This window comes from Lissotriton vulgaris, chromosome 4_1 (genome assembly GCF_964263255.1).
Source record: "Lissotriton vulgaris chromosome 4_1, aLisVul1.2, whole genome shotgun sequence".
Taxonomy (NCBI): domain Eukaryota; kingdom Metazoa; phylum Chordata; class Amphibia; order Caudata; family Salamandridae; genus Lissotriton; species Lissotriton vulgaris.
In genome coordinates, this window is record NC_141691.1 from 454742694 (window position 1) to 454814782 (window position 72089).

The following is a 72089-nucleotide window of genomic DNA, read 5'->3' on the forward strand; positions in this document are numbered from 1 at the left end:
CTGCGGTCACCCGTCCCATCCCGAACCAAGGTGCAACAAGAAATCCAAAGAACGGGGGGAGCACAGCCCCTAAGGATATTAAGCCCCCCCAAGCCTAAATTGCCTACTCCAGTGAATATTGAAACAATGTTTTTTTGGTTGAACAAATACCCGGACAGGGCAGCTGCTAGGATGTTGTTTGAGGGTTTTTCCAAGGGATTTCGTATCCCAGCGTCTCATGTTCCCCCTATTAGTCAATATAGGAATCAAGCAGGACCCGTCCCTCAGTTGTGGCCACAAAGGTGGAAAAAGAGCGGGCCTTAGGCTGAGTAGCAGGCCCGTTCCCGGCTCCTCCATGGGTGAACTTTGTGTGCTCTCCTCTGGGAGTAGTGCCCAAGAAGGAGCCGGGACAATTCCGGATGATTCACAACCTATCCGCACCAAAGGGTGCATCGGTAAATGATGCCATCGACCCGGCAGTGTGCTCAGTGACGTACTCGTCCTTTGATGCCGCGGTTCAGAAAGTGAGGGAGCTAGGCCGGGGGGTGTTGCTAGCGAAAACAGATATTGAGTCAGCATTCCGCCTGCTGCCTGTGCATCCCGAAGATTACCATTTGCTAGGCTTTCAGGTTCAACAGCAATTTTATTACGATAAATGTATGCCTATGAGTTGTGCAGTTTCCTGCAAGTACTTTGAGACCTTTAGCTCCATGCTGCAATGGGTGTTTTCGGAAAAGTCAGGATGTACAGATGTGGTGCATTACTTAGACGATTTCATGGTGATGGGCCCGCGTCCTCAGATGCCTGCGCTTTGTCCCTGAGTCAGCTGGTGGCCATGTTGAAGGAATTTGGGATGCCGCTGGCACCGAGCAAGACGGTCGGCCCGGACACGTGCAGGTCCTTCCTGGGCATTGAAATTGACACGGTAGCGGGGGAATGTAGTTTGCCGATGGATATCAGTTACAAGTTCTTGTGGGTCAGCTAAATTCTGCTTTACGCATCATTCCCATGGGACGCCCTTTCTCGAGGTCTATAGCCAGAGCGATGGTGGGTCTCACCCAGAAGCATCATCGGGTGCGATTAACAGCTAGGGTTAAGGATGACCTCAAGGTATGGTGAGACTTCCTGACAGATTTCAATGGGCGGGTAGTGTGGCCCGCGCCGCCGGTGTCCAGTGTTAAGCTAGGCCTATACACCGACTCAGCCGGGAGTGTTGGATTTGGGGCGATCTTGGGACCTTCCTGGTGCGGGGCGGTCTGGCCAGCGGAGTAGCACTTAGCAGGACTGACGAAGAATTTAGCTTTCCTAGAGCTTTTTCCAATTTGGGTGGCAGTTACGGTCTGGGCAGATTGCTTCAGGGACCGGGCAGTGACCTTTTGGTCGGATAACATGGCGGTGGTTCAGGTTATTAACCGACAAGGGGCGACTTGCCCGCATGTGCTTAGGTTGCTGAAGCTGTTGGTGTTGGCATGCTTGAAATTGAATTTGACTTTTAAGGCTGCGCATATACCTGGTGTTGATAACCATGCTGCTGACGCTTTGTCTCGTTCCAAGTTGCAGGACTTCCGGAGGTTCCACCCGCAGGCGGAAGAGCGCATGACGACGTTCCTTACGTCACTGTGGAAAATTGGAGCCCCGCTTTAGCGGGGCTGGTAGGTGCCGCTCTGAGTGATCGCACCAAACGTGCCTATCAGTCGCAGTTTAATGTTTACAAATCATTTGTGGAGCAGTTAGGTGGGGCGAGAGTCTTTTCAACTGAAACGATGTACGCCTTTTTACAGGTTCTGCGGGATCAGGGCAAAACAGTGTCCTATACTAGGGCTTCCCTGGCTGCGATAGGCTTCTTTGCTAAACAGGCAGGGGAGCGGGACCCTGGGGCTTCATTCTTAATCAGGAAGGCCTTAGCGGGATGGGCCCGATTAGACGGGACACGGCGGGACTGTCGTAGGCCTTTGGACCTCCCGACCTTGATTGATATTTTGGGGGTACTGCCTGTTATTTGCCAGTCACCATTCGAGGGAATCATGCTGGGGGCGGCCTTCTGCCTGGCCTTCTATGGGGCCTTCTGCCTGGGGGAGATTGTGGGGGCCTCCAGAGTAGACCACGGGAGTGCCTGCAGCTCAAGGATATCTCCATTTCCCCGGGGGGCCTGGTATTGCGGTCGAGACGGTCCAAAACAGACCAATCAGGAAAGGGGGGCTACATCCAGTTGCGGCCTGCCCCAGGCATAGCTGCCTGCCCCGTATCCCGGATGCAGGCGTACCTGGCCCGACGCCCAGCAGGGAGGGGTCGGCTCTTTTCGTCCACGAAAATGGGGATTGCCTGTCTCAATACCAGTTTAAGGCAGTCTTTGGGTTGGCTCTGGGGAACCTGGGACTGGGAGCAGCGGGCTATTCTTCTCATTCCTTTAGGATTGGCGCCGCGACTTTAGCGGCAGGGGCGGGTCTGCCCCCCAACATGGTGAAAGGTGTAGGTCGCTGGACCTCTGATTGCTACAAACGATATGTAAGGCCTGAATTATTGTAATGCATATGTGTGCAGGGTCTAACGGTTCCATCTCTCTCCTTTCTGATTAGTATGCCCGCTTCCGTGGTATGGGTACTCGGGCACTCTTTCATGCGTCGCGCGGCGGTGCGCTTGCAGCGAAGAGAGGTGGTGAAACCGGCCGCATTGGGCGAGACCGAATTCGTATGGCATGGCGTTGGAGGGATGCGGATCCGACACTTGAGGCGGATCGTCGAGGAGCTCAGGGCACGAGAACACAAATCGCCGGATTGGATTATTTTGCATTTGGGAGGCAACGACATGGTCAACAGGGGGCGCTTGGCTGTCAAGGAAGCCCTACTAGCAAAGTTTGCCTGGCTGGGGCATGTGTTCCCATCAACGAAAATAGTCTGGTCTGGCATGATATCACGCAGGGCATGGGGCCCAGGAGTGTGTCCTAGATCTTTGAACGTCTCGTTGAGGCGATTGAACGGCGAACTAGCAAGGTTGTGCTCAGTGAAGGGCCGCTTGCACTACCTCCAGCACCGGATGATTTCCGGAGAAGCAATGTACCACCAGGATGGGGTGCATTTGTTGGACTATGGAACTGATACGTTTATCCAAGAACTTTGGTCATTTATTCTGAACGCAGGTAGGGAGGGTGTCAGACCTGTGGGCCTTGGCCACCCTTGTGGCGGAGAAGAGACCTGCGATCAGTAAATAGTGGCTAAACAAGATGGATGGGAGCCCGCTTGCCGGGCTCCATAGGCCAGCTCTGAGGGGGGATATGGCAAGCTCTCCACTGGGAGGAAGTGACCACCGGCTGGGGAGGCTAGGGCGACAGATTTTGAGCCTCCCGGGCGACCCTGGGCAGCCTGGTGGTCGAGAGGTGGGCCCCGGTAATGGCGGACAAGGATAGAAGGGCGGGACCCACCACTCTAAGGGGCAGGTGCACGGCACTTGGCGTAGGATACCCAGTTGCGAGATGCGAACCAGATGGTGTTCCTCCCTTAGGGTTGGGAAGGTGATGGAGCTGATATGCTCATAAATGTAGTTATGTTATAACTTGTGATTTTAGATATGCATGTTATTGCTTGTCATGTTTATACAATCTGTGAATAAACATGGCTTTTTTAACCCCACCTGAATCTCTGGTGATTTCAAATGTGGGGATCTTGCATCTAGGGTAGTTGGGCGGTGCGGGCATATCTGGAGGGTACGGGTCCTAAGGCTTTTCCAGCTTTACAAAAGTTTACAAACCTGTGATTTCATCAAATCGCGACATAATGGCATAACAAGGAGAAAAATAATTCTGCCTATATATGCATATGGAAGTGTGTGCCTAGTATAAAATATCCATTTTAAGCAATAGGCATGTGAATGCTTTAGGACATTCACAGATTTTATGGATCCTACTGATTTATCTTGGGAATCCCTTAATATTCAAAAAATGTATCCAAAAAATGAGAGTGACCTTCTGAGAGCTGTTCTCCAACATTTCTCCACTTTCCTTTCTGTGTCACTTCCAATGAGTTCTGAGTGTATGCATCGATATAGTACTGTTGAAATAAGAGTGCACAAAGAATCTGGCTCTGTCCCTTCACCTCACAGCACAAGCGCACTATCTACAGCATCCCCTTAAGGTTCATCACTCAGTCCAACCCCCTTCAACATCTACATGATGCCGCTAGCAGAAATAGTTATAACCCGCGACATCAACATCACTTTCTACTCCGACAACACCCAGCTCTTCCCCTCTCTCTCAGAGGTTCTCCAAGAATACAAAGATCAATTTCCACAACTGCTTGAAGAAAGGCTCAGCCTAGATGAAGGACAGCTGCCTGATGCTCAACATGGACAAAACCAAAAGACTACATCCACATCCTCGGCATCATCCTAAACAGCAAACTCTCCATGAAATGACAGGTCAATGCCATCTCCTCAGCCTGCTTTAACACTCTCCACATGCTCTGCATCAGTACCAGGAAAACGGTGATGCAGACCCTCAGCACCAGCAGCCTAGACTAAGGCAACACACGCTATGCAGGTACCTCCAGCAAACTCATGAGAAAACTCCAGATGATCCAGAACGCAGACATCAGACTGATTCTCAACCTGCCACTAAGGACCCACATCACCGTCATTTCTTACCTGGGGGCATACCTTGTGGGCCATTGTACTCTGCCCTCCCTGACCCCCATAGCCGCTGCCTACTTGTCTCCCTCCCGCCGCCACAGCTTCGATCCCCAGCAGCCGCTGTGTGGAGGGGGACCTGGAAACTACAATCCCCAGACTCCTCCGTGGCGGAAGCCACCGCCACCCGCATTTCTTGCACCAGGAGCCGCATAAGAAGCAGTACAGCCCCGGTGGAGCGGGCGACATTTCTTTCCTGGAGCATACCTTGTGGGCCATTGTACTCTGCCCTCCCTGACCACCATAGCCGCTGCCTGCTTGTCTCCATCCCACCGCAGCAGCTTCAATCCCCAACGGCTGCTGTGTGGAGGGGGACCTGGAATCTACAATCCCCAGACTCCGATGCCGCGGAAGCCGCCGCCACCTGCATTTCTCGCGCCAGGAGGCGCATAAGAAGCAGTACAGCCCCGGTGGAGCGAGAGACATTTCTTACCTGGGGCATACCTTGTGGGCCATTGTACTCTGCCCTCCCTGACCGCCATAGCCGCTGCCTGCTTGTCTCCATCCCACCGCCGCAGCTTCAATCCCCAGAGGCCGCTGTGTGGAGGGGGACCTGGAAACTACATTCCCCAGAGTCCTCCGTGGCGGAAGCCGCCACCACCCGCATTTCTCGCACCAGGAGGCGCATAGGAAGAAGTACAGCTCCCGCGTTGCGGGATCGCGCGTGGGTCGCGTCGGGTTAAGCCTGGGACAAGGGCGGGACCGTCTGTGGCCGTCCGGGGCAGGACGAGGCTGGGCTGGGCCAGAGATCTTGGTCGTTGCAGTTGAGGACACCTAACACTTACGAAGTGAGACTTATGAACCCTTGGTCGTGTATCCTTATTTGCACTGTAATGAAATAGGAACCTGGGTGGAAGCAAATTTTATTATCTATCTTAACTTGTGATTCATGATAACTTTAGTACTATAGCACTTTATATATATAAATACCGGGATTTGCTGCTCGTTTTAATGATGTCTAAACAGAAAGTTTTGAAAACTCCGCTAGTGTTAGCCAGTGCTACACTGGACAATTATTTAGTAAAAGTGGTTAATAAAATTAATAATGAAATTGATGAGGTCGCATGGCGATTATCATTAGGCCTGGGCAGTCTCCCTATAGAACCCTCTACACCCTCTACTTCTCTGGCTGCATTAGCCTTGGATGATATTAGCGAACCTAGCAACTCTGGTGTAATAACAATTGAAGCGCCAGTTCAATTAGCGACAAAGCCGGTTGTACAGGACGTAATCCCTAACACTCCGGAACAGTGCTCCCCGGCTCTTAGAGCACTAAGGGCTTGCAGGAAGGTACAAACTAAACGTGGGGGAAACCGTAATAAAAAGAGTAGAAAAAAAAGGAGTGGAAACACCACCAATAAGCACTGTAGGTGGCGAGGAGTTAATGGATAATAATGGCACAGTTAACATGAATACTGAGCAATTTGATCTTTTAGTCAGTATCATAGGTGCCAAGATAGAAAAGACCATTAAACCCTTAACGGTTAAATTGGATTTGATCTCTGCAGACGTTTTAAGATTAGGAGACCTCTTAGTTGCCCACATTGATAAAGCTGGAAGATCTAGGGCGGATGAGGAGGGCATCAGGGCTAGTAAAGATGTACCAAAGCCAGCTAATTCGGCAGATGCTGGGGGGATAAGCGTAATAGAAGCAGCTGCGCTCGACCCCCAGCCGATAGTATATCAGAAAAACAGATAACAGTACCAGAGAGCAAGTTGGGGTTGATAGAAGTTAAGAAAAGCCACATTATTAATCTTCCCCCCGATTGTGCACCTTATGTGGTCGTCTTAACTAATGTTCCACCCTTTGAAAAATATACGACCCGGAACCAGCAGGAATCACACGACTCCCTTAAAAATAAAACTGTGTCCTGGCTTCATAAGCAATGTGGTTTCTAACCTTCTATTCTGATCAAATATTAACCGCCAGAAGGGTAAATTGGAATGGTAACTCCAGAAAGAACTGTAGGGGCGATTGTGTTATTGTCAATTTTAAACATCCTCAAAACGTTGCAACTGTTCTGTTAAGAGCTGCCTCTTTATCTTATGACGAGAACAGTGTATGTGTATGCCCACTTGGTTTCTTCTACAGTCATCTTGTTAAAGTGCCCCTTGATTATAATAGAAGTAGACCTTTTACACCCATTCATTGTCCATTATTTGAGGTACCAACGCAAAACCGCTATCAAGCCCTAAGCTCCTTAGATGCTAATGATTGACATACCCAGGCATGTCGGTCTCTCCTATGCGTGACTCCAAATAGCCAGGCAATCGAAATAAGTGAGAAGTTTATAGACTCTGAGCCAACACTGATGATCGATTTGAGCTCGATCAATGGCAGTGGAGATACAATGAATGGTAAGCCTAACGCGGGAAATGGCCTAAATGAAATGAACATATCAAATAGTATTAGAACAAGGGGTATTAATGGCACAACTATCGTTACCTGAAACATTGCAGGATTGAAACATAAGGGCAAGGTTCTGGGCTGGACGAACCTTATTAATGCTTATGATATTCTCTGTTTCCAGGAAACGTGGTGTAAGGAACACGTCAACTATGAGGGGTTTGTTTCATATAATTTATTGGCACAGGGCTCTACATCAGGCAGAGCTAAAGGTGGCCTTTTGACTTTAGTTTCTATTAATCGGCCAATTGTAGTAAAAAGGTACCTGACTGTGGGAGCACATGTGCAGATTCTTTGGCTATATGAGAATCAAGGTCGTAACATATTACTTGTAACTTATTATAACAATGTCTTTGATAACACTAGGACGTGAGTTGTAAATAACTTGTCTATTGTCATGGATAATTTAAATGCAGAAATGAATGTATCTTTTGATTTTATTTGGATGGGTGATTTTAATATCCCGATATGTGAAATGTCTACTCAAAAAGTCTGTGGGGTTAAAAATAATGCTGGCTCGGACGTCCTGCATTTTCGACACAATAGTTATGGAGAAATATTAAATATATTCATGTGTAGCCATGATTTGGAAATTTTGGATCTCTCCAAAGATGATAATGGTCAGATCATCCCTACCTTTAAGAACCGGCATACCAGTTCAGTTATTTATCATGTAATTGTCTCCTCTAACATTACCCCCTATTGTGCTGCCCCAAGGGTTGCAGTCACCTCTTTGAGTGATCAATATTGTATTATTCTAGAAACTACCCTTTGGGGCGGCAGACCTGTTGGATCGGGGGTTACAGTTACCAATGTGAAACAACATAGACCAAATGGTGTAAGACTAAGATGGAAAGGGGAGAAATCTAATGAACTACTAGGCTCTATTGTCAAAGAGTGTTTGATAGATATTACCCTTATCCTTGACAACAGCATTAATTTTGCACGGGTTTTATCTGTTTTTAATGGCATTAATAAATGTATTGACGCCAGTTCACCGGACCTGACAGAGTACAGCGTAGAAATAGACCAGGCTGGTTTGATCACACATGTACTACATTATTAACAGAGTTAAAATATGCACTCGCAAAAAACCCTAGGGACACCAACTTAATTATTAAACTAAGATTAGAGTATAAGCACGCTTTGAAACAGAGGAAGGGTGAGCTACAGCAGCAGGCTTGGGACTTTCTTAACCAAGCCGCTGAGTTATCAACAGTACATTATTTTGGACCACAGTAAACTCCCCCTTCCTCAGGGAGGAAAATACGCCGGAGCTAACCTCTAATGTCTCTAGCGATGGATGGGTTTCACATTTTTCTAAAATTTTTAACTCTGATATTTGTAGAGATACCAACCCTGGAAAGTGGGTTGTTTTACCGTTGGATACCACCGTCAATGAGGTTGAGTTGGGCATACGTGCTAGTAAGGGAGGGAAAGCCCAAGGACCTGATGGGGTCCCTATTGATGTTTATAAAGCAGCCCCAGAGATATGGAGCCCTCTCCTGGCTATTGTATTTCATGCTGCAGTATGTACCGAGGCCCCCAAAACTTGGGGGGAATCTATCATAATCCCGATACATAAGAAGGGCAATAGGTGTCAGGAGTGCCACTGCAAGAGTCCAGATGATTCCGTCTCGAAGATGACCAATCCCAATACCTCCAAGAACCAACCAGTGTAGCAAGGAATTAGACACTTGACACAACCAGTTAGCCCCTAAAGGGAAAGGGAAGAGGGGACGGAAAGGGGAGGTGGATGGGGATGGGAAAGTGAGAGAGAGAAACACAACACAGGATCTCTTCTTGAGATATCTGTTCGTCTCTCCTGAAGTGTACCGGGCTTCTCGGAACAGTTTAGTAAACACTGATACTGTTGAATGAATGATACACAGAAAAGTGACAGTTATCATTAACTATACTCTTACCCTCTGAGAGTATATCCTCTAAACTTCAGGACATACATACCAATAGAGAGGTAAGCCCAATCCTAACTTCGTGGTGCAAGTTCTAGATCATTTCTTATAATTGCATTTGCTATATCACCTTGAACAAATGAGATATTCAGTGAATGATTCGCTTTTTCAGTTTTGACCTTTAACTCCCAACTTGTCCCCAACTGGTTAGTTTGCACACAATCAAACCTTCAGCATGCAATAACTCAGTCTTACCTTGCACAAATATGTAGAAGTTGGTAACTGGTTCTGTAGACTAGAAACAAGAGAGAACAGAACACAGAACCCCCAAATAACCACAAGTATACAATGAGTTGTGAGAATTTACAGATTGACTGTTCAATTGGAAATGCAGTTAGATTCACTGCTATTCACTCAAGTACCATTGAACACTCCAACATTACTAGGCATCAACACTAAATAGTTTTGTTTTTTAAATACACAAGAAAACAATTGCACAATTGTGTTTTGACCAAGTTAGTTTAAGTCTTTACATTAGTTCGCTCTTGGTTTTATCAAGGTTTGTTTCTTACCCCGATGTTCCCAGTGCAACAGCGCTTAAATAGTCTTACTTGTTTGTTGCTAGTAGGAACCTTAAAAGCGGGGGACCAAGGAAGTTCAGGACCAACCGGTCCGGCGGAAACGGAAGTCTGTCGAGTCGTCGAGTCCGGAGACCGGAACTGGAAAAGGAGCCGGGGAGCCAAGGAAAGAACGACTCCGATGGAAGGTCGCTGGAGGTTGCTGGATCCGAAGAAGGGAATCGGGTAAGTGGGGCAGGCTTGCTCAATCTCAGAAGAGCAGTGTGAGAGGCGAAGCCGGCGGGCGGGGCTGGAAGCGAAGCGTTCAGTCTTCAGCCGGCAAGACTTTTATAGTCTTTTGTGCACATGTAGAACAATGACAGTTCAGCGCACCTGTCCAACGTGCTCTCACGGATTTGCATAACGGAGCGGCATAACGGAACAACAGTACCCTTGATTCAACAAGCATTGTCCCAACCAATTGCACGAAATAACCAACAAGCATTTCCTAAACCAATAATCTTTAATGTGTATAGAAAATGGACATTATACCACTCATTAATCTAGGAGATTCAGGCAATGATTAAGTTTTCATGACAGTTCCCCCCCCCCCCAAAGGCCTTCTCAGAGGTCGTGGTTTGTCTGGATTCATTGTGTGAAACGAACGAATCAAACGAGGAGCATGGACACTGGTTTCTGGTTCCCAAGACCTTTCCGAGCTATCATACCCCTTCCAGTCAATCAAGTAATACAAACGTCCCCTGATTCTTTTAGAATCCAGGATTTTTTTGACTTCGTATTCCACATGATCACCTACAATGATTGGAGGAGGTGGTGCATCAGGACGAGTGCCCGGGTGTACAGGTTTGAGTAAGGATACATGAAATACTGGATGTATTTTGTACTCTTGAGGTAGACTCAATTTCACAGATACTGGGTTTATCATTTTTTCAATGGAAAACGGGCCTATGAAGCGAGGCTTTAATTTTCTAGGTCCCTCTAATTGTATATTCTTTGTTGACAACCATACCTGATCCCCAGGTTTATAATCTGGTGCTGGTTTCCTATGTTGATCCGCGTACCATTTCATTCTGGCTTTCTGTGTTGTTAGTGTCTGTTTGACATGTTCTTGGAATTTCCGTAAACTAGCTAATCTTTCAGATACAGCTGGCATATCCGATCTGTTTTCTGGGAAAATGACTGGTAGCGTTCTGGGATGTAAACCAGTGAGGAAATAAAACGGGGAGCAACCTAGAGCTGAGTGTACTGTGTTGTTATATGTAAATTCTGCCAATGGCAAGGCTTCTGTCCATTCTGTAGATAGTGTAGTGGTTAGACAGGGCAAACTTTGTTCCAGATATTGGTTAACTTTTTCAGTCTGACCGTCAGTCTGGGGGTGAAAGGCCGATGAAAGTGCCAAATCTATACCCAACTGACCACTCAACTGTTTCCAAAATTTCGATAGAAATTGTGGACCCCTGTCAGATATGATCTTTTGCGGTAAACCATGTAAATTAACTATGTTTGTCAGAAACACCTTACTGAATTCAACTGCTGAAGGGAGTTTTGGTAAAGGAATGAAGTGTCCCATTTTTGACAATAAATCTACCACTACTAGAATTGTGGTCATGCCTGATGATTTGGGTAGATCAGTAATGAAATCTAAGCTAATAGTGTGCCAGGGTGTCGGAGGAATTTCTAGAGGTTGCAGTAAACCCTTAGGTAAGGAATGTGAACTCTTTTGTCGAGCACATACCGGACAAGCTAAGATGTATTGTTGGATGTCTGCTTTCATATTTTTCCACCAAAAATGTCTTTCACACAATTCAACTGTTTTGTTAATACCTGGATGGGCTGTGATCGCTGAGTCATGACTCCATTTAATTACTTGTTCTCTCAAACCTTTTGTAGGAATAAACAGTCTGTCCTTTAGAAAAAATAGCCCTTCTGAGACTGTTGTTTGTTTTTGTTCCAGCCACTTCTTTTGATCTAATTCCCTTATCTGTTCCTTGAGTTCGGATAAAAAGTCACCCTGAGAAATTTCTGCGCAGATTTTTTCTTCAGGAATGATACTCAGTTCCTCCTTATCCAATTCCTTGTGTTGTCACAGACTAGGCGTGAAAGAGTATCTGATAGTAACTGTTTAGCTCCTGGTCGATAGGTGATTAAGAAATCAAATTCACTAAAGAATTGTAACCATCTCATCTGTCGAGGTGTGAAGGCTTTCACTGTGGAGTAAAACTGTAAATTTTTGTGATCTGAGAAGACTGTTATTGTATGTTTAGCTCCCAAGAGGTGATGCCTCCATTCATGGAAGACTGCCTTGATAGCCAGAAGCTCTCGTTCTGCAATCGTGTAATTCTGTTCGGCTGGTAATAACTTCCTGGAGTAAAAGGCTATTGGGTGGAAGTTACCGGAGTTTACATCTTTTTGCAGAAGAACCCCCCCCAATTGCAGTTTGTGAGGCATCAGATTCTACAAAAAAACGGTCTATCAGGGTCTGCGTGCTTAAAAATTGGAGCAGAGATGAAAGCCTTTTTCAGAAGGTCAAAGGCATCTTCTGCTTCAGAATTCCACTGAAATCTCTTCCCTTTCTGTAACAGACTGGTGATTGGAACAACTATTTCTGAGAATCTAGAGATAAATCTCCTATAAAAGTTGGCAAACCCTAGGATTCTTTGTACTTCTTTTATAGAGGTGGGAGTTGGCCAGTCCAAAATTGCCTTTACCTTTTTAGGATCCATAACGATTCCTTCGGAGGACAACCAGTAACCTAAGAATTCAACTTTGGGTGTGTTAAACACACACTTCTCCAATTCGGCAAATAATGAGTGATCTCGTAGTTTTTGGAGAACTGACCTAACATGCAACACATGATCCTCAGGTGTTTTTGAAAAGATTAGAATGTCATCAATATATACAATGACGCAAATATCCAACAGATCATGCAAAACTTCGTTAATGAAATATTGGAATGCTGCTGGGGCGTTGCAAAGGCCAAAAGGCATCACTGTATATTCAAATAGACCAAATTTTGTGCGGAAGGCGGTCTTCTATTCGTCACCTTCCTTTACACGTATCAGGTGGTATGCCCCGCGGAGATCTAGTTTGGTGTAGATGGTTGATCCCTTAACTTGGTTCAAGAGTACAGGTATTAGGGGCAATGGGTATCTATTCTTTATTGTGGCCTTATTTACAGCACGATAGTCGATGCAGGCCCTCAAGTCTCCTGTCTTTTTTGCTACAAAAAACAACGGGGAAGAGACTGGCGAGGTGGAATGGCGAATAAAACCGAACTCCAAAAGTTCGTCTAGGTATGTTCGGAGGTATTGATTTTCTAGCTCGGTTAAAGCATAAATGCGACTGCAGGGTAGAACTGCTCCTGGAATTAAATCAATCCTTCAATCATAAACCCTGTGAGGGGGTAACGTGGTAGCTTTTACAGGGTCGAAAACATCTGAAAAATCCTGAAATTCAGATGGTAAGGCTATCGGGACTGATTGAGAGACTGCACAATGGAGAGGTTGTTTAGGATCTCTATGTTCCTGGTAGCAATGTGTTTTACAGAACGGTGAATCTAAAGTCACAGTGCGTTTCTTCCAGTCGATCTTTGGGTTGTGAAGTTCTAACCAAGGAATACCCAGTATGACCCCAAAGGCTGGCGTGTCGATAAGGTCAAACACGGTTAGTTCGGTATGACCATTTTCAGATAGAAGAAGTAAAGGCTGGGTATGGAATCTTATGAGACCAGAAGAAAGTGCTGATCCATCAACCGCCCGTACTGGTTCTGGTTCCTTCTTAGGGACTTTAGTAAGGTTTAATTTTCTAGCGAATTCTAAATCAAAAAAATTCCTAGTAGCTCCAGAGTCAATAAGTACTGGAATGCTATGCTTCTGTTGATTGGTCAGAATTAAGACTACCCTAATGGTTAAGTGTCGTGGTATGTGATTAATAACATTGGTTAAGTACTGCAAGATCTTGCCATTTATTTCTCCCGAGGGAACGATCTCTCCTTCCCTCGAGAAACCTAGTTTTCCAACTCCAGTGGTGTATCTTGAATAGTGGCCATAACTTTCTTTTTAGCTGGTCTGGAAGGACACTCTTTGGCGAAATGACCCGCCTTACCACAATATAGACACAGATTAGCTTTTCTCCTTCTATCCTTTTCTTCCTGAGATAAGGGTCCCTTGATGCCTCCAATCTGCATTGGTTCTACCTGAGCATTCTTGTCTTCAGTGTTTTTCTTTTCTACCTTGAAGTGTAGGGCCCCGAAATCTGTCTTAGGTCTTTCTGACCTCCTTTCACCTAACCTATGGTCTAACTTGACCACAAGGTCTTGAAATTCTGTAAAGTCATCTGGTAGATTCACTATATGTGCTAGGGAGTCTTTTAACTCATCTCTAAGTCCTCGATAGAATAAAGATATTCTTTTATCTTCAGGCCATTGTGTCTCGGCTAACAAGCGATTAAAGGTAGTTACTTAAGAGATTAGATCTCGGGAGCCTTGACGCAAATTTAACAACTCATTGTCAGAAGCATGTAAGAAAACATGTTTAGCAAATAGACTAGACATTGCATTCTTAAAGTGAGTCAAATTATGTAGCAAAGGGTCATTTTTGTCTACCAAGGGCATGGCCCAGTTAGCCGCCACACCTCCTAAATAAGAGATGATGAAGGCTACCTTAGTAGTGTCAGAAGTGAAAATCTGGGGTTTACACAAGAAATGCAACTGGCATTGACTCATAAAAGATTTGTAGTGTGAACTATCCCCAGTAAAACGTTCTGGATTAGCTAAGGGGACTGGTTGGGGGGATACAACAGTAATCTGGGCTGGCTGACCTTGACCTAAACTTGAAGTTTGAGTAGCATCCATGTTGAGCGACTCCATGGGATTAGTCAACTACAAGTGGAAACTTGGACGGTTGTTTTGGCTTCGCTTTCTGTCAGGAGCGCCACTGCAAGAGTCCAGATGTTTCCGTCTCGAAGATGACCAATCCCAATACCTCCAAGAACCAACCAGTGTAGCAAGGAATTAGACACTTGACACAACCAGTTGGCCCCTAAAGGGAAAGGGAAGAGGGGACGGAAAGGGGAGGTGGATGGGGATGGGAAAGTGAGAGAGAGAAACACAACACAGGATCTCTTCTTGAGATATCTGTTCGTCTCTCCTGAAGTGTACCGGGCTTCTCGGAACAGTTTAGTAAACACTGATACTGTTGAATGAATGATACACAGAAAAGTGACAGTTATCATTAACTATACTCTTACCCTCTGAGAAAATATCCTCTACACTTCAGGACATACATACCAATAGAGAGGTAAGCCCAATCCTAACTTCGTGGTGCAAGTTCTAGATCATTTCTTATAATTGCATTTGCTATATCACCTTGAACAAATGAGATATTCAGTAAATGATTCGCTTTTTCAGTTTTGACCTTTAACTCCCAACTTGTCCCCAACTGGTTAGTTTGCACACAATCAAACCTTCAGCATGCAATAACTCAGTCTTACCTTGCACAAATATGTAGAAGTTGGTAACTGGTTCTGTAGACTAGAAACAAGAGAGAACAGAACACATAACCCCCAAATAACCACAAGTATACAATGAGTTGTGAGAATTTACAGATTGACTGGTCAATTGGAAATGCAGTTAGATTCACTGCTATTCACTCAAGTACCATTGAACACTCCAACATTACTAGGCGTCAACACTAAATAGTTTTGTTTTTTAAATACACAAGAAAACAATTGCACGATTGTGTTTTGACCAAGTTAGTTTAAGTCTTTACATTAGTTCGCTCTTGGTTTTATCAAGGTTTGTTTCTTACCCCGATGTTCCCAGTGCAACAGCGCTTAAATAGTCTTACTTGTTTGTTGCTAGTAGGAACCTTAAAAGCGGGGGAGCAAGGAAGTTCAGGACCAACCGGTCCGGCGGAAACGGAAGTCTGCCGAGTCGTGGAGTCCGGAGACCGGAACTGGAAAAGGAGCCGGGGAGCCAAGGAAAGAACGACTCCGATGGAAGGTCGCTGGAGGTTGCTGGATCCGAAGAAGGGAATCGGGTAAGTGGCGCAGGCTTGCTCAATCTCAGAAGAGCAGTGTGAGAGGCGAAGCCGGCGGGCGGGGCTGGAAGCGAAGGCTGAGCTCTCGAAGTGACGCTTTGTCTGCCCAAGAAGCGAAGCGTTCAGTCTTCAGCCGGCAAGACTTTTATAGTCTTTTGTGCACGTGTAGAACAATGACAGTTCAGCGCACCTGTCCAACGTGCTCTCACGGATTTGCATAACGGAGCGGCATAACGGAACAAGAGTACCCTTGGTTCAACAAGCATTGTCCCAACCAATTGCACGAAATAACCAACAAGCATTTCCTAAACCAATAATCTTTAATGTGTATAGAAAATGGACATTATACCACTCATTAATCTAGGAGATTCAGGCAATGATTAAGTTTTCATGACAATAGGTGAGATGTAAAAAATTATCGTCCAATCTCCCTTCCAGACTCCTCAGTTAAGATCATGAGTAGAGTTATGCTGGCTAGTCTAGAAGAGTGGGTTGAGCAAGAGGGCATCTTGGCCGACAGCCAGTTCAGATTTAGGAAGGGTCGGGCACGCTTGACCAGTGCATAAATTTAGACTTACTGATTGGGAAGTACACCCAAGCTAAACATGGTTCATTATATCTCTTCTTCGGAGATCTAAGCAGTGCCTTTGATTTGGCTGACCATTCCATAGTATGGCCAACCTTGCTACAGCTTGGTGCGCCGGAGGGTATAATGTTTTTCCTTGCCAGGCTGTACGAAAAGTTACAAACATGCATGCGCTACGGCACTAAAGGTGAATGTACCCCAAAATTCAGTGTCAAAAGAGGGATCAGACAGGGCTGTGTTCTGGCCCCACTACTTTTTATCTTATTCATTAATGAAATTGATGTGATTTGAAAAAATGTAAATGCGGATGCTCCCCAGATCAATGGTGTTACTGTGCCGGTGTTATTATATGCGGATGACGCCGTGCTGCTCTCAAGAACTCCCCTTGGATTACAGCGTTTGATTAACAGTTTCTCCATTTTTATAAAGGACAGAAAACTGTTCATCAACAAGGGAAAAACACACACTATGACTTTTGGGGTAAAAAGCAAATCCTCTAACGTCTTTTTTATTGATAGTGAAAAGGTGCAACATGTAGATAAATTCTGTTATCGTGGTATAACCTTCTCAAAAGATAGAAAGTGGAATAATGAATTTAATAACATCCGTAATAAAATGGCCAAAAACTCTCATGGGGTTTTTAGATTTGCGGCAAAAGTTGGGGATAGACGTACCAGGGATATGATTCAGATCTATCAAGCTAAATGTGTTTCAACTGCTCTGTATGGGGCGAGTGTATGGGGACACAGTTGTGATTATAGCCTGCAGACGGAGGAAAATAATTTTCTGAAAAAACTTTTGTGCTTACCTCCCACTGCTCCTACTGAGCTGATCCATCGGGAACTGGATATTAATTTCCTAATCGATCTGTTATACCTAAGGCCTCCTATGATCTGGCGTTCCATCTGGCTACAGGATGAAACGTTTTTTAATAGATCTATAATAGAGGATTGTCTTCTATTGGACAACCACTCAAAAATTCCCTGGTTAAAATATGTTGCTGATTCCTTTTCTGAAATTTTTAATTTAAACATGTTGGTCGACCCTAGTGCTGCATCTCTGATATCTAAAGCAGAGCTGAAAACTAAATTTTTGGCCTTCAGAGTGAGGAAGCGGGCATTAGTTAATGGATCTATGTCCACTATCATGTTTTATAATAGATTTACTATTACTGAAGGTTTTCCTTTTTATTTAGTTATGGTGACTAGGCCATCCCATAAGTTTGTGCTAACCAGATTGAGGTTTGGAGTTGCACATCATTTAGTGGCTCTCCCGAACCTTAAGAAATATCCGATAGGACCTTGCTTGTGTGATGGCGTTTTAAAACAGAGCACTTTGCACTTTTTATTATTATGTAAATTGTACAAGAACTTATTGCTTATTTGAAACCTATGTTTGTTAAATATAGCATACATACCGTTAATCAGGCATTGAGATTAATATTAAATCTGAAATCTGTAGATATTTGTTTTTATAATGCTACGTTTTTAAATCAATCAATTAATGCCCGGAAAAGTATGTTTTTTTAAGAATTATGTCTGTATTTTCGTACTTCTTTTTTTCGAATTCTGTAATATTTGTTATCCAATGTGTTATCTTGTGCTTTTATGGTCATTTTATATGTGCCGAATAAAGCTTCATGAATTGAGTTGAATTAAAAATTGACCCACATCACCCTACACCTGAGAGACCTCCACTGGCTCCCCATCCAGAAAAGATGCCAATTCAAGCTTCTATTCCATGACTACAATGCCCTTTACAACCAACGACCTGCATACTTGAACCCCTTCCTGAACTTCCACCAACCACCCAGAAACCAGCACTCTGCACAAGGACCACAAATTCGCTCCTGCCTCACCGGAGTACACTACTTCTCCCACCTCGCTGCCAAGTCCTGAAACACCATCCCCCCACCTCCAAACATCACCCTGGCTGACGGATTTTAGAAAGGGACTCAAGACTTGTCTCTTTTACAGATCCCACAGCACAGCTCCTGAATCACCATGAGGGTAATAATCTGTGCTATACAAGAATTGCATGATTGACTGTATCCATAAAAATCTAAGCGCACCAGCTCCTGATAAAACAGAGGCTCTTGAATAGTAGTGGATCGAAATGTGTCACGTTGCACAGTGTAAATTGCGATAGGTAAAATTCAGTGTTGTTTTATTTTCTGTATTTTTACTGATCTTATATTTATTCATTTATGTATTGACTGATAGTTTTGAAAATTAACATTTCTATTGCATAGGGTTCAGTTGTGGAATGGGCCTTGGGCTGACAACAAAAAATTACCTATGGTTCTGATGAGTGAAAGAATAAACATAGGTCACCTCACGGAGGTGCCAAGCCGCCAAGAAAGTGATGAATCTACACCCACCTATCAATGTTCGATTTACATGGGAGTTGATTTTTCACTTTCACAAATGCACTAAGATTTGCAGAAGTAACCCTGTAAAGCAGCAACAGTAACAGGTTTCCAGGCACAATCCTAGAACATCTTTGCACGTTTTTGTTTTTGCCAGTGTGAAGCCCATTCTGTCTGCCTGATGATGCTCTAGCTAAAATGACATTACTTTTGCGTAATACCAATTTTTTTAATTACTTTTCACTCTCAGCAAACCTTGTCCCTAGCAACTCAAATGTATTTAAAGTGTTTCATTCCCATTTTAACAGTGTACATGGGTTTGATATTTAATTTGCCAGGAATGCATCTCCAACAATATATTGCTCTGGAACTCCCAGTCCCCACCCCACCACTGCTGCAAGATTTACTCTTGTGCAGTATTTCGCCAATGTGGGGGAAAAATTACGAATGTGAAAAAGGACTAATGAGTGCAAAATGACATTGGTAAATATCTTGCACTTTAGTTATTTGGGTCTGTATGTCAGACTTGCAAATGGAGATGGCTCAGTGAATGTCATGGATATAAATCAAAACTCAGTCTCGACCCAAACTTTATAGCAGTAGAACTGCACAACTCTACAGTCTGGTAAAACCTAGGGGCATATTGATGAAAAAGTGACATGGCTTAACAAGCCACCTTGCTGCACTGCGTAACTGGGAAAGGGCAGGAATGTGCCATATTTAGGGCAACATGGAGCATTCCTGTCCTTTTTTTGTGCTGGCGCACAATAGGCTGCTTATCGCCAATGCAGACACCCTTGTAATATGGTGAAATGTTGCCTGCATTGCATGCAGAATTGTTTTTTGTGAAGAAGGGGAACCTTCCTGCACAAAAACAATCCTGAGAAGCTTTTTCCTCTTCTATGTGTGCATGCAGAATTTAGTGCACATAGAAAGAGGAAAAAATTAGGAGAAACAACATTTGGGATGCATCAAAATCCATGGATGTTGTGTGGGAACACCCTTGGAACACTTATGAAAACGCCTGCCTGGTGCAGTGCAGAGTAATGTAATGCAGCGATTTGAGCTGTGTTGCATTACTTGAGATTTATGAAGCAATGCCGGGCCATGCAAAGTAGAATAGGCCGTTGCACAAGCTCTCGGTGCTCTGACGCCTCAGAAGAAATAAAACTAGTTGTATTTTCACTTTTTTGCCTCAGTGAGTAGTCTGAAACTGAGGGCCCAATTTATGAGGAATTTGCTTATTGCAGTGACGCAAAACGTCTAACTGCACTACCCTACGCCAATGTCAAAGTGCAGCAATGCACCATATTTATGACATTTGGTGCATTTATGTTCTTTCCCCCTGTGCTGGTGCACAATTTGCTGCCTAGTGTCAACTTAGGCACCCTTTCACCAGGGTGCCTCCATAGCAGGCAGGATTGTTGTTGTGCAGGAAGGTCCACATTCCTGCAGAAGAACAATCCAGAGAGGCCTTTTCCTCTGTCCATGTGTCATGCATTTGGTAAGAGGAAAAATGAGGAGAAAAAAATTATTTCTCCTCGCTACATCTGCTCTGGTTTTGGTGCTTCCCCAGATTTACGTGAATAAGCAAATCTAGGGCAGCCTCAAAATGCATGGGTGTTGCAGAGAAACCCACTGCAATGCCCATGGAATGTCTCCTTGACACAGAATGAGGCAAGGCAGTGACTTTCAATGCTCTGTCGTACTCTATATCTATTAGGCCATGGAAAGCAAAGCAGAGTGCCTACACCACCCCTCAGAGATATGATTAAGATGCTTGTGTCGCCAGAGTGTCAAAAAAGTGATGCTCCAGCACCACAAGAATCACATAAATAAGCTTGGGGTACCAATCTCAGGAGGCAGAGTTTTATGAATTATATACATTTCAGCAGCGTTATGCAAGGACTCTGAAAAAGCTGAATCTGTCTACTAATGCGCCTGACTAAATTAAACAGCGCTTTTTTTTGCTAGATGTCAGTGGAACATGATCTTTTGTGCAAATGTACTAGCCTTCAACAGATATAGTCTAATTAATGTGTTCTTCTAGATTTGAATATGACTTAAGCTTTCTAAAGAAATACGATTATATTGGTTTTGAAAGTAATGAGAACATTTTAAACTGGTTCTGCAAATGAAATGTGTTAAGTAACTTAGAAATGTAGTTAGTTCTGATTCACAATCATGACTTCTGCGTGTGGTTATGTATCACCTTGGGCATGCCATGGTATATACATTTTCGTTAATCTTATTTTTCTCTTACTGAAAGCAAAGCATACCATGTAACAAATGCAGTAGTTTTGATAGTCATTGAAAACATCGAAATTCGAGAAGAGTGTAGAATATTGACACATTTTTAAGCCGGTGTGGCTCCCCCGAAAAAGTTATTGGAAGAGTTCATTCTTATATGTGTTAAAAACAGCATCGGTCTAAAAAAAAATTCTTTCATTTTTGAAGTCTCATTTGAAGAAACTCATTAAAATGTAAATGAGGTCAGTCTGATTGACTTCTTCATGCGCTTTTGTATAATCTTTTGAGAAGCCAAACATACTTCACATATGCACATATTAATGCATTTCATATTTGAATCCAGGGCTTTTAAAATTCCGATTTTTTAAGCAATTTGAAAGACTCATGGCAATCATATTGTAAATGTCAGAACGAATTTCTATTATTTCCTTTATTTACAATCACACTTTTTTGTGATCAATAATATTGCTGAGGTTGTAATATATTTTTTTCCTACGCCCCTTTTATCTCAATTCATGTGTAATTCATACCATCTACATAAAAATATGAGACAAATAAAAAGATAACATATTCAGTAACCCTAATGCAGACAACAAAACGTCCAACTGTGTCCATTTTAGGGACTAAATATCTATTCCAAATTTTAAACTAAAAAAAATATCTTTTCTTCATCAGCTAACTGTCACTCTGGCCACACATACAGCGGTCATTATGTGGTAATTTTTTAAAATGTGCAATTTAGGGTGCCCCAAAAATATTAATGTGAATTAGTGACTTTAATATTGCATATGATCGTAAACAATGGAACAATGATGTTGCACTTAAGATGATGTGATTCTTTTATTTGAAAGAAACATTTATTAAGCATGTAGCTACACGGGGGCATCCCAGCGCCGATGGCCTTTAAATCGAGAATAAAGCTGCCCAACTAAGTGAAGAGCCATATTTTTAGCTATTTCCATTCCCTGCTAATGCATTGTGAACAATACACATGGCCTTAAAATTAGCTCTCTCCTGGATGGGGAACCAGTGAAGATACTTCAAGGCAGGTTTTGCAGGTTGACGGCTTTGGGTTCCAGAAAGTATCCTCGCTGCACTTTTTTGCTTCGATTGCAGTTTAGAGATTGACTCTCGAGGGGCTCCTAGGTAAAGAGCATTCCCATATTCCAGCTGGGAGAGAATAAGTGCCAGGACCATAAGCTTTCTTGCCTGAAAAGGGAGAAAAGGGAGTACTATGCGGAGCATCCTCAGGATGCCGTAACAGGAATCTGCGCTTGGACCTTAAAGCTGAGATCTTGATCAAGTCAGATATCCAGACTCTTAATCGGTGTTTTGGGGGCAGGGATGGGCCCCAGACAGGCTGGCTACATTATGTCTGCTTTAAAGAGGGAAGGATTCCCTAGGAGCATCATGTCAGTCTCATCTCCATTCAGTTTTAAATAAGACTGGTTCATCCACTTGGCTACCTCTTCTAAGCAGGGACGCAGGCTGAGAGGAGAATTTTCAAAGTGGTTTAAAGCTATGACAAGTTGAGTGTCGTCAGTGTAGGTCACTATATGAACCCTGAAGCGGAGCACAATCTCTGCTAACGGGCTTATATAAGCATTAAGGGCCAGATGTAGGTAATTTGATATTTCTGATTCTTAAATACCGACTCATACCGAATCGGTATTTCAGAATCGGAAATTGTTATGTAGGTAAAAAATCGGTAAATACCGAATCGGAAATGTGAAACTGACAAACATGTGAGCCTGTGAATCAATCAGAAACACCAACCACACCCAAAAACAAAGGTACAGTGGAATCAACCAATCAGAATCAAGCACCCCTCCCCAGTACCTGCGAGTGGCCACACCCACGCAGGTGCAGAAACTGAACAGTCAGGAGAGCAGGAGGACAGACAGAGGAGCAGGCTTCCCTGAGCTTACCTGAACAGCACAATGGAGACCCAGGATGACAGAGAGATTCTGCAGAGCCCAGGAGGACACTGAAATTCAGCCCTGCAGAACTGCAGGTGCTGGTTGAAGAGGTGGTGAAACACTACTGCAAAATCTTTGGCAAACAGTCTCTGCATGTTGCAGAGTCTGTCAAGCGCACTACCTGGATTGATATCGAAGCCAAGGTAAATGCCATCGGGGTCACCCACCGGGAAATTGACGATTTAAAAAAAAGGTGGTATGACCTTTGTATTATCACCAAAAAGAAACTAGCTACCCACAGAAAAGAAGCTGCAGCAACAGGGGGAGGCAGAAACCGAGCACCATGACTCACTGACATTGAGGAGCTTGTGGAATCCACCCTAGAGCCGGTAAGCATCCATGGCATTGGGGACGCTGACAGCTCTGACAGAGCTGCAAAGAAACAAGGTAAGAATCATGGACATTATTATTAACTCATTTCCCTGTTCCCCTTCCCCACTCTGTGTGCCTACATCACACTCCAGAACAGGTTTTACTAATGCCCAGCAATGCTTCATGGGAGACGTAGTCATAGGTAGATAAAGCAATGCAGTCAGCATACCATACAGCAAGGGATGTAACACACTACTAGCAGGAGCAAATGAGGAGCAGGCAAATGTGTGATAGTAGTGTGATTGAATCAAGCACACAGGTGAACTACTCCACTGACACAATGTCTATGTCTGTCCACAGGAGAGTCATCGCGCAGCACAGCAATGGATAGGGAGAAGAGGATAGTAGAAGCTGGTCCCAGCACAGTTCAACGAGGGAAGAACACATAGCAGGCAGCCAAGACACCTGAGCAAACAACCACACCACCGCCTCAGTCTCCTCTTTTGTTTGGGACTCAGGAGTCAGTAGCAGCAGCACAGTCCCCCACACCAACAACACCGTCACCTGTGCAGGAAAGGGCAAGGCGGCTTGATGTGCCCCCTCCCCGCATTTTAGAAACATCTGAGGAGGAAGAGGAGGAGGGTGACATGGCAAGGAATCCACCATAGTCAGCCAACGCTGAGCAGCAGCCCACTCCAAGAGCTGTGCGGGCCAGTGTCCGAGGCCGAAGGGCATGGGAGAGAGCTGAAGGTCAGTACGTTCAGGGGGTCTTCTGCGGTCTGGAGACCACCCTGGTCAAGGTCCAGGGCCTGCAGGAAAAGGCAATGATGGGTGTTCAGAGGCAGGTGCGCACCATTAACAACAAGCTGGATAACATTGACAAGGGCATAGAGAACATTTCGGACAGCATGCAGTCGCTGGAAAATGGCATGACAGACATGACCCAGTGCATGACTGTCCTGTGCGAAAAATTGGACAGGGACCACATGCAGAGGCGCAAGGCTCGTGTAGGTTTGCGCCAGCAGACCAAAGCATTAAACTGCTTTGCAACTGCAACCTCCATGCTGTGCAGACTTTCAGTAGCGATGCAGGATGCAATTGTGCACTGCTGCACTGATTTATCTATAGGGATGGGCAGAGTGACCTCTGCCATGGAGCTGATGCTTACGCAACAGACAGCCACTAGAGGCGACACATGTGTGGTTGAAAGTGAAGAATCCACCAGCAGGAGTGGCGCAAGCATCCCTGTTCCGGAAGTACGCAGGAGCGGCAGGCGTCAATCCACAGAGCCAGGCAACACCGAAAGCCGTGAAACACAGCCAAGTCAGTCCCACCCTGTAATCCATGGACGGAAACATTAACTATGCCTTCAACCCAAAGGACAGGTCACAGTGGGGTTAACTGTGACCACCCAGTCATGGACAGTGATGTTTTGTGTTACCGTTGTGTGGTATTATTGGAATGGCGTAGTAAAAATTAAACTACTTACATCATAATCTTAGCCTGTCTGTGTCTCATTACTCACTCAGAAATATTGCTGTGTGATCTCTGCCCGTCTTAGTCTCCCATCTGTAGCTGGTGCTGCTACTGTAGCATAGGGCTCTGCCTGTTCTGTGTCATCATCAATGTCCTCATGATGTGTGATTTCCACCTCTGTGCATTCCTTGGTGGCAAGATTGTGTAAATGGCACAGGACGCAATGATTTTGCAGCACAGGATTGGAGTGTACTGGCGTGCCCCTCCACTCTTGTGGAGGCAGCAAAACCTGCTCTTGAGGAGTCAAAATGTGCGCTCCACAACGTTGTGTGTAGATCTGTGAGCCACATTGTAACGCCTTTCATTCCTGGTGGATGGGTTGAGGTATAGGGTGAGCACAAAGGACCGGAGGGCATATGCACTATTGCCTAGGGGGGAGAAAGATTGACATTAGTTGCATTATCATGATACATTCATCTACTATGACTGTCAGGGTGTGTCAATGTAATTTACCTAGCAGGTATCCGTTCCCAAAATCTCCGGCAACTAGGCGTGTGTATATCCCACTATTCTGGAATATGTACAAATCATGGGTACTCCCAGGGAATTTTGGCACAATGTCTGTGATTATTTTGCCAGCGTTGCATATGACCTGCACATTGATGGAGTGCGTCGACTTCCGGTTCCTGTATATGTGTTCTGTGGCTGCAGGTGGGCAGAGTGGTATGTGGGTGCCATCTATGCAGCCTATCAAGTGAGGGAACTGTGCCAGTTGATACAAAACAGTGTTCGTCTTTGCAAGTTCCGCAGGTGTGCCAAGGAATTAAATGTAATGCTCCATTCTCTGCATCATGGCGTCAAGGAACCTCCTGAAAAAACGGGACAGGCAGCTCTGGGACACACCACCTACTGCAGCTATCACACTTTGGTAACTCCCAGAGGCAGCAGGTGTAGGCTGCCCAGCACCTGCACATGGGGTGGGATGGCGTGCGCCCTTGGTGTTCGGTGCTCCAGGAGTGGGTGTAGGTCCCTGATCAGGTTGAGGATGGTTTGGGTATGTAGCCTATACCTTTGGAGTATTTCTGTGCTCTGTCAGTTGGAAAAGTGTTATCCTCTGCCTGTACACTTGCTCCTCCCTTAGCCATTCCCTCTCTCCTGCTGCCTATAGTCTTTGCCGCCTTGCAATGACGTAGAAAGCTGCCATTCTGGTTACACTGTTGCATTTTGGGCCTCATTTTATAGCCTGCACCTGGTTACCACCTGCATTCAATCCATGGTAAATACCGTCTCCTAAATACCGAATTTCCTTAAATTCGGTATTTTTCGGGCTTCCTACATCTCCATGCCCATTATTTTACCATTTCTTATTTACTGATTCGGTAAGTAAGAATTCGGTAAATGTGAATTCAGAATATTCCGCATCGGTAAAATACTGACTCATATTTTCCGATTCAGAATAATACCGACTCACATTTTCCGATTCGGAAAAAATTACACTCCTACATCTCATTTCCTGGATACCGGTCGGTAACTGCCAACATTACCGAATTTCGTCCGTTACCGACCGGCATTTGCCGACCTACATCTGGCCCTAAATACATTTAGACTCAGGAATGACCCTGAGGGACTCCATAGTGGAGGGGCATACGTTTTGATGTGGCATCATCCATAAAAACCTGGAAGAATCTGTCTCCCAGAAATTATTGCAGCCATGCTATCCCTTCTCCAGTCACCACATAACCTCTGAGTCTATGGATCAAAATGTGGTGATTGACTGTATCAAAGGCTGTGCTGAGATCCAAGAGGATAACAGCAGTAGAGACTCCAGCGTCAAGAATCTTCTTTGATTCTTCAGCAACTGCTAGAAGAGCAGTTTCTGTTCCTTGAGGCGAATGAAAGCCAGTTTGTGAAAGGTGAAAAAGACGAAGGGATTCCAGAAAAATGTAGAGCACTGTATTGATGTGTTTTTCCACTAATTTGCTGATCACTGGGAGAAGTGAGATGGGGCTATAATTTCCCAGGAGATCGGGGTCAAGACTAGGGGGCATATTATCAAGGGGGTTTATCTCCGCTTTTTTGGCTTTAAAAGCCAAGAAAGCGGAGATAAAATTATCTCCCTATTACCAAGCTGTCGCTAACACCAGTTAGTGACAGCTAATAGGAGATAGAGACCATCTTGGGCCCCGCTTTGCATGTCAGTGATATTTATCACTAATGACATGCAAAGTGGGCGTGCCAAGATGTTAGCGACTGGAAACAGTCCCTAACATCGCTATCTCCTATTACCAACTTTTGGAGATATTCGCGCTAAGCGCGAATATCTCCAAAAGCTAACACCTACCCTGAGCAGTTCTTAGCCATGTTATCCAATGGGAGGTGGATAACATGGCTAAGAGCATTTGCTCGATAATGCATGAATATCGCTGACTTTTCAGCGATATTCATGCATTGCGGCCGTTTTTTATCGCATTTGCGATAAACCTTGCTAATAGCAAGGTTTATCTGCGATAAAAATCGCCGATGTGCGGCGATAATTTTTGTCTCTAAACAAGTTAGAGACAAAAATTATCGCTAGTTGTTGGTAATATGCCCCTAGGTTTTTTTAGAAGTACCTTTATCATCGCTCTTTTCCACGGAAGTGGAACCACTCCAGTGGAGATGGAGGTATTGATCAGCCCCAAAATAATAGGGGAGACCGCTCCAAATGTTTGCTTCAGGATATTAAGTGGTGCTGGATCTCTAGGCGACCACCTTTTCAGGAGTGCCGAGACAGTTTGGAGTGACTCAGAGTCTATCAAGGGGAATGCCGCCAAGGAGTGTTCCCTGCTGTGGGGACTAATATCCTCTGTGTAGAGACTGTTGGGGAAATCTGCAGGAGGAAATAAAGAGTAGCTAGTTTGAATTTTATCATGAAAATAATCTGAAATATTATAACTGCGTTGACCAGTATCATCTGTGTCTGGTGCTAAGGGGGCTATAAAAACTTTCAAGGGGAAGTTGGCTGCCAAGGAAATTTGTTCCTCATAGTAGGAAGCCTGGGCCAATTTAATTTCTACTTTATACTTTTTAATGGCCTCCCTGTATTCTAGTTTCTTAGTTGAGGAGAAGTCCTTTCTCCAAACTCTTCCAAGTTTCTTGCAAGTTTGTTTTGGCTATCGGTGCTTGGGGGAGTTCCATGATAATCTATTAGATCCCACTTTTGTCTGGATCATTTTCTTTGGTAGAACCCAATCTAGGGAACTCTCTATCCAGTTGTTGAAATTTTCGTTAGCGATCATTGGGTCAGGATAATTAAAAGTGTGATTAACAATGCAGTATAGTTATGCTGACATTTTGTGTGAGAACCTGTTCTTTTAAAATGGATGCTGTTTCTGGTGTTCTGTTCATCCTGCCCCTGCTCCTTACCCTTCCCAATTAAGGATTCTCTTCCCGCAGTTTATACGGAGTGCTATGAGACAAAAGAGCATGTGTATTAGAAAGCATGTAATGTGAATGTAAGTTTCTATTGTGTAAATGATATATCATTTTAAAAAAGATTTCTCCTAAAAGTTCTGATGCAGGCATGCACAACAGCATAATTATATGATGGAGAAATGTTTCATATTATGTTGTATATCTCTGGACTGTAGTTGCTGCCTAAGGAAACAGAAGATTTCTCTTACCTTGAGAAATAGGTTAGTGATGATTTAATTAATACAAAGTTGCTTGTAAATATCCAAAATGCCACCTAACCATGATCATTTGGTGGTGAAATTTCAGTTTGGCTAGTTGTAATGCGCAGATTGTGTATAAAAAACTTGGTTTTAAAGGTTCAGGGGAGATTTCTTATTTTTATCCCGAGACTCTTTCGGATAATTTTGAGACTTTCTTTTCCTTGCTTACATGCTATGAATTCTTGATTCTTGATGTGGCATAAAATTTGACGTAACTGGTTGAATATGATCTTTTTGTAACTATTAAGTTCAATTAGAATTAAGTAGTTGAAGCTGATTTATACATGATATAACCCAGGGTCAATATGCTCAACGTCAGCTAACTGTGTTTTGGTTTTAATTTTTCAGGATTTTAGATAAAGTCCTATAGGAGGATCAGGTATTTACAAATGTACTGTGATTCTAATCAGTCAAAAATTATTTATGTTTTTAACAGTTCTTAACATATTTAAAAAAATAATAATTTCTATTTTGATGTTTTTGTAATCATGGATCTTTAAGTATCTTGTATACATAGAATGTGACAGATGCACTTTTTATGCAAGGAAACTTTGCTAAATTAAAGTTTTGTGACTACTATCAATACTCTTATCAATTTGACACTTTGAATATAGAGAGATTTGATTGCTTAATTAGGGATTTTGTCATGACTTCATGACTCTGTACAGTAGTCATTCATGGCATGCAAGGCATTCTTTTCTGTATCATTTATTAAAATTTCAGTATTCAACCCTTTAAACTTACATGGGATTTTAAACATAATTCTTTAGTGTTCCCAATCCAATTTTGAAATTCTTCTGCTAAATATTGGAGTTATTAATGGGGAGAGTAGTATCTTGCCACTAGATCGACAATAAACTCTGAATCAAAACTGCCCAAAGTAAATTTTGGTGTGCCCCGAAATATTGGGATTTGGAACTCACACATTTTGGTAGCAGAGGATAGTTGGCATAACAGCACCTCCTCTATAATGAGTCATCAAAAGGTTTTTATAATCCGTAAAAAGAAGTTGACATTAGCAAAATTAGGAATGTCAGTGGCTGTTGTTTGTGACACTTTTTGCCCAACTGTTTATAGCAATCAGCTTTCGCACTTTGGGACACATTTCAAAGTAAAATGTAGTGCTATCCGCAGGTTCTGTATTTCAAGGAGGTTTGCATAATTATTGCAGAATTTTATATAATTATGCAATAGGTAATTAACAAATGTTTTAAAGGCCTCCATGTTTTCAGGATGGATGATATAATTGATCAAGCTGGCAGATAATACTGAAGCAAAATTAATACAGGACACTGGTTCCTAGAAAAAAAACACTGTCATAGATTTATAATCAAGAACACTATAGAAAAATACCTTATCATATGAATTAACACATACATTATAATATAGCTAGGACTGTGGATCACTATAGGAACCCCTAACAAAGTGCATCAAGGTGTTTATGAAACCATTCATCTCAAAAAGTAATCCTATTGTGACCATTCTACAAGTGCAATGAAAAGTATACATTTGATAGCAGTAATCAGCTACCAGTAACTATGCATTCATAGTCACTGTATGTGAACATTCCAAAAACTGCAGCCTTTGAAGCTATTAAACTTAATTTTAAGGGGTCGATACCGATGCGGTTCGAAAAGCATTCCTACTGACTCGGTCCTGGATTTTTTCCGGAGTACTCGAAACTGGGAAGCCTGACCGAGCTATTTGGATGTATGCGGATGTTTCCAGATATGATTCAGCCGGACACCCATTGACTTCAATGGAGCCTGTGTTCCGAATGAGAACACAGGTTCCCAAAGCAAAAATAAAAGTAATCAATATAACTCTTAAATTAATCAAAGAAACACTACAGAAAGGAGCCAAAAAATAAAGTAAACCTTGCAGCAAAATGCTACACTTTGAAAAAGCTAACACTGTGCTTTATCCTAAATAGAAATTCCAAAAGCTGCCCTGCAGAAAACAGACCATCTACATTGAAAAGTAAGAACATTTACCTATTAAGTAAACATTAAACCAAACTATTAGCCTAATGCTTAACGTAAAATAAACCACTAAAATTCACCTTGTTTTTTAGATATCTTCAACCTTTAGTTACCATTAAAATATTGCAAGATTGCACAGATGAACATCATCCTGGTCACCTAAAAACACCAGCTTCCAAGACACCAAAGCCAACAAACAGTCTGAAAAATTAAACACATTTAAACGTAATAAAATTTTTAAAAATTCAAATCTCTAAAGGTTAAAAGCAAACTAACAATAAAACAGCTCTAAAAGAAATGTATCCTTTCTTTTAACTGTAAAACTAAAACAAACATTCTCTATTCAACAGACATAAAGCCACCACCTGGCCGACATCTTGATTATACCCAGCAGAGGAAAAAAATCAGTATGTTAAAAGAACAACAGACATGTTAGTAAACCATTTAAACCATGCATTGAAACCTGAAACTGTAAATTGAAAACATTTTATGTTTAAAGTATTAAAAATATGCTTCTAAAAATTGCATATGAAGTGTCAGAACTAGATAGTATGTCTCCTGCCAGTTGAAAATAACCTCCTCAGACTATACCAAATGTGGATGAAGGATGGCATTTTTTAATCATGCGCTCCACCATTCACACACACAGAGATACACCAGACATGGGGGCTCATCAGGATTGCGGATTTTCCGCATCCTCTGGTCCGGCGGAAGCCGCCGCTAGCCCGGAGGGTGCAGAAAATTCTCTGCGGACCCACCAAAGACCCACCGCCACATTAGGATGGCTGGTGGGTCCTGGTTTCAGTCCACTGCTTTTCCGCCGCGGTTGGCTTACAACCGCGGCGGAAAAGCTCTAATATGGTGGCGGTGTCTCTCAGACACCGCCAGCCATATTAGGATGTGTTAAAAAAAATGCTTTTCCGCAGCGGGTTTTCCGCTGTGGAAAAGCATGTGGAACTTCACTGCGGGGGCCTGTTGCAGGCCCACTGGGTGATGGGGGGGTGGGGGGGTGCACATGGGGGTACCTATGGTACCCCCCTGTATTTGAATTTGAGTGCCTGCCGCTTTCTGCATACAAATGCAATGTATGCATTTTTACCATTGCGGTGGGTGCAGCTTAAAGCCGCACCCGCCGCAATGGTAAAAATAGAGGATGTGACCGCCAGGGTGGCGGACACATCCTATTTTCACAGGAGGGAACTCCGCAGGCCATGCGGAGGTTCCCTCCTACTCCTAATGGGCCCCCAGGTTTGATATCATAAGAGAAACACACCCCTAATTTATGTTTTACTTCTCAAAAGGCCAAGTGCTGCCTACTATGAACTAGTAACCCAAATTAAAATAATGACTAACAATTACTATCTGCAAAATAGCTCAATAGACTTCTAGCAAGCAATAATAGAAACAGTTCTAAAAAATCTACCTCCACAAATCAAAGCATTTGGAGACTCCTCCAAAAATCTGCACTAAGTGTATAATGTGCAACAAAGAGCACATTTGCATATGACATTTAAAAAATGAATATCCCTATTATACTTACCAGCCAAAGAAATAGCTAACCACTACAACACCTTATATAATCCCCATGCTACTATACACACAAGCAAAACTAAGTTCACTAACGGAATACATTAAAGACACTTGTGGCCTCAGGCTGCAACTCAAGTTACAGATACATTGGTTGAAGGTCCATGATACAACCATAGTCAAACAAGCCATAGGAAACAAGTCGGTGAACGGATGACACACTACCTTCTAATCCACAATAGGTCAAATACATCCTACCTTATATCAATTGCTAGAACCTCAAAAAATAACAAAGTGGCCACGAACAAACTTTAACTCAAATTAAACCTAAAATATCTATTGCACCTTTGCATCACCTTTAGGTAAATATGCCTAACTTAACCCCCACACTGTGCTTTGACTCAAACAGCAACCAGCACAAAAACGACAGCCTGAAAAGCACATATAAGACAATTGCCTACAGAACAACCACTTACTTGGTAACCCGATCATTTTCTCGCTACCACATGGCTGGTTGACTCGCCACAAAGTGGTTGTTGCAGCAGACAAATGCAGAGGTGACATTCTGCATTCCCAGCCTTACAGAGTGGAAAATAACAAGACAAGACTGGTCTGTGGACACTGGCTGCACTGCTTCAGACACACAGAGTCAATTGCCATTGGGAACGGCAACTAGGCTTCAGATCTTCCCTGAAAAATGACCGCCTGGTGATAGAAACTTGCATCAGGGACCCCGGCGTGAAAACGCTGCATGGAAAGCCACCTTGCCCGCGGTAAGTGTTTTGTTGGTTGGAAATTTACAGGCCCACCGGAAACTGCCTGGACCTAAAATAGCATCCGGCAATCAACCCTCGCAACAGTGACACACATTTTTTAATATATGTGCAAATAGCTATTCGGTGCCAGATATGTGAAATCTCTGCAGTGATAGCTACCTCATCCCTCCTGATGCCGCGGTAAATGGTTTGAAAATCTATGGGCACACTGGAAAATTGCCTGGATCTAAAATTGCGGCCGCCATTCAACCCCCGCAGCAGTAACCCTATGTGCAGATAGACATGCAGTGCCACAGATATGCGATTGTTGCATGGAGAGCCACCTCCTGTCGCTTGGTGATGTGGTAAGTGGTTTTTTTTGTCATTATTTTTTGGGGGGAATTTACGAGCTCGGTGGAAAATGCCTGGACACATAATGGCAGCTGGGAATCAACCACTTCAAATATAACCCTAACTTTGAATCTTTGTGCAGATAGCCACTACTTGCCACAGATAGATGCACTAATAGCTGCCTCACCTGGTGCTTTGGTAAATGTTTTGAAAATGTACGCGCACACTGGAAAATTGTCTGGACCTAAAATGGCGGCCAGTTATGAACACCCGCAGCAGTGACCCTAACTTTCAATTTATAGTCTCCCGGTGTCCAGTGCCTCAGGCCTCTATTTTGGGGAGATATTCCCCTCGAACTCAGACAGGTCTTTATCAGAACATGGCATCCACGTCCCACAATAATGGCCAGTAAAATATGACTTACCAAGCTAAAAAGTGGTGCCATCTTGGAAAGGCTTTAAACCTCAACAATGTCCTCTCCGGACAAGAGAGGATATCAAATAAACACTGTAGGACAACTCTAAATATGGCAGAAATGAAGTAAAAAAGAGAGTGTCCCTAAGATATAAGAAATATCGAAGAAGTTTCCCAAATTGGGACCAACAAGGTTGAATAAGATTGAAAATGTGACAGCCCTCTTAGAACGTTACTAACTTTCACCAGTGCTTACACCTGACAGATAATGAATAATGTTACCAGCAAATTGGTGAAAGAAGGAAGGAAGCAGGGATGGTAAGAGAAATGAAAGTGAAAAGAAAAGAAAAGAAGAATGTGAGAAGAAAAAAAAGGATAAAAACCTAGAACACTCAGGCCTCAATGCCTTCACCATTACCTATCCTCCCAATCTTTCCAAAAATGCAGCCAAGAAGTTCCAGCACAGGCTAATGAAAACTCACCCTGAGACTCCTACTTCAGATCCCTACTCCTGCATCAGCAAAGGCATACTATCGAATGACCTCATCTTCGACACCAAAAAGTGTGCACAGTGGAGAAATATTTTCTACTCCATGCTTTGAATCTCCAATGTAAAAAAAAAACCTTCATGCCCTCAAAATGTCGGTATCCACCTCAGACTTCTGCACTGCAAATGCTACCATATCCTTATACACCAATGTTAATATCCTTTTGCAAGCCTCTAATCGCCAATCTCGCTATCATAGACAAGATCTTCTCTATGTTCTACAGAGAACTCACTCACAACCACAGATCCGTTAACAGAGGAAAACTCAGAAATGCCAACATAGTGCAGACTGCTCTCACCCATTCGACCAGCAAGATGAAGTGTGCACTCATCAATTGCAGATCTGCTATCAAACATGCTCCTGACATTTATGATCTCATCTTCTCAAATGATCTGGACATTATCGTACCTACCGAAACCTCGCTAAACAGTTCCTCCTCTCCCATCCGAGACCTACTGGTCCCTCCTAGTCACAATATAATCCACCTAGACAGAACTGTGAAACCTGGTGGTGGATTAGCCTACATTTATCGAAACACAATCTCAGTCAATCAAGCAAACTCCATCTCTTTATCATTCTGTGTATAGCATTGTATCAACATCTCCGATGACAAGTGCCTCACCAGCAAACTTCGCATATTATACCATCCCCGGGTGATAATCTGATGTTCATCGATGAGTTAATGGAAGTCATTACATCCAATGACAACTCACAAGTGCCGCAGATGACAACTCACAACTCACAAGTGCCGCAGATTTTCCTGGGAGACTTCAATCTCTAGTGGAAGAACACAAGCGATCATGATGTAAGCTGTCTTAAATCCTTTCTGTCAGATCAGGATCTGTCCCAATGCTGTGACAGTCCAACCCACAACAAGGGAGAGCCATTAGACATCATCATAACGAAAACAAACATGGTATCATTAAGATCCATTACCCCATGTGACTGGACTGACCATTACAGCATTTTCTTCTCCATCAATATTGAGGTAATTCCAAAAAGATGGCAATCTACAAAAACAAAACAATGGAAAGGAATATCCAATATCGTAATGTAATAACTGCCGTGAGGAGAGCCTATTTATGGAACGCTTACAAATCTGCCAGCGCTTCGTCTCGTGTTGCAGTTCCGAAGAGCGCCTCAGTTCAGCACCTCGGTCCCGTTTTGAACTTCTTCCTGTTTCCTCCCGCTGCCCGGTTACAAGATCCAGCTACCCGCCTGCAACATCCGCTTTCTCCTTCCTACACTCGAGCTCCGGTACAGAAACTTACCTGATTACAGCTGAAGGTTCGGAGTCTTCAGGATTCCCCGGCATTCGACGAAAGCTGGTGACACGCATCCTCTTCAGGACCTGACTGTCTGAGACACTTCCCCTTTCTGAATTTGGCTGAGAAAGCGAGAAAGGACAGTAAGACTTTTACTAGTAAAAGACAAGCATTTAACATTGTTCTCGATCGCGCTGCAGCTAAAAAAAGGCCTTGGCAAAAACAATTCTGTTCATAAACTTATTGATCGTGTTGAAGGAGCTTGTGAAATCAAACAAGCTTTGGCTAAGACAATTTGTTTAACTGATTTCTTTTGTATAAGTAAACTTTGGAGATAATACTTGTTCAAAAGTATGCAACTGGAATATATACTGTGTACATTTAGCAATCACCAGAGACGTAGGTTTCAGGCATTGTTCTTTTTCTTTTCTTATAATTGCAGACCTCCATTCACAGATGTCAAAATGAGATATCAGGTATGTGCATGAGTTTTTGGAGTGAAACTTGGTTTAACTATTAACACACTAACACTCGTGTAGAAAAGAACAGTATTGAATATTCTCATCTGTATTTAAAGGAGGCAACAGTCTTAGATATATTCAACTGTGTTTGACTCCTGACTCAGTAAAGTGTTGACAAAGGCTGATACTTACCACGGTCAGTATTCAGTATTTTGAAATGAAGTTATCACATTAAAAAGGTTGTGTTGATAGACAAGGAGTATTGCTAATCTTGAGTATTGTAATACAGGTTTACGTGAGATCAGGATTGCGTTACACCAACATCGGCCTGGAACACTTTCAAGAGAAACCACAGCAGGAACCAGTGTTTGTTGTTGTTTGTTTGTTTCTCTCTCCTCTTCCCCTTTCCCTTGTGGAAAAGTTGGCGTGGTCAGTGTTTCTAATCCTGACTATGTTAGCTGATCCTTGAGGGAGCTGGGAGTTTGCGGTATCAAGAGGAAACAACTGGGGTGGCTCTCAAAACTACTCAACACCAGTGATCAACTACATCACCTTAGAGTGTTGAGGAATTCATACAACAGGAAAATCCTAAAGGCTGAGGCAGACTTCTTTAAGACCCAACTGAACCATGCCATTAACCGTCCCAAAAAACTATTCAAATTGTCAAACAACAATCGTGCAACACTCCTAACGCGATGGAACTAAACAATTCCGCTACCCCTAATTGCAATGAGCTTGCCAATTTCTTCCTAGAAAAGACAAAATCTATTGAATACGACATTCAATCTAAGAATCCCCTTCCACAAACTATTGCTCATGAGTCTACATTTTACACACAGATCAAGGACCATTTCAGTATTCCGATTGAAATTCCAACAAACATTGCATCTTGGCTGAGCTTCTCGCCCATCTCTGAATACAAAACTCTTCTAGCAATTAACCTCTCCAATCACTTCTAAGATCCCTTACCTCGTTCTCTATTCAAAATCATAAAAAACTCTATTCTACCCTTATGGTCAAAGATTGTAAATGCCTCTCTGAGACAAGGCTCCATACCTGACTGTATTAAAGTAGGGCAGGTCACACCTATACTAAAGAAAGCCTTATATCTAACATCCCCACTTTGGCGAAACTGCTGGAAAAATGTGTACAAATTCAATTATGCAACCATATCAAGAACTACAACCTCCTAGACAAACACCAATCCTGCTTCCTTCAAAGTCACAGCACTGAATCTGCACTCCCCCACATAATGGATGACATACTAAAAATGTTAAACCATAACGAATCATGTCTATTGATAGGATAGGGTTTAGATTTATAGAGCGCTCAAATCGATTCTTCTCGATTTATTTTCCGCTTTCGACACGGTTAAGCATGAAAACTTATTGTCCCTACTGGAAGAAAGGATTGGCCTAACTGGCCCAGTGTTACAATGGTTCACCTACTTCCTAAATACCAAAACCCAAACAATCAAGATAAAGCAACCCCTTTCTCAATCGTCCATGGTCACAATAGGGGTTCCACAGGGCTCAGCATTTATTTTTCACCCATTCTTTTTCTACTCACAGAACTCCTGGCAAATTAACTGTACTCTGCAAACATTCTGTACCACCTGTATGCAGACAACACACAACTGTATATGAAAATCTCCTCTCCAGATGACTTCATCTCCCTCAAGGCTATTCTATATAATACTAAAGTTGGCTGACTGGCAAGTTAACACCCAAAACACTGAATTCCTTCTCATTTCCCCCAATCAAACACCCAAGATAGACTTATGGCTGAAGTATCTAACTTCTTTTGACTGCGCTCCCATATTGTTGGCTCGACGAAATCCTTGTGAGTCACCCTAGACAAACTCTTGAATATGCAGGCACAAATCAATAATGCCACCAAGGGACCTAATCATCAGATGAGCATCCTAAGGAAACTTAAATCCTTCCTCCCACAGACTGACTTGAAAATGGCGGTACAAGCCCTAGTGTTACCAAGATTGGACTATGGAAGCGCCACTCTATGCGGTGTTCCCAAATACAAGCTGACTCCGCTGAGGTCATCTCTTAATGCTGGGGCCAGACTGGTCTCAGGAAATAATAAAATAATCACATTGCCCAGAGAGGCAAGAATACACCTAAAGATCTCCTGCATGACCCATAAATCCCTGCATAGCAAAACACCCAGTTACTCAGCATAGGAGCTAGAGCGGTCGGGATGATGCAGACAATCACAAGGTGCGAGTTGACTACTGCTGAAACCACAATTCTTCCATAAAAAGAGAAATGGTTGCAGAGCATTCTCAGGGATCGCACCAAAGATTTGGAACTCCCTACCTCCAGATGTTTGCAGAATCTCATCCTTTACCTCCTTCAAAAAGGAAGTAAAAATGCTTCTAATGAACAAATTCACATCATAATACTTTAATTCCTAAATGACTACTAGCCACTTATGCTATCCATATACCACTGTCTACCTCTTTTGTATTGAATGCAGAATATTGAATGTATGTATATTACCACAATCATGAAGGGCCAGATGTAGGTAACTTCAATTTACCGATTCTTAAATACCGATTTTTACCGAATCGGTATTCCAGAATCGGTAAATGAGATGTAGGGGAAAAATCGGTATTATTTACCGAATCGGTAAAATTAGGTATCGGACATTCAGAATTTACCGAATAGGTAAATATACCGATTCGGTAAATTTTCCGAATCGGACGATTTTCGGACTCCTACATCCCAAATGCTCATTACCGGTCGGTAACGGCCGAAAATACCTATTTTTGGCCGTTACCGACCGGTATTGGGCTACCTACATCTGGTCCCTAATGTTTAATAACCATGTATTGCAAAGCGCTCTGATACCCTTGTGGGTCATGTTCGAGCAATATAAATGAATTGAGACCAAAAAATTGTATGACATGCTACAAAGCAAAATAAAACTCTTTATAAAGAAGAAAGGCCTTCGATACCTGTAAAGCCTATCAACACACTACTATAAACCACCTAACACATCCAATCCATTCACCTAAATAGACCAATAAAATTTATTTATTTAAAACTAACATTCAATTTATTTTTTAATACTCAGTTTAAATAAAAATTTAACAATATCAAATAACACTGATAAATAATATAATTTAAAATAAAATTATTAATAAATACATGTCTGCAATGAAACAAAATTATACATTTACTAAACTCCAAAGCAGCAAACATAATATCCAAAATACATCCAACACGCATCATTATTTTAAAAATGAAATAGTTAATAAAACAACCACAGGAAATATTATCATCCCAAAATTAAATTAGAATCATTTTACAGGTCTGTAACTGATGCACATGATACTTCTCCAATACACCATAAACAAATGCAGACAAATAGAAAAAGTTAAAAAAAAATGAAAACATGAAATAACAAAAAAGTGAATCCACAAAATGATTCCAGAGTCCTAGGAAATGAAACATGTAAATACATCTGCCCCTGGAAAACCTGAAAAATTAGGATATTAAAAATGATCTCCTTTAGAAAAACACATTCAACAATAAGGAAGGAAAGCATCGACTCCAACTGAAAAACCTGTAAATTACACAACATACCCTCATGGATGCTGATTTGCAGGGGGGTACGTGTTCAATCATCTTCTGAGTGAGAGTAAGGAGGAGGTGAACACCTCCCTACCCCTTGGACCATCAAAGCACTTTAAAATGCCAACAAATTCCAACAGCAATAAAAAGCTGAATTTGCACAGAGATTATGAGTCCCATCATCACCTGAGTGAGGAAGTGGAGAAGGTGGGTCTTTACCCAAATTGGGACCATTCAAGTGCTCAAGGGTGCTGCTGAACTCCTGTTGCACCGGATGCACGTGGCCAAGGTTGGGTCCGTCTACTCCAATCTTTGCCCAGAAAAGTTCCACTGTACTCTACTTTGTTCTGTTTTACTCCCCTCTGTGTTCTCGCAGTGACTTTTTAAACAAGGTGAGACTTAGATCTGGCATCTTTGACCCCTATTTTAGGCTCTTTAAAAGGCTCTAGGGAACTGATGACAATAATTTGCCCCACAGCTAGTATGCTGAACAATTTGTTTATAGCTTCTCAAGGACCAACACTTCTTCATATTAACTTATGGTATTTTAGTAAAATTAGTTAAAAAATATATATGTATTCATTTGTGCTTTGTCCAATATTGTTTTAGGGCGGAAAGAAAAGCTTTTGAGTTTCCACATGGGGCAGGGTACCCCCAAAAAATCAGCTATATCCAAAGTGAGGAACTGCAGAAGGGATGAAATTGATGGCTTGATTGAAGAAGTTGAGTTGATCATTAATTTGGAAAAGGCCCCAGTCTGTCAAAGTAAAAATCAGAGAATAATAGCTAAAATGTTTAAACAACAAGTGCTGGCATTCAATTTCTCAGCACATAAAGCATCCTGTGAACCTTTGAAATCCCCCAATTTAGAAGGATACTCATGATCACCATACACAATCCAAGAACACAAATGTATGATTAGAACTGAAAGTTACTTTATAAAATAGATTTTTCCACTGAGGGCTGATGTGGGTAACCTCCCTTGTATAAAGGGGCCACTGAGCAAGATGCCCTATGTACCTTCCTTGTTGATACAGTGGTAGATTTGATTGGTGAGTTAAAAGCTAAAAATAATTGTAATTAAAAAAAAGTACTCATTGAATTAAGGTCAATGGTAATATTATCAATGGCCGAGGTAAGGGTGTGAGAGATGCAAGAATAATGAGAACTACACTGCATCATATAGTTTTTAAGTAAATTCCCTGTGTGAAATTGTGCGCCCTGGTGAGCTCTGGTTTTGCCTGGTGCGCAATGATTGCAGATGTCCCCCAGTGAACATCCCCAACAGGAATTCCCTCACAACCCCCCTTTATCCTAACCATTTCCCGCAGATGTATTATTGAGTTTTGTAGTGTCTCTCATAAAAGTGTAGGGTGTCAGAGCAATTTACATCACACACTGTGTGTAAATCAGTGCATAGGAAATGTTACATAAGCCAGAGGACTCCAAGGTGTCTATAGCAGGGGACAAATAATACCGCTCTAAGCTATACCAAGCAGTTTTAATGCAGCTCTTTGATGAAAAAATCCAAAACGCCTCGGCACGACTGATCCTCGACATACCACGCCACGGCCACATCAAACCCCCACCTGAGAAACTTGCACTGGCTCCCCGTCAACAAGAGGATATCTCTCTCCGATCTCTCTGTTTTTAGGAAGGGACTTAAAACTTATCTTTTTGCCCTGTAATTGCTGTTCTGGTTGTTCATGGTGCCGTTATGACGTTATGTTAGTTGCTGGTATTTTGGTGTGATGATCTTTAGCGCCGGGACGCTCTTTGGAGCAGCTGAGCGCTCTACAAAACAAATAGTAACATAGCATAACATAACATAACATATCCTTCAAGCTTCTCACCCACGCACACAAGGCACTCCACAAGACTGGCCCAGCCTACCTCAACAGACGGCTCTCCTTCTACATCCCCAACCTCCAGCTATGCTCCGTCGACCTCTCACTCGTCACCTTCCCATTTGCCCTACAAAACAAGAAGCCAACATGTTTACACTTTTGGTAGTGTCTTTATTATATCAAAATACAGACAATCAATAAGGTTAGGGCTAATCAATGCCAATCTGAAAGCATTGCTACTATGTTTGTTGTGGTCGTTGAAGGTATGAGGACACTGCTGTAGGCTGTGACATTATCTTAACTGTTTTTTTAGTATACATTAAAAACTATGAACTAATTGAACAATTTTATCTTATAACGAACCTAAGCCCACTCCCATTACCTTTAAGAGAGCTTCTTGGTTAAATAAGGAATGCAAAAATACTAAGATGACTTTGATTGTGGCATGTAGGATTACCAATGAAAATAAGGGAATGGGATGAAAATAGGCGGTCAGATTTCACACATCCAGCTAAGGAAGGCTATGGGTTTTATACTATTTTAGCATATCCAAGCACATGGCAGTCATCATAGTCAAACAGCGATTGATTATTTTATTGAGCTACATATATGGATGTATCACTTAACCAGCCTGTTCTCTTCAAATGATTTGTTTTGTAGCAATGATAAACTGTTTTTCTATGACAAGTGGCCCCTTTGAATTTATTTTGGCTGATTTAATTCAAGCAGTCAAGTGTATTCTTCCCAACAAGGCACCAAGGGGCATATTATCAACGGTTGTCGATAATATTATCGCCACTTTAGAGCCTGTTTTCTGGCTAAAAGCGGTGATAATATTATCGCATTATCAGCATGGGCATGGTAGAGTGTGTTTCCTTGATTTAGCGCCCCTTGACAGCACGGCTCGCATTGCATCTGTAATGAGCTGCAAAGGAGGCGTGCCAGACAAAACCCCTTGGGAAAATATCGCAAACCCAGCTTCGTGATATTTTCAACGAGGGGTAGCAATATTTTAAATCACGTTAGGTATGCCTTAAAGCAGGAGTTTATCGTCTGTTGAATTCCTAACTAAGGCGTACCTATTATGGGAGGTGGATTGTGTGGCTGAGACCACAGACCCTATCAACAATGATTTCGCTGATTTCCAAGGAACATCGCTGGAAAACCACTGATGTTCCATGGAAAACATTGCTATCGCTGAGATAATTATCGCCATTGCGCTAAGCGTTGTTAATACAGTGATAGCATGGCAATAATTATATGCAATAGCTGGCCATAAACATTTTGACACTGATGGGGGCCAGCGATAATTATCTCTGCCACTTGGTAATATGCCCCCATGTTCAGATAATATCCCAGGAGGTTTGTTTTTATCAAATGTGGGGCCCTTATGTCAATTTCATTCTTAATGCACTGCTAAAGGAATAAGTAATTGCTCATACAAAGGCAGGGGCAGTGATAATTTTGATCGATAACAAATATTAGCAAAACCAATAGGTCTCTCCTCCGGGTGAGCTTTTAGTTTAGCCTATTTTAGCTGTGTTGTACAGCAGTATGGTTGTGCAGCTTGTCTAACATTTTAAAAGTGCAATGAGGATGTGAGTTAAGAAACAACAAGGAAAATGAGTGAGAGGGAGGAGGTAACATTAAAGCACATGCCTGAAAGAATGAGTATAATGTAGCCAGCACTGCCTGTGTATTTTTGTCAAGAGGTGGGTGGGCAACATTGACAAAGGTTGGAATAGTGGGAGGGAAAGAGCAACCAGGACAATTGGGAGAGTGTGAGGAAAGAAAATAGGCACCACGTTTAATAAAACTTGCTGTTTAATTAAGGTATCAAATAAAATCTAAATGTAATCAAATGTATTATAATTAACAGTTTATGGCAGGAGGAAGAGTAGGAGGTTAGAATGAGAATGGAATGCTACATGGTATCGACACAGAAGAATGTATCTTCCCAGTATCCCGATTAGAAAATGTCACAGTTTACATCCAAAACAATATTTGAAAGCCAATTGTGTTCTATTTGATATAGTACAGGTTCAGCATAACATGAATAGCAACATAATTCATGCTTCCCTTACACACAAAATAGGTGCAACATATGTAGCAACGGTGCTAGCTGCCCTCACATACAGCACAAGCAGCAGGCAAGTTTCTCTCACACAAACAACAGACAAAGTGTAGATCGTTGGGCAAGGTTCCCTCACACACTGAAATCTACTAGCTCAGGCAGGTGCAATAAAAGATTCCCTCTCACACCATAACAAGAATAGCACAGGTTGCAGTAGGAAGTCAAGCCTCCCTAGTACACACAGAAAAATGTGCATTATCACTGTTAGTAGCACTGCAAGCTTTTCTAATATGTGAACAATCAAGTACGGTATCTATTTAAGCTTCAAGTTAATGCACTTGGCAATGGAATGCAGTTGAAAGTGTCAAAATGGTATACAACCTTTAGCACACATCTTTTAGCACGCACTACCATTACCACGCATCTGTTACAACGAATACCATTACAACGCATGGCGCTTTGAGGCATTCTGACTTAGGGAATGGCTAGTGAATAGGTTAATTTACCATCCAATAACCTTCCCTAGTGTCCACGGGGACTGGTGTTGGAATAGTAAATTAAACTATTCACTATCCAGCACCCAAAGCACTATGCATTGTAAAGGTATTGTGTTGTAAAAAATGCGTGGTAATGGTATGCGTGGTAAAAGTGTGCGTGCTAACATCATACATCCTGTCAAAATACATCCTATGTTATCATCAGCTCAAACCAAATTTAACACCTTGGCTGCTAAGGGTTTTCCCCCCCGGTGCTGGATTCTCAGGATTAGCATTGTTTGTGACAAGGTCAACTCGTCATAAACACAGGGCAGGTAAAGCCCATGACGAGTTGACCTTGTCACTAGCATGGAAGTGGTTAAATTCAGTTCCAAATACAACATTCCACAAATTGAACATCCAGTGTGCTCTAAACCCACAAAATGCTGCTTTCTGGCCAAAGCAAGCTGTTATCTGTGCTAATGATGAGTTGTATTCTGTCTGCAAAGAGGTAGCTGAAAATAGTGCTGTCCTGTGTTTAGACTTTGCTCTTTGGAACAGGCTGCATGGAAGATAGAAATAGGCTGCTGTAAATCAAATAGATAAAGGCACTTAAACACTAAGGGGCTAATTACGATGTGGGCGGAAAGCTTTCGACCAACAGTCGGATTCCCCTAGACCGTGTTGGAACCCATCCACCTGACTCGATCAAAAACAATTCCCTCCGACCGATTAAGATGCTCGCGGTCATAAGGGAAACTGTTCAGTCATTATGAATTGGTTTTGAGCCGCATTCGATGAAACTGGGTAGGAGCCGATTTGTACAGTTCTATGGACAGCATTTTCGACAAACCGATTATGAGGTCGTATTCTGACAGCCTTTCCGACTCGGTCTGCCCGACACAAAACAGGCTGTCGGAAAGTGAATTGGGGGCACCTAGCAGGTTCCCCTTCACCTTGAGGCCTCCTGTTGGGGGCTGTGATGGTACCCAAAGCACCCCCCTGTAAGACCATGCACTGTGTGTCAGCGACCATGGGGTGTCTGCAACAGGGTGCAAGGTTCATTGCAGACACCCATTTTCCCCATTGAGGCCTGTGTTATCAGGAACACAGACTCTGGGATTCCTTCCGAACAGTGTTCCGAAGCATCGTAATCAGTTGTGTAGAACCGCTGATCCTGAGTCAGTTGGAACCGAATACAAAAAGGAGTTAGACGAAAAGTTTCCACCTGACATCGCAATTTCAAAAAGTGATGCAAAGGGAGAACTGTTGGAGGCCATGTGTGTGTTTCTTTATTACACATTCAGAACTTTTGTGCTTTCAAGATGCCATAGCTGAGCTGACCTGACCTTACATCTGATGACTGGCTATCTGGTGGTGGAGGCACATGGCATTGTTTAAAGAGGGGCCTGTCGTCCACCTTCCTAGGTCACCCCCATGATGACGTGCATCCACCTTGTTGTTTTTTTTTATTCCTTACCATTCCAAGAAGTATGTTAAATGTGTGTAAAAGCATAATCTAAACGATAAAAAACCTATTAGCAAATTGTAGCCTCAAGCAACTAAAAGCATATTAGGACTTTCTTTGTTAATATGAACTCAGGGACTGCAACAGTAAGGCATTGGAGGGCTGGGTACAAGCAAGTAGTTGAAGAAAAGCTTTAGAAAAGACATGCCAAAAGAAAGCAATACAGATATTTGATTACATTAGACTTTGTAAATACAGTTTGTTTGGAGTTGGCAGGAGTGAGAAGGGGTGGAGTAGGTGCCCAAAGAGCACCATTGTGTGGCAAGAGGACTTTAGGCTACCTTCAGAACCTTACGGGAATTTAAAAGCACTCACACCTTTTTATTGAAGCTAATTTGGTGCTATAGGATAGAGTCAGGTGGTGTTGGAGGGTGATGAATACTTAGAGCTTATTTACAAGCCCCTACACTGCCAGTGCGTCACTTTTAATATAGGAAAAAGTGACGTACCAGTGGTGCAAGGGGCGTGTAAATAAGCCACTGAGTTTAGAAAGGAGAGTGCTTGTTTTATTAAAGAGTAGTTTGTCTTAGCTATGAGGGCAACATGGCTGTAGCGAACTGCCCGTGTTAATATTAAGGAGGAGATTTACAAGCCCTGTGTGCCACGAGTATGTTACTTTTTGTGGTGGTGCATGTTGCTGCTCCATATTTGCAAGGACAGGAAAAGCCACCCTGTGTGGGTTTTCCTGTCCTTGTAAATATGGCCCCTTTACATGCAACACTTTGTGTGAAAGGGGCGTTCCATGGGTGTTGCTGTGGGTGTTCCCACACAACACCCATGGAAAAAGAAACATTTCCAGATTTACAAGGAATCTGGAAATGGAAGGGGCACCTTTCTGCACAAAAACAATTTCCCCGTGACGCAGGTATCCTTGCACCATGGTCATGGGTGTCTGCGCCAACACATGGCAGCTGTTTGTGGTGCACCAGCGCAGAGGAGAGCACAGAAATGTGACATAACATTGTTAATGTGTTACATTCCTGTGCTTTGGAAGTGCCGCAGTGTGGCATAGCCACAGGGCTTGCGTTGCCGCGCTGTGGCACTTCCTTATAAATATGCCCCTGTGATTCGCCCTGCATCAAAGGAAGTTGAGTCTCATGCCAAGACTCAAACCTGGTTCCCCAGCTTCAAAGTCTGCACTGTAGCTGGTATGCTCCATTGGCTTATCTTTTGTTGTAATTTTTAAAATGTGAGGGAGGTGAAGTCCACATATGTATGGAGTCTGAAAACAAATGACTACTGATAGCACAGCTAAATGTAACTCTGCAAAGCTGATATATAATAATGCTAACAAAAGTAAATTTAACAGCAGTCACTAGAAGATGCTTTCAGGGGGGCTTGGCTTAGGAGCCGAAGGAGATGGCTGCCGCTCCGAGGAGCTCCGTGGCGGCACAGGGCAACATAAACCCTCTAGATTCCTGTTTTTGCATTTTGGACCCCAGGATCGCACTCACTTGGGTCGGAACCTCTTCTGCACCATTTGTGCCCTTCGCGGGTGAACAGGGTGAGGACAAAGGATGTTTTCATGTCTATATTTACGGATCGTGGCTTGATGAGTAGCCACTGCTGTCATTTTGTTTTTCTGTCGCAACCCAAGTTTTCCACCAGCTATCCTGAAACTATTTTCCTCACATTATAATTCTCTAATGGCATCAAATCAGCATTTTGCTATTACCTTTTCACCGCTTTTCTCTCCTACTGACCAACAACTTCTTGACTGAAATTAATTGTTTAATCTCCACACCTCAAAGCTAATTTTTCAATACCCTCGGGCATAATTTTAGGACTTTGTGCTTTCTGCCTATACAGTCCTTTTCACATATTTTTTATGGCAATGCCCCATGCTAACCACAGTGGTACTCAACATATTATTGTGTGTCTTTAGAGTATCATAATCCTTTCAGTGTCCTGCAAGAGAATATGGAAGAGGCAGTCAATGAATCTGTTAGCCAAAAAGTCTCGACTCCTAACACGCCTCGTTCATGCTCTAAGCCAGGTTCTAAAATACCCTCCGCATCCATCGCTTCATCAGGCAAACATGTAAAGACGAACCTACCTTGTCCTACTAATTCTTCCTCCTCAATTTCCATGGAACTTCTACTTGAAGAAATTCTTTCCCTCAAGCCTTACATGGAAGAAACTAACACCCATCTCCAGAGCCCTAAAGTTAATTGGTCTCCTACTGAACCAAAAGTCGAGGAACTTGGGAAACAAGTTGATTCAGTTCAGGCAGTTACTGATCAGGTTCCATGCATGCACAGAGAGATACAGCAACTTTATCAGCGATTTGAAAATTTGGAAAATCGCAACATGCGTAATAACCTACTCATTTATGGTCCCAATGGTTCTGATCCCTTATCCTTTTTTCAATCATTCATGACAACCCTTCTTGGTTTTCCTGACACACCTCCATTTAATATTCAACAAGCTCATTGCTAAGGGCAGAGCCCTCGTTCTTCCTCTTCTTTATCCTCTTCAATGAAGCCTAGAGTAGTTATATTGTATTTTTTAGAATACACAGATTTGCTCAAAATCCTCCATGCTGCCAAACAAAAAGGGAAAATCTCTTGGAAAGGTTCTAATATTTTCTTTACTCAGGACTACTGCAAGACATCTGCAGAACTCCTGGATATGAGACCTGCACTTCGCAACCTGAATGCTTGACATGGCTTGTTTCATCCTTGTCTTTTCAAGGTGATTTATAATAACAAAACAACAAATTATGAGGATCCTGCACTTCTTCAGCATTTCTTGAACACCTGCAGAGATGAGTCCATGGACATTCCGTGGCCATAAATGTCTTGATTATTGCAATAATGTTTGTTATTAGTTGCCTTTCTACTCATTCCTGATGTATTTCTTTATGGTGTAATGTCCTTTGTAATATTTTCTTTTTCTTTCTTATCAGGTGCGGTTTTGTGGTCCTTCGCTTTATGTTTCCTTTGTTTTCCCTGGAGGATGTTCCCATGCCGTTTCCTTCCTTGAATCTTCCGTTCAGTGTGCTGCCTCCCATGTGTGGCTCCACCAAACCCGCTTTCATTGTCTGTTTGTGGTATGTCTTTTTGTTATCATTCCTCTTTATCAAATGTTTGGATTGTTTTGTCTTTTTGCTTTTGTTGTGTTCATCCCTTTTTCTCCTCTTTTCTCTTCACATTTTTTTTCCTTTTCATACTTTTCTATATTTCTCCTATCACTTCTTCTTCCCCTTTTTCAATCCTGAAACTACCTTCCCATCTTTATTCTTCTATCTTTTTTCCTTCTCTTAATGATACAGTTTGAAAATCTCTCTGTTTGCATAATAATTTTTCATGTTAAAACTTACTGTTTATATTTAGAGTTACTGCATGGAATGTTAAGGGAGTACATAATCCTATAAAAAGACCACGGGTATTAACCCGTTTAGCTGAAATCGAAGCATCTAAACTAAAAAGATGTTGTGTCTGCAATGTTTTTTCTTCTCCAGCTCTAGGTAAAAAGAATGGACTTTCAATTATTTGCCACAAGAAATTTATGATTTCAGTTACTCATCAAGAAACTTATTTAGAAGGTTGTTGGGTAATTTTTGAAATCCTCATTAATTGGATACCGTTAGTTCTGTTCAATGTTTATGCTCCAGTTAAGATTGACAATGTTTTCTGGACCCAAATCTCTGATAAACCTCTTTTATTTGATGATGACTATATTATTTTTGGTGGATATTGTAATCAATACTTGATCCTGTTTTAGATAGACATTCCTCGGTTAAATTTGTCAACTCTAAGATGCACTCACAATTCACTTCCATCATACGCCGCAAATCTCTAGTAGACATTTGGAGGCTTTGTAACCCTGACCTCGAAAAATAAACTTTCTTTTCCCCTCCACATTAATCACAATCCCAAATTGATTATCTTTTTCTAAGTAAATCCCTCTCCCTACAGGTTTTTCACTCCGAAATAAGTTCTATCTTAATATCTGACCATGCTCCCGTTTACATAGACTTTGACTTAATACCTTTTATCCCTCATGCTCGTAGAAGGCGCTTTAATAATACATTATTATCCAATCCTAATTTTTCACGCCAATTCAGCTATTTTGTGTCTGAGTTCTTTTCTTTCAATTCCACTCCATATTACTCTCCTGTAATGATCTGGGACTCTTTCAAAGCTGCAGCTAGAGGCTTTATAATTAATTTCATTTACAAAAAAAGGAGTCCTTTGAGGCTCACACTACCCAGTTACTTACTAGGATCAAACATATCCAATACACTTATTATCATTTGAATACTTTAAAAGTGAAAACTGAAAAGGGGAGTCCATCACAGCCCTTTTTGAACGCTCACATTGCGTCAGTGATTTTTAGTTAGAAATCAAAGAAATAGCTTTCCAAAGGCTACAGACGCTGCCTTGGGATAGAAAACAAAGCTACTAGCATGAATTGCCATACTGCCTATATAATACAAAAAAAGGTTTTAAAAATGCATCATGAGTAGCTGAGCAGCCTTGCAGATGCAATTTTAATAAGTGAAAAAACAAAGACACAAAATAAAGGAAGCCCATACATAAGATGATGTTTTTAAAATTCACCATCAACAAGGAGAAGCCTTCCAAGCGAATAAATAAATGTTTTTAATTACACCTACTGGCTGTCCTCCTTGAAAGCTGACTCGCTGGCAGAGTATCCGTAATCAGCATTACCCTCGTCTGTCCCGGAGTAACGTGCGCACGGCACTAAAAGAGAATAGTTATTGTGACGCCATCGCCGTATACTCAGAATCTTGACCACGAGGGGAGAGCGGCATTACAAACAAACAGCGCTTCATCAAGTGAGCAATGTGTGAACGGCAGTCTAACTGAACAGTAGTCACGACGCCCATGATATATATATACATTTTTTAAACCACATCATGAGGAAGGAGTGGCACCGCTAAGAGACAGTGCTTTATTATATCTTGGTTTTATTGTGTACAACAGTACATAGTCGTGGTGCCATACCGAAGAATAGACCCCAGATGAAGATTGTACCCTAATTCTTTAGGGGGAAGTGTCATCTCTCTGGACCTAAAGTAAATCCATGCTATGAATGTTCTACACTGGATATTGTAAATAGAGATATTTGCATACATGCAAGAAAGTTGCAATATCAAGTCTGGAATTCGATAATACAACCCAAATACAGCCGTATTACAAGAGAATAGTATTGTCTTTGCACATGAGTACTACTTTAGAAATTGATGGTTAAAGTCCTGATGAAGGCATATTCTTAATGTCGAAACGCGTCGACTGGATGCCATCTAACCTCTTTTAATTTCTTGTGAACACATATGTATCATCATATTGTTATTTTATCAAGTCTGATCAATGCACTGATTTTTATTATTCCTTTTTTAACCATATTAAAAATGTATTTTTTCTAAACTGTACTAGTTTGTTTGTTTAATCTATTGTGTAATTGATTATATGCCTGGGAGCGTTACTTCACATACATTGTTTACCCTGTCCCAGGATATTGATCCTTATCAGGGGGTCCTTGTTGCTAACATAGTTTAATTACACCTACAACATGAAAAAGCTTTCGAACAAATAAATAACATTGTTTTAAAAGCTTTGAAAGCTTCACCTACAATAGACAAACAAATGAAAAAAAGCTTTACCAACCACATCTCAGAGAAAGAAAAAAAGAAAAACAAATGGTACCTGCTTGAAACATGTGTGTAAGCTTCACAGACAACAGAAAACAAATACAAAATCTAGGCAAGCTTCACCGGCAACACACAAACAAATGAAAATAAAACATGGACAGAGGAAGAGAAGGGTACCTCCCTGAAACACATGTAGAAAAGAATAGTCCTCATAAACAACATAAAAGCATACAAGTCTAAGGCTACGAGTAATTGGGACGTGCTCCATGGAAAGAACAAACACGCTAAAAGGAGGTACATTTACGAACAATTAATCACATGCAAGCAAACATTTTGAAAGGGCACTCACGCTAATAAAGAAAACCAATGGGCAGGCTGTAAGCCCCCAAAGTGTAAACAACACATCTTGAAAACACAGCACATGCGCTGCCTAGGCATAACCTACAAAGGGCCAAAGGGAAAATCAAAGCAATTATCAACTAACCAGTCTTCTAGCTAGCCTACAAATAATCTTTTGCAGACTGATTCTAGATAACTTGTACAATTAGATTGACAAGTGTGATGTTTTATCAGATGTCCAAACAGGACTTAGTAAAAACGTGAGTAACATTGGCCATATCTTTGAGGTTCATCCTGCTATACTGTTAAACTGTTTTATTGGGTAAGAGCCAGTTACATGTTTTATTTGTAGATCTTAGATCAGCCTTTGATTAGATCATTTGTGACAAAGTATGGTTAGTTTTGAACAAAATCCTAGAGTCCTAGGTAAAATGTTATCTATTTCATGCTCCATGAAAAAACCTCATACATAACTAAGACAGGGACCACAGAGAACTAACTGATCATATTCTGATAAAGGAACGGGTGCACCAAGAGTGTGTCTTGGCACCAACTTTGATTTCTCTCTTTACAAACGATGTTGGGGACTTCCTTGGTTTATGTGGGAAATGGGATACTAGCTCTTCTGTTTGCAGATGAGATGCTATTAATGTCCAAGTCAGCTATGGGCTTAAAATGCCTTACTCGATTATGTTGATGAATTCTACAAACAGAGCTTGAAGTAAATACCTCCATGACCATATTTATGACATTCACACTAACGAAAAATGATCTGGGGTCCCTATTTTTACAGGGCTGAACTTGAAAAGGTTAAGTAATTTGAATATCTAAACATGAAACTGACAGAAACCATGTCTTGGGATATGCATATAAATAAAAACAATCTTAAATTACAACAATATTGCTCTGGCATTTTTTAGAAGACTGAAATCCAGTTTAGTTAACGCTGTCATTCCTGCCCTACAGAAAGATAATGCTCAATCTCTAGGGATGTCTCTTTATTGGGCAGAGCTCTGGGTAACCTGAAAGTGCTGGTTAAAACAGAAAAACATTTTCAAAGGTCTCTAGCACAACTCCAGCAGAACACTCCATCATTGCCCCTGCAAATGAATTTGGAAATTAAGTCCATTGCTCAGATAACAAAAATTAGATGACTGTTATATTAGCAGTGAAATTGGGGGACTGAGGAATTGGCGTCATATAGAATTGCTCTTGGGGGCGTTATTGTCTTTGACAATTCCAGTCAAATACAATAGTTGAAATGTGTGAGATATTATTTATATACATGTGGCTTAGAAAAGTTATAGACAAAATGTAATGATATTAGCCAGTTTTCACAAGAAAATTTAAAGGTGAAACACTGGTTGTACGTTGCAAAAACGTAACTTACTAGCTGCAGATTGAGGGGCCTAACTGATGTCTTCTTAAGCTCTGCCAAAAGCTGTGAGGAGATGGCTGCACTCGTGGTAGAAAAGTTCACAAATGTAAATGATGAAAGGTAGGTATTCGTATTTTAGGGTGCCAGGAAATAGTCCCTTCCGGCCGGTAGGGACTGGTAGTTATAGTCAAACAAAGGGGGAGTGCAAGGACCACCTGCACTACTTCCAAAGGCACACCGATAGGAGAGTGAGCTCCTGTATTGTATTTTCTTCTCTAGGTAGTAGAGGTATTGACAATACCTCTACTACCTAGAGAAGAAAATACAATACAGGAGCTCACTCTCCTATCGGTGTTCCTTTGGAAGTAGTGCAGGTGGTCCTTGCACTCCCTCTTTGTATTTCTTAAGCTCTGCAGCACATGACCAGAAGTTGAACTGAACTGCGCAAAATACCTAGCTTGTGGGAATGAAACTGGGTCCATGGCACATATGCTGTTTTTTGGGATGACAATACTTTTTTTCATAGTTAATGGCATGTCCTGATCAGTCTTCAGATTAGGGTTCCTCATTACAAAACAGCCTTCCGAATTCTGAGATTGAGTGTTATATATAGTGTGCCAACATTTCTTAGATCCAAGTTGTTTTAAACGAGGGAAATCTGTAACAGCAATAGCTCTTAACTATAAAAAGTTAAATTTAGGAGACTGAAGGCAGCTTTTATAATCTAAATCGATACAAAAATGTTATGGTATGGGGTCCCTTGCTCATTGCACCATCAGGATTCAAGCAAGCCGGGCCGAAGACGGCTGAAATGCCAGAAACCGGTCCCCGGTAGCTTGTTTCCTTCCCAGTGAAAGAATTGGCTTGGTAGTTTGGTTTGCCCTGTTCCCATGATGCACTGGGCCAGGGACAGACTAATTTGCATATAGCCAGGTTCTGTAGCTGGGATGGTGCAATGAGCTAAAAAACGGTGTTGGATTAAACCCTGATCTCTTGACTGGGTGAGAGTATTCTGCTTAATTCAGAAACTCTGTCCATCACCACCCCCTGTTGTTTAATTATTTTGTCCACCATAAGCGTGGAAGGGTATACTCAGATGTGAGTCCCTTGCTCATTGCACCATCAGGATTCAAGCAAGCCGGGCCGAAGACGGCTGAAATGCCGGAAACCGGTCCCCGGTAGCTTGTTTCCTTCCCAGTGAAAGAATTGGCTTGGTAGTTTGGTTTGCCCTGTTCCCATGATGCACTGGGCCAGGGACAGACTAATTTGCATATAGCCAGGTTCTGTAGCTGGGATGGTGCAGTGAGCTAAAAAACAGTGTTGGATTAAACCCTGATCTCTTGACTGGGTGAGAGTATTCTGCTTAATTCAGAAACTCTGTCCATCACCACCCCCTGTTGTTTAATTATTTTGTCCACCATAAGCGTGGAAGGGTATACTCAAATGTGAGTCCCTTGCTCATTGCACCATCAGGATTCAAGCAAGCCGGGCCGAAGACGGCTGAAATGCCAGAAACCGGTCCCCGGTAGCTTGTTTCCTTCCCAGTGAAAGAATTGGCTTGGTAGTTTGGTTTGCCCTGTTCCCATGATGCACTGGGCCAGGGACAGACTAATTTGCATATAGCCAGGTTCTGTAGCTGGGATGGTGCAGTGAGCTAAAAAACGGTGTTGGATTAAACCCTGATCTCTTGACTGGGTGAGAGTATTCTGCTTAATTCAGAAACTCTGTCCATTACCACCCCCTGTTGTTTAATTATTTTGTCCACCATAAGCGTGGAAGGGTATACTCAGATGTGAGTCCCTTGCTCATTGCACCATCAGGATTCAAGAAAGCCGGGCCGAAGACGGCTGAAATGCCAGAAACCGGTCCCCGGTAGCTTGTTTCCTTCCCAGTGAAAGAATTGGCTTGGTAGTTTGGTTTGCCCTGTTCCCATGATGCACTGGGCCAGGGACAGACTAATTTGCATATAGCCAGGTTCTGTAGCTGGGATGGTGCAGTGAGCTAAAAAACGGTGTTGGATTAAACCCTGATCTCTTGACTGGGTGAGAGTATTCTGCTTAATTCAGAAACTCTGTCCATCACCACCCCCTGTTGTTTAATTATTTTGTCCACCATAAGCGTGGAAGGGTATACTCAGATGTGAGTCCCTTGCTCATTGCACCATCAGGATTCAAGCAAGCCGGGCCGAAGACGGCTGAAATGCCAGAAACCGGTCCCCGGTAGCTTGTTTCCTTCCCAGTGAAAGAATTGGCTTGGTAGTTTGGTTTGCCCTGTTCCCATGATGCACTGGGCCAGGGACAGACTAATTTGCATATAGCCAGGTTCTGTAGCTGGGATGGTGCAGTGAGCTAAAAAACGGTGTTGGATTAAACCCTGATCTCTTGACTGGGTGAGAGTATTCTGCTTAATTCAGAAACTCTGTCCATCACCACCCCCTGTTGTTTAATTATTTTGTCCACCATAAGCGTGGAAGGGTATACTCAGATGTGAGTCCCTTGCTCATTGCACCCTCAGGATTCAAGCAAGCCGGGCCGAAGACGGCTGAAATGCCAGAAACCGGTCCCCGGTAGCTTGTTTCCTTCCCAGTGAAAGAATTGGCTTGGTAGTTTGGTTTGCCCTGTTCCCATGATGCACTGGGCCAGACTAATTTGCATATAGCCAGGTTCTGTAGCTGGGATGGTGCAGTGAGCTAAAAAACGGTGTTGGATTAAACCCTGATCTCTTGACTGGGTGAGAGTATTCTGCTTAATTCAGAAACTCTGTCCATCACCACCCCCTGTTGTTTAATTATTTTGTCCACCATAAGCGTGGAAGGGTATACTCAGATGTGAGTCCCTTGCTCATTGCACCATCAGGATTCAAGCAAGCCGGGCCGAAGACGGCTGAAATGCCAGAAACCGGTCCCCAGTAGCTTGTTTCCTTCCCAGTGAAAGAATTGGCTTGGTAGTTTGGTTTGCCCTGTTCCCATGATGCACTGGGCCAGGGACAGACTAATTTGCATATAGCCAGGTTCTGTAGCTGGGATGGTGCAGTGAGCTAAAAAACGGTGTTGGATTAAACCCTGATCTCTTGACTGGGTGAGAGTATTCTGCTTAATTCAGAAACTCTGTCCATCACCACCCCCTGTTGTTTAATTATTTTGTCCACCATAAGCGTGGAAGGGTATACTCAGATGTGAGTCCCTTGCTCATTGCACCATCAGGATTCAAGCAAGCCGGTCCGAAGACGGCTGAAATGCCAGAAAGCGGTCCCCGGTAGCTTGTTTCCTTCCCAGTGAAAGAATTGGCTTGGTAGTTTGGTTTGCCCTGTTCCCATGATGCACTGGGCCAGGGACAGACTAATTTGCATATAGCCAGGTTCTGTAGCTGGGATGGTGCAGTGAGCTAAAAAACGGTGTTGGATTAAACCCTGATCCCTTGACTGGGTGAGAGTATTCTGCTTAATTCAGAAACTCTGTCCATCACCACCCCCTGTTGTTTAATTATTTTGTCCACCATAAGCGTGGAAGGGTATACTCAGATGTGAGTCCCTTGCTCATTGCACCATCAGGATTCATGCAAGCCGGGCCGAAGACGGCTGAAATGCCAGAAACCGGTCCCCGGTAGCTTGTTTCCTTCCCAGTGAAAGAATTGGCTTGGTAGTTTGGTTTGCCCTGGTCCCATGATGCACTGGGCCAGGGACAGACTAATTTGCATATAGCCAGGTTCTGTAGCTGGGATGGTGCAGTGAGCTAAAAAACGGTGTTGGATTAAACCCCGATCTCTTGACTGGGTGAGAGTATTCTGCTTAATTCAGAAACTCTGTCCATCACCACCCCCTGTTGTTTAATTATTTTGTCCACCATAAGCGTGGAAGGGTATACTCAGATGTGAGTCCCTTGCTCATTGCACCATCAGGATTCAAGCAAGCCGGGCCGAAGACGGCTGAAATGCCAGAAACCGGTCCCCGGTAGCTTGTTTCCTTCCCAGTGAAAGAATTGGCTTGGTAGTTTGGTTTGCCCTGTTCCCATGATGCACTGGGCCAGGGACAGACTAATTTGCATATAGCCAGGTTCTGTAGCTGGGATGGTGCAGTGAGCTAAAAAACGGTGTTGGATTAAACCCTGATCTCTTGACTGGGTGAGAGTATTCTGCTTAATTCAGAAACTCTGTCCATCACCACTCCCTGTTGTTTAATTATGGTATGAGAGCAAGCAGGAATTTCAAGACTAGGGGCTCGATGTAGGTATGTTAATTTTATGATTCATAAATACCGAATTTTACCGATTCGGTATTTATGAATCGGTAAAATGGAAGGGGGGAGATGTAGAAAGAATTACCGATTCGGTAATGCCCATTGATTCCTATGGGCATTGAAGCCCATAGGAATCAATGGGCATTACCGAATCGGTATTTACCGATTCGGTAAATACCGAATTTTGCAAGGGTGCAGGGGGTGTCACTTTGACACCCTCTAGCACCCCGATTTAAGGCATGTGTGACATGTGGCACACAGACATGCCCTAAGTAATCAAGTTTTACGTATTGGAATATGTACTCATAGTTTCTGATATGCCTCAGAACATATATATATATATATATATATATATATATATATATATATATATATATATATATATATATATATATATATATATATATATATATATATATATATATATATATATATATATATATATATATATATATATATATATATATATATATATATATATATATATATATATACAACAGATTGTTTGTCACCAATTTCTATATATGGGATTGTAATATCTCATGATAGTAGCATGTAATAACGCACTCTCAATTCCCTCCATGCATGGGAATTCAAAAGGAAGATTCTCAATAGTGCGCTCATCAATGATTGATTCAGAAAAGGGGGTGGTGATGAACAGAGTGTCTGAATTAAGCAGACCACTCATACCCAGTCCAAAGATCAGGGCTTAATCCATCACCGTTTTTTAGCTCACTGCACCATCCCAGCTCAGAACCTGGCTACATGCAAATTAGTCTGTCCCTGGCCCAGTGCATCATGGGAACAGGGCAGACCAGACTACCAAGCCAATTCTTCACTGGAAAGGAGACAAGCTTCCGGGGACCGGTTTCTGGCATTTCAGCCGTCCTCGGCCCGGCTTGCTTGAATCCTGATGGTGCAGTTAGCAAGGGACTCATGTCTGAGTATACCCTGCCACACCTATAGTGGCCAAAAACGATTCAGAAAAGGGGGTGGTGATGAACAGAGTGTCTTAATTAAGCAGACCACTCTTACCCAGTCCAAAGATCAGGGCTTAATCCATCACCGTTTTTTAGCTCACTGCACCATCCCAGCTCAGAACCTGGCTACATGCAAATTAGTCTGTCCCTGGCCCAGTGCATCATGGGAACAGGGCAGACCAGACTACCAAGCCAATTCTTCACTGGAAAGGAGACAAGCTTCCGGGGACCGGTTTCTGGCATTTCAGCCGTCCTCGGCCCGGCTTGCTTGAATCCTGATGGTGCAGTGAGCAAGGTACTCATGACTGAGTATACCCTGCCACACCTATAGTGGCCAAAAACGATTCAGAAAAGGGGGTGGTGATGAATAGAGTGTCTGAATTAAGCAGACCACTCTTACCCAGTCCAAAGATCAGGGCTTAATCCATCACCGTTTTTTAGCTCACTGCACCATCCCAGCTCAGAACCTGGCTACATGCAAATTAGTCTGTCCCCGGCCCAGTGCATCATGGGAACAGGGCAGACCAGACTACCAAGCCAATTCTTCACTGGAAAGGAGACAAGCTTCCGGGGACCGGTTTCTGGCATTTCAGCCGTCCTCGGCCCGGCTTGCTTGAATCCTGATGGTGCAGTGAGCAAGGGACTCATGTCTGAGTATACCCTGCCACACCTATAGTGGCCAAAAACGATTCAGAAAAGGGGGTGGTGATGAACAGAGTGTCTGAATTCAACAGACCACTCTTACCCAGTCCAAAAATCAGGGCTTAATCCATCACCGTTTTTTAGCCCACTGCACCATCCCAGCTCAGAACCTGGCTACATGCAAATTAGTCTGTCCCTGGCCCAGTGCATCATGGGAACAGGGCAGACCAGACTACCAAGCCAATTCTTCACTGGAAAGGAGACAAGCTTCCGGGGACCGGTTTCTGGCATTTCAGCCGTCGTCCGCCCGGCTTGCTTGAATCCTGATGGTGCAGTGAGCAAGGAACTCATGTCTGAGTATACCCTGCCACACCTATAGTGGCCAAAAACGATTCAGAAAAGGGGATGGTGATGAACAGAGTGTCTGAATTAAGCAGACCACTCTTACCCAGTCCAAAGATCAGGGCTTAATCCATCACCGTTTTTTAGCTCACTGCACCATCCCAGCTCAGAACCTGGCTACATGCAAATTAGTCTGTCCCTGGCCCAGTGCATCATGGGAACAGGGCAGACCAGACTACCAAGCCAATTCTTCACTGGAAAGGAGACAAGCTTCCGAAGACCGGTTTCTGGCATTTCAGCCGTCGTCGGCCCGGCTTGCTTGATGGTGCAGTGAGCAAGGGAATCATGTCTGAGTATACCCTGCCACACCTATAGTGGCCAAAAACGATTCAGAAAAGGGGGTGGTGATCAACAGAGTGTCTGGATTAAGCAGACCACTCTTACCCAGTCCAAAGATCAGGGCTTAATCCATCACCGTTTTTTATCTCACTGCACCATCCCAGCTCAGAACCTGGCTACATGCAAATTAGTCTGTCCCCGGCCCAGTGCATCATGGGAACAGGGCAGACCAGACTACCAAGCAAATTCTTCACTGGAAAGGAGACAAGCTTCCGGGGACCGGTTTCTGGCATTTCAGCCGTCGTCGGTCTGGCTTGATTGAATCCTGATGGTGCAGTGAGCAAGGGACTCATGTCTGAGTATACCCTGCCACACTTATAGTGGCCAAAAACGATTCAGAAAAGGGGGTGGTGATGAACAGAGTGTCTGAATTAGGCAGACCACTCTTACCCAGTCCAAAGATCAGGGCTTAATCCATCACCGTTTTTAGCTCACTGCACCATCCCAGCTCAGAACCTGGCTACATGTAAATTAGTCTGTCCCTGGCCCAGTGCATCATGGGAACAGGGCAGACCAGACTACCAAGCCAATTCTTCTCTGGAAAGGAGATAATCTTCCGGGGACCGGTTTCTGGCATTTCAGCCATCGTCGGCCCGGCTTGCTTGAATCCTGATGGTGCAGTGAGCAAGGGACTCATGTCTGAGTATACCCTGCCACACCTATAGTGGCCAAAAACGATTCAGAAAAGGGGGTGGTGATGAATAGAGTGTCTGAATTAAGCAGACCACTCTTACCCAGTCCAAAGATCAGGGCTTAATCCATCACCGTTTTTTAGCTCACTGCACCATCCCAGCTCAGAACCTGGCTACATGCAAATTAGTCTGTCCCCGGCCCAGTGCATCATGGGAACAGGGCAGACCAGACTACCAAGCCAATTCTTCACTGGAAAGGAGACAAGCTTCCGGGGACCGGTTTCTGGCATTTCAGCCGTCCTCGGCCCGGCTTGCTTGAATCCTGATGGTGCAGTGAGCAAGGGACTCGTGTCTGAGTATACCCTGCCACACCTATAGTGGCCAAAAACGATTCAGAAAAGGGGGTGGTGATGAACAGAGTGTCTGAATTAGGCAGACCACTCTTACCCAGTCCAAAGATCAGGGCTTAATCCATCACCGTTTTTTAGCTCACTGCACCATCCCAGCTCAGAACCTGGCTACATGCAAATTAGTCTGTCCCTGGCCCAGTGCATCATGGGAACAGGGCAGACCAGACTACCAAGCCAATTCTTCACTGGAAAGGAGACAAGCTTCCGGGGACCGGTTTCTGGCATTTCAGCCGTCGTCGGCCTGGCTTGCTTGAGTCCTGATGGTGCAGTGAGCAAGGTACTCATGTCTGAGTATACCCTGCCACACCTATAGTGGCCAAAAACGATTCAGAAAAGGGGGTGGTGATGAACAGAGTGTCTGAATTAAGCAGACCACTCTTACCCAGTCCAAAGATCAGGGCTTAATCCATCACCGTTTTTTAGCTCACTGCACCATCCCAGCTCAGAACCTGGCTACATGCAAATTAGTCTGTCCCTGGCCCAGTGCATCATGGGAACAGGGCAGACCAGACTACCAAGCCAATTCTTCACTGGAAAGGAGACAAGCTTCCGGGGACCGGTTTCTGGCATTTCAGCCGTCGTCGGCCTGGCTTGCTTGAGTCCTGATGGTGCAGTGAGCAAGGTACTCATGTCTGAGTATACCCTGCCACACCTATAGTGGCCAAAAACGAATCAGAAAAGGGGGTGGTGATGAACAGAGTGTCTGAATTAAGCAGACCACTCTTACCCAGTCCAAAAATCAGGGCTTAATCCATCACCGTTTTTAGCTCACTGCACCATCCCAGCTCAGAACCTGGCTACATGCAAATTAGTCTGTCCCTGGCCCAGTGCATCATGGGAACAGGGCAGACCAGACTACCAAGCCAATTCTTCACTGGAAAGGAGACAAGCTTCCGGGGACCGGTTTCTGGCATTTCAGCCGTCGTCGGCCCGGCTTGCTTGAATCCTGATGGTGCAGTGAGCAAGGAACTCATGTCTGAGTATACCCTGCCACACCTATAGTGGCCAAAAACGATTCAGAAAAGGGGATGGTGATGAACAGAGTGTCTGAATTAAGCAGACCACTCTTACCCAGTCTAAAGATCAGGGCTTAATCCATCACCGTTTTTTAGCTCACTGCACCATCCCAGCTCAGAACCTGGCTACATGCAAATTAGTCTGTCCCTGGCCCAGTGCATCATGGGAACAGGGCAGACCAGACTACCAAGCCAATTCTTCACTGGAAAGGAGACAAGCTTCCGGGGACCGGTTTATGGCATTTCAGCCGTCATCGGCCCGGCTTGCTTGAATCCTGATGGTGCAGTGAGCAAGGGAATCATGTCTGAGTATACCCTGCCACATCTATAGTGGCCAAAAACGATTCAGAAAAGGGGGTGGTGATCAACAGAGTGTCTGAATTAAGCAGACCACTCTTACCCAGTCCAAAGATCAGGGCTTTATCCATCACCGTTTTTTATCTCACTGCACCATCCCAGCTCAGAACCTAGCTACATGCAAATTAGTCTGTCCCCGGCCCAGTGCATCATGTGAACAGGGCAGACCAGACTACCAAGCCAATTCTTCACTGGAAAGGAGACAAGCTTCCGGGGACCGGTTTCTGGCATTTCAGCCGTCCTCGGCCCGGCTTGCTTGAATCCTGATGGTGCAGTGAGCAAGGGACTCGTGTCTGAGTATACCCTGCCACACCTATAGTGGCCAAAAACGATTCAGAAAAGGGGGTGGTGATGAACAGAGTGTCTGAATTAAGCAGACCACTCTTACCCAGTCCAAAGATCAGGGCTTAATCCATCACCGTTTTTTAGCTCACTGCACCATCCCAGCTCAGAACCTGGCTACATGCAAATTAGTCTGTCCCTGGCCCAGTGCATCATGGGAACAGGGCAGACCAGACTACCAAGCCAATTTTTCACTGGAAAGGAGACAAGCTTCCGGGGACCGGTTTCTGGCATTTCAGCCGTCGTCGGCCTGGCTTGCTTGAGTCCTGATGGTGCAGTGAGCAAGGTACTCATGTCTGAGTATACCCTGCCACACCTATAGTGGCCAAAAACGATTCAGAAAAGGGGGTGGTGATGAACAGAGTGTCTGAATTAAGCAGACCACTCTTACCCAGTCCAAAAATCAGGGCTTAACCCATCACCGTTTTTTAGCTCACTGCACCATCCCAGCTCAGAACCTGGCTACATGCAAATTAGTCTGTCCCTGGCCCAGTGCATCATGGGAACAGGGCAGACCAGACTACCAAGCCAATTCTTCACTGGAAAGGAGACAAGCTTCCGGGGACCGGTTTCTGGCATTTCAGCCGTCGTCGGCCCGGCTTGCTTGAATCCTGATGGTGCAGTGAGCAAGGAACTCATGTCTGAGTATACCCTGCCACACCTATAGTGGCCAAAAACGATTCAGAAAAGGGGATGGTGATGAACAGAGTGTCTGAATTAAGCAGACCACTCTTACCCAGTCTAAAGATCAGGGCTTAATCCATCACCGTTTTTTAGCTCACTGCACCATCCCAGCTCAGAACCTGGCTACATGCAAATTAGTCTGTCCCTGGCCCAGTGCATCATGGGAACAGGGCAGACCAGACTACCAAGCCAATTCTTCACTGGAAAGGAGACAAGCTTCCGGGGACCGGTTTCTGGCATTTCAGCCGTCATCGGCCCGGCTTGCTTGAATCCTGATGGTGCAGTGAGCAAGGGAATCATGTCTGAGTATACCCTGCCACACCTATAGTGGCCAAAAACGATTCAGAAAAGGGGGTGGTGATCAACAGAGTGTCTGAATTAAGCAGACCACTCTTACCCAGTCCAAAGATCAGGGCTTAATCCATCACCGTTTTTTATCTCACTGCACCATCCCAGCTCAGAACCTAGCTACATGCAAATTAGTCTGTCCCCGGCCCAGTGCATCATGTGAACAGGGCAGACCAGACTACCAAGCCAATTCTTCACTGGAAAGGAGACAAGCTTCCGGGGACCGGTTTCTGGCATTTCAGCCGTCCTCGGCCCGGCTTGCTTGAATCCTGATGGTGCAGTGAGCAAGGGACTCGTGTCTGAGTATACCCTGCCACACCTATAGTGGCCAAAAACGATTCAGAAAAGGGGGTGGTGATGAACAGAGTGTCTGAATTAAGCAGACCACTCTTACCCAGTCCAAAGATCAGGGCTTAATCCATCACCGTTTTTTAGCTCACTGCACCATCCCAGCTCAGAACCTGGCTACATGCAAATTAGTCTGTCCCTGGCCCAGTGCATCATGGGAACAGGGCAGACCAGACTACCAAGCCAATTCTTCACTGGAAAGGAGACAAGCTTCCGGGGACCGGTTTCTGGCATTTCAGCCGTCGTCGGCCTGGCTTGCTTGAGTCCTGATGGTGCAGTGAGCAAGGTACTCATGTCTGAGTATACCCTGCCACACCTATAGTGGCCAAAAACGATTCAGAAAAGGGGGTGGTGATGAACAGAGTGTCTGAATTAAGCAGACCACTCTTACCCAGTCCAAAAATCAGGGCTTAATCCATCACCGTTTTTTAGCTCACTGCACCATCCCAGCTCAGAACCTGGCTACATGCAAATTAGTCTGTCCCTGGCCCAGTGCATCATGGGAACAGGGCAGACCAGACTACCAAGCCAATTCTTCACTGGAAAGGAGACAAGCTTCCGGGGACCGGTTTCTGGCATTTCAGCCGTCGTCGGCCCGGCTTGCTTGAATCCTGATGGTGCAGTGAGCAAGGAACTCATGTCTGAGTATACCCTGCCACACCTATAGTGGCCAAAAACGATTCAGAAAAGGGGATGGTGATGAACAGAGTGTCTGAATTAAGCAGACCACTCTTACCCAGTCCAAAGATCAGGGCTTAATCCATCACCGTTTTTTAGCTCACTGCACCATCCCAGCTCAGAACCTGGCTACATGCAAATTAGTCTGTCCCTGGCCCAGTGCATCATGGGAACAGGGCAGACCAGACTACCAAGCCAATTCTTCACTGGAAAGGAGACATGCTTCCGGGGACCGGTTTCTGGCATTTCAGCCGTCGTCGGCCCGGCTTGCTTGAATCCTGATGGTGCAGTGAGCAAGGGAATCATGTCTGAGTATACCCTGCCACACCTATAGTGGCCAAAAACGATTCAGAAAAGGGGGTGGTGATCAACAGAGTGTCTGAATTAAGCAGACCACTCTTACCCAGTCCAAAGATCAGGGCTTAATCCATCACCGTTTTTTATCTCACTGCACCATCCCAGCTCAGAACCTGGCTACATGCAAATTAGTCTGTCCCCGGCCCAGTGCATCATGGGAACAGGGCAGACCAGACTACCAAGCAAATTCTTCACTGGAAAGGAGACAAGCTTCCGGGGACCGGTTTCTGGCATTTCAGCCGTCGTCGGTCTGGCTTGCTTGAATCCTGATGGTGCAGTGAGCAAGGGACTCATGTCTGAGTATACCCTGCCACACTTATAGTGGCCAAAAACGATTCAGAAAAGGGGGTGGTGATGAACAGAGTGTCTGAATTAGGCAGACCACTCTTACCCAGTCCAAAGATCAGGGCTTAATCCATCACCGTTTTTTAGCTCACTGCACCATCCCAGCTCAGAACCTGGCTACATGCAAATTAGTCTGTCCCTGGCCCAGTGCATCATGGGAACAGGGCAGACCAGACTACCAAGCCAATTCTTCACTGGAAAGGAGACAAGCTTCCGGGGACCGGTTTCTGGCATTTCAGCCGTCGTCAGTGCACTGGGGCAGGGTCAGACTAATTTGCATATAGCCAAGTTCTGAGCTGGGATGGTGCAGTGAGCTAAAAACGGTGATGGATCATGCCCTGATCTTTGGACTGGGTAAGAGTGGTCTGCTTAATTCAGACACTCTGTTCATCATCACCCCCTTTTTTTAATCATTTTTGTCCACCATAAGCGTGGAAGGGTATACTCAGATGTGAGTCCCTTGCTCATTGCACCATCAGGATTCAAGCAAGCCGGGCCGAAGACGGCTAAAATGCCAGAAACCGATCCCCGGTAGCTTGTTTCCTTCCCAGTATAAGAATTGGCTTGGTAGTTTGGTCTGCCCTGTTCCCATGATGCACTGGGCCAGGGTCAGACTAATTTGCATATAGCCAAGTTCTGAGCTGGGATGGTGCAGTGAGCTAAAAAACGGTGATGGATCATGCCCTGATCTTTGGACTGGGTAAGAGTGGTCTGCTTAATTCAGACACTCTGTTCATCATCACCCCCTTTTTTTAATCATTTTTGTCCACCATAAGCGTGGAAGGGTATACTCAGATGTGAGTCCCTTGCTCATTGCACCATCAGGATTCAAGCAAGCCGGGCCGAAGACGGCTAAAATGCCAGAAACCGAGCCCCGGTAGCTTGTTTCCTTCCCAGTATAAGAATTGGCTTGGTAGTTTGGTCTGCCCTGTTCCCATGATGCACTGGGCCAGGGTCAGACTAATTTGCATATAGCCAAGTTCTGAGCTGGGATGGTGCAGTGAGCTAAAAAACGGTGATGGATCAAGCCCTGATCTTTGGACTGGGTAAGAGTGGTCTGCTTAATTCAGACACTCTGTTCATCACCACCCCCTTTTTTGAATCATTTTTGTCCACCATAAGCGTGGAAGGGTATACTCAGATGTGAGTCCCTTGCTCATTGCACCATCAGGATGCAAACAAACCAGGCCGAAGACGGCTGAAATGCCAGAAACCGGTCCCCGGTAGCTTGTTTCCTTCCCAGTATAAGAATTGGCTTGGTAGTTTGGTCTGCCCTGTTCCCATGATGCACTGGGCCAGGGTCAGACTAAATTGCATATAGCCAAGTTCTGAGCTGGGATGGTGCAGTGAGCTAAAAAACGGTGATGGATCAAGCCTTGATCTTTGGACTGGGTAAGAGTGGTCTGCCTAATTCGGACACTCTGTTCATCACCACCCCCTTTTTTGAATCATTTTTGTCCACCATAAGCGTGGAAGGGTATACTCAGATGTGAGTCCCTTGCTCATTGCACCAACAGGATTCAAGCAAGCCGGGCCGAAGACGGCTGACATGCCAGAAACCGGTCCCCGGTAGCTTGTTTCCTTCCCAGTATAAGAATTGGCTTGGTAGTTTGGTCTGCCCTGTTCCCATGATGCACTGGGCCAGGGTCAGACCAATTTGCATATAGCCAAGTTCTGAGCTGGGATGGTGCAGTGAGTTAAAAAACGGTGATGGATCAAGCCCTGACCTTTGCACTGGGTAAGAGTAGTCTGCTTAATTCAGACACTCTGTTCATCACCACCCCCTTTTTTGAATCATTTTTGTCCACCATAAGCGTGGAAGGGTATACTCAGATGTGAGTCCCTTGCTCATTGCACCATCAGGATTCAAGCAAGCCGGGCCGAAGACGGCTGATATGCCAGAAACCGGTCCCCGGTAGCTGGTTTCCTTCCCAGTATAAGAATTGGCTTGGTAGTTTGGTCTGCCCTGTTCCCATGATGCACTGGGCCAGGGTCAGACTAATTTGCATATAGCCAAGTTCTGAGCTGGGATGGTGCAGTGAGTTAAAAAACGGTGATGGATCAAGCCCTGACCTTTGCACTGGGTAAGAGTAGTCTGCTTAATTCAGACACTCTGTTCATCACCACCCCCTTTTTTGAATCATTTTTGTCCACCATAAGCGTGGAAGGGTATACTCAGATGTGAATCCCTTGCTCATTGCACCATCAGGATTCAAGCAAGCCGGGCCGAAGACGGCTAAAATGCCAGAAACCGATCCCCGGTAGCTTGTTTCCTTCCCAGTATAAGAATTGGCTTGGTAGTTTGGTCTGCCCTGTTCCCATGATGCACTGGGCCAGGGTCAGACTAATTTGCATATAGCCAAGTTCTGAGCTGGGATGGTGCAGTGAGCTAAAAAACGGTGATGGATCATGCCCTGATCTTTGGACTGGGTAAGAGTGGTCTGCTTAATTCAGACACTCTGTTCATCATCACCCCCTTTTTTTAATCATTTTTGTCCACCATAAGCGTGGAAGGGTATACTCAGATGTGAGTCCCTTGCTCATTGCACCATCAGGATTCAAGCAAGCCGGGCCGAAGACGGCTAAAATGCCAGAAACCGATCCCCGGTAGCTTGTTTCCTTCCCAGTATAAGAATTGGCTTGGTAGTTTGGTCTGCCCTGTTCCCATGATGCACTGGGCCAGGGTCAGACTAATTTGCATATAGCCAAGTTCTGAGCTGGGATGGTGCAGTGAGCTAAAAAACGGTGATGGATCAAGCCCTGATCTTTGGACTGGGTAAGAGTGGTCTGCTTAATTCAGACACTCTGTTCATCACCACCCCCTTTTTTGAATCATTTTTGTCCACCATAAGCGTGGAAGGGTATACTCAGATGTGAGTCCCTTGCTCATTGCACCATCAGGATGCAAACAAACCAGGCCGAAGACGGCTGAAATGCCAGAAACCGGTCCCCGGTAGCTTGTTTCCTTCCCAGTATAAGAATTGGCTTGGTAGTTTGGTCTGCCCTGTTCCCATGATGCACTGGGCCAGGGTCAGACTAAATTGCATATAGCCAAGTTCTGAGCTGGGATGGTGCAGTGAGCTAAAAAACGGTGATGGATCAAGCCTTGATCTTTGGACTGGGTAAGAGTGGTCTGCCTAATTCGGACACTCTGTTCATCACCACCCCCTTTTTTGAATCATTTTTGTCCACCATAAGCGTGGAAGGGTATACTCAGATGTGAGTCCCTTGCTCATTGCACCAACAGGATTCAAGCAAGCCGGGCCGAAGACGGCTGACATGCCAGAAACCGGTCCCCGGTAGCTTGTTTCCTTCCCAGTATAAGAATTGGCTTGGTAGTTTGGTCTGCCCTGTTCCCATGATGCACTGGGCCAGGGTCAGACTAATTTGCATATAGCCAAGTTCTGAGCTGGGATGGTGCAGTGAGTTAAAAAACGGTGATGGATCAAGCCCTGACCTTTGCACTGGGTAAGAGTAGTCTGCTTAATTCAGACACTCTGTTCATCACCACCCCCTTTTTTGAATCATTTTTGTCCACCATAAGCGTGGAAGGGTATACTCAGATGTGAGTCCCTTGCTCATTGCACCATCAGGATTCAAGCAAGCCGGGCCGAAGACGGCTGATATGCCAGAAACCGGTCCCCGGTAGCTTGTTTCCTTCCCAGTATAAGAATTGGCTTGGTAGTTTGGTCTGCCCTGTTCCCATGATGCACTGGGCCAGGGTCAGACTAATTTGCATATAGCCAAGTTCTGAGCTGGGAAGCGAAGCGTGAGTGGCAGGGAGTTCCAATTGGAGGGGGCCAGAACAGAAAAACTCGAGCCACCGTGTTTTTGCGTTTGAATTTGGGAACCACGAGGAGGTTGAGAGAGGCTGAGCGAAGAGCTCTGAAGGGGATGTGGCGAGTCAAGACCGATGAAATGAAAGCCGGGGCTACATCAGAGAGGGCTTTGAAAGTTGAGCATGCCAGCTTGAAGGTACAGCGCTTGGAGACAGGGAGCCAATGAAGACTACGGAGAAGGGGAGTGACATGCTGATGTTTAGGCTGGCGGAAAATCAGGCGGGCAGCCTGATTCTGCACCAGCTGCAGCCGATGGAGGTGGCATGCAGGGATCACCACATACAGCGTGTTGGCGTAGTCGAGCCTGGAGGTGATGAGAGCGATGATGACTTGGATCAGGGCATCCCTAGTGAGAAACCTACTGATCTTGCGGATCCGCCTGAGATGAAAAAAACAGGATGAGGTGACAGAGTTGATTTGTGGTCTCATCGAGAGATCTTCAGAAATGATCACCCCCAGACTCTTCACTGTGCTCACTGGAGTGGGTGCCGTCCCCAGGGAGTTTTAGTGCATAACAGTAAGCTACCTCTGCCTCCCACTTTAACAGGTACGCTCACAGATGCATTTGCACATTCACTTGGGAGAAGGCACTCTTCATCACAATATGATGCCCCCACTCTTGTGTGTGCTGACCTGCCCCTTCATCACGTTCTTTGTTATTTTTCACTGCTCACCACATCTCATCCTGTCTTAGTGTTTGCACATGTGTGCACACATGTGTACACTCTAAGTTCCCGGTTGTAACTACACACCTGTAGTTACACATATTCCCTTTCCGTTGTTCCTAGGTCCACCTTTATAATGACCCTTAGTGATGTGTTCACCAGGCACGTTGTTTCCTTGGAGAGCTTGAACAATAGTCCAGTGGTCCTAATGTGATCAACCTGAGGAAAATGAAAAGCTGAGGTGCGGTTGGAACTGCAACCTGTGACTTTCAGTTCCTCACAATATTCCTGCGCCATAAGTGGGCTCCCTTACAGCACCTCTTTCGGCTTCTTACCTCAGTAAAAAACTGGGAACGTCTGGTTCCCTTAGGAGGTTAAAAGTCCACCCTCTCAAATATGACACCCCCTTGAATAAATTGCCACTTGGTGCTAAGACCAGATTGCCCTACAAAACATGAAAGTGGTGGTCCAATATGCCCATTACCTTGTCTCCATTACCTATTTTAAGCAGTGGGGCACTCAGAAATACATGCAGGGCTTTGAATTTGAAATGCAAGGAGTGCAGGCCTAGCTACATATTAGTTTTGTCATATGCAGTCATAAAGCTGCTGAGAGGACTAAGGAAGTAGCCACATTTACGGCTGGGCTTGAGCACTCCGACATAGAGTGGTTATGTTTTCTGTAGCGACCACTACACATTCCCACTCCCAGAATGGAAGCAGAGGGCTGACTCTAGAGGGAAGAATTACCAAATACTATATTTTTACCTGAGCACATAGAACCAATGGAACACCAGGAATTTAACACTTAAGCTTCAGAGTCAGAGTCTTCTAAGGCCTTCCCACTAGGCCAAAGTGGTTCTCTACTGTGCCATGCGACATTGAGATACCTCTACCATATGACCTCTGCTCCCCATGATAATAAAATACTGAGGGAATGATGCAGCTGAAACAATCTGAAAAATGTTGCCTCCAAGTCTCAGAATCTCGATCCTTCCCATGTAGGGTAAGCACTTAACCACTAGGCTGCACTCAACGGACCCTAGTGAACCACCTGCATTCTCCTCCAACCCCCTACTCACCTTCCCCGCCCTCTGGAGCTACCACCAAGAGATGTAAAACAGTCTCCCAGGTCAGGAGAGAAAAGCACTCAAGCCCATGTGGATCCCGGGGGTTAGGGCATGAAACAATGGCTGTCATTGGGGTGGTGATGTAAAGTGGAGCTCGAGCATGCAACCGTAGTGGTACGCGAACAAAGAAACCTGCACGCCATGTTGTGGCTTCTTATAAAAGGTGTGCTCCTATCTGCAGCACAATACTGCTTCCATGTTAGAGTCCACTGCGGCCAATCATCGCCCCAGGCTGAACTTTGGCCTGAGGTGTGCAGCATAACCAGGTTCCATATCCTGGGCTCCCTGCCATATTCGTCGGCTCTTCCGTGGTTGGAGAGCCTTGGTAATTACCACTCAAATATACACCACTTTGGGTAATCATTTGGACATGCTAAGGGGTAAAAATTACTAATCTCACTCTATTCTAAAACATTTTAGGGCATATGTTGAGCACTGAGTTAGTATGATTTACTATTACCAGTCCAACCATAATCACTTTGAAGAATGTGTGGGACACTTAAGGGCTTAGAATTACTCGTTGCACTCCATTCTGAAGATTTTTTGCAAGGTGTCGGACACTGAAGGGATCACATTTAGTTTTCTCCCTTCAATGTTAGCTCCTTTGAGGAAAATGTTGGAAACTAAATGGGCCAAATTTACTATTCCTATCTCATTATAAATAAATTTTAGAAAGGTATTTTAAAGGGAAAATGCCAAAATCACAATAATAAACCATTCTATAAACGGTTTAAATAAATATAGTTATGATAGTTACCCCAAAATAATTAAATGATATATAATTATAAAATATGACATATACATAATGTAGTATTAACACTAAATAATACAGTTAATGTCTGGAAATATTATGCTTAAAAAGAAAAAAAACAGTGAAAGAAAAACATCAGAAAAAATATCAAATTTGAAATAAACATGCAATAGATTATTTTGTAAATCAAAACAATCTTACAATAATTATACATCTATTATATAAAAATACTATAGAATAAATATCCACAAATAAAATTACAAATATCAACTAAATAAACCATTAACATAAAAAAGATTTAAACATATATATATATATATAAATGTAATCTAATAATAAAAAAAAGTACAAATAATGTTTAAAAATCAGACTTCAATATATATATATATATATATATATATATATATATATATATATATATATATATATATATATATAAAAATATATTCAAAAAAGTTCCCACTCTTTCCCCCTGTAAATGCTACTTCCCACAAATAAAAATATGAATAAAAATCTGAGGATCCCTAATAAACTTTAAGATACTTAAAAAACACATTGCATTTATTCTACATACAAAAAAACGAACTACCAGAAAGATAAACACCATGCAAAAAATTACTTGAAAACAAACACAAACATTACAGACTTTAAAAAAAAATCTTTTTATTGAGTGAGAATACAGACAATATACAAAAACACGTCCAATTCCTTCTAGAGATCTCTCACATATTTTTGACCATTTTTCCCCCGTTCCAGTGCCACTCCCACCCCATCCTTAGACCAACAAAAAGTTGCCTGATTGTCTAATGTGCTTTTGAAAGCTATATTTTAACAAGTCCTTTATCCAAAGTCTTTCCCTTTTCTAGTCCCGTATTTTCACTGCAAAGCCCCTTTCTTTTCACAATTCTATTAGTCTTAATACATTTTATAGCACCTTTTCACATTTTATTAAATCCTTTTAAGAGCATGTTGTACTCGTACATATTATTATACATATTTTAAGCCAACCATAATTTATCAAATAGGCATAGCCAAATTCCTATAATGAAAGGGTAATCTAGCTTCACCAGGATGTCTATACATAAATATTCATCACATAAACACCCCATTGAGACTCTCTTCTTGATATGAAGTGCAAATGCATACATTACATTAGAC